This window comes from Ostrea edulis, chromosome 1 (assembly GCF_947568905.1).
Source record: "Ostrea edulis chromosome 1, xbOstEdul1.1, whole genome shotgun sequence".
NCBI lineage: Eukaryota > Metazoa > Mollusca > Bivalvia > Ostreida > Ostreidae > Ostrea > Ostrea edulis.
In genome coordinates, this window is record NC_079164.1 from 12,402,986 (window position 1) to 12,465,996 (window position 63,011).

Consider the following 63,011-nt stretch of genomic DNA (forward strand, 5'->3'; position numbering starts at 1 on the left):
CATTCTGCCTTACCAATATATACTTACACACCTTGCTTATAGTGTTCTTTGTGAGTTACTAATTTATACCTGTACACCTAGCTAATTGTGTTGTTTCTGAGGTACAAATATATACTTGTATACCAAGGTAATTGAGTTGTTTCTGAGTTACTATTATATACTTGTTCACCTAGATAATTGTGTCCATTCTGAGTTACTGATGAAAGGTGAAGATAACGAACATTGATCAATCTTAACTCCTATAAGCAATACAAAATAGACTGTTAGACAAACACGTACCCCTGGACACACCAGAGGCGGTATGCCTAGGAGGAGTAAGCATTCCCTGTCGACCGGTCACACCCGCCGTGAGCCCTATATCATGATCAGGTAAACGGATTTATCTGTAGTCAAAATTAGTGTGCCAAGAACGGCCTAACCATGCATATACACATCCATTTTATAATGTCAGCATTTATATTGGGTCTTATTTCAATTTTGGCAGTGACATCATGGATACGGGGTCTTTTTAATTTCTTCTTTAAGGATGAATGCTACACCAGAGATATTTGACACCAAAGAGTCGTCCACTTCTGCTTCACACTTAGATATTTTATTGAAAGTAGACATTAACGGCAAACTGACAACTCAACTGTATCACAAACGGGATGATTTCAGCTGCTCCATCTTCAACTTCCCATATTCATGTAGCAATATTCCATTATCACCTGCATATGGTGTTTATATATCTCACCCGATTCGATACACAAGAGCTTGTTCTGCGTATAGTCAGTTTTTAAATAGAGGCAAGCTACTGACAAACAAGGTGATGGTACAGGGGTTTCAACAGTCCCGATTTAAGTCAGCATTTTGCAAGTTATATTGTCGTTATAACGATCTAGTTCGTCAATACACAACCTACCATTGGGTTAAATGCTGTCTGACGTGTTTCATACCGATTGTTAGGCCGTTCTTCGCACACTGATTTTGACTACGGATAACTCCGTTTACCTGATCAGGATATAGGGCTCACGGCGGGTGTGACCGGTCGACAAGGGATGCTTACTCCTCCTAGGCACCTGATCCCACCTCTGGTGTGTCCACTGCAGAGATCCGTGTTTGCCCAACTATCTACAAATGTATTTTGTGTTGCTTATGACTTATGAGATTGATCACTGTTCGTTATCCTCACCTTTCATGTAGATGAAAAGTGGAGAATATGTACAATATTTTGAAGTCGAGAAATTTCAAATTTACTTTTCTTTTGTTTTAAAAAAGAAATGCAGTTTAAGTAGGAGGTAATCTGGAAAAATCTAACTCCCCTGCTAGACTCGAACATGCGACCTACAGTTTAGCAGTCGGTATGTTTTTCCTCTTTCTAGCAGTGGGTATGTTAACACACTGAGCTACTCGTCTAGGTATTTAAATGGAAAAAGAAAAAGTGAAATATTGCTGAGATGGATTTTTTCATCCATGTTTTAAAAGGAAGTTAGCCGTTATGACGATATAGAGTACCTCCTTAATATATTCATCTTGCATGTATTTCCTGAAACGATACTAATCTCAGTAGGTTTTCCTAAAAAAGAGTATATATTATTATCTTTCAAAGGAAAGATGTTATCATGCACTTCTTTTTCCTTTTTATTCTTTCTTTTTAAAACCTGAAACATGTCACTGCCATCGCACAACATACAGTGTATTTCAAACTTAATCACAGTTTCCATCATAAGTAGAAATGATTTCCTCGTCGTACATGTAGTTTCTTAACCCTATGTTTGAATGTAAACAGATTAAAGAATTTAAGCGGGTCAGTTTCACAGAACTTACAAACTATTAAAACTAATCTACAAAATCTTCTCAATTCAACTAATTCAGCACATCTTCTTTTAAACATTCTTAAGAAAAATCATTAGTTTAAACACCAAAGTTGCCATTGGGTTATAAGGTGGTTGTATATATACAGTATATATACATGTATATATATATATATATATATATATATATATATATATATAAAATATGAAAAGAAAACACAGAAATCCCCCGTAAAGCTTTAGCGCTTTCATTAATGAAAGCGCTAAAGCTTTACGGAGGATTTCTGTGTTTTCTTTTCATATTTTTTTTAAATATTAGTATCCGATTACTGAGACTCTATTTCAATTTTGGATATATATATATATATATATATATATATATATATATATATATATATATTTGTTGTATTTTCGCTCAATGCCTGTGTGGAATGCAATCTAATTAAAATTAGATCTTTGATCCCCTCATGCAATCGCTGAATTAGATCTTTGATCCGCTCATGCAATCGCTACAGAAAGCGATTGCATGAGCGGATCAAAGATCTAATTTTAATTAGATTGGTGTGGAATGCTAAATAAGAATGTAAGAAATATTATTTCAATCTTATCACGTGGAAAATTTGCAAATGTCTTTTTATCTCAAAAATTTCTATTCAATAAACGTTTCTCTATGACTTCGAGGCAGCGTCTATGATTTTCCAATTCCTAAAATGTACATGTGTGTTTAAATAATAAAGACATTACACAAATGTATGTGTATTCTTTGAATATACGGGAAAAAATTATAATGTGGGCATTTATTTTGGTTTTGGTATAAACCCACCCTGGATACGAGTCCTTTAAAAAAATCTTTAATATACATTAAATTTTTGACATACTCCTTCCTCTTGCATGTATTTCCTGAAATGATCGAGTTTAATATGTGGTAATAGAAACGTTAGATCTGATCAAGCGTCAAGACTGAACTGAACTAATCAGTCTTACCTGGATAAAGTCAAGAATGGAAAAGCTTTTTGTGAATTATCCTTGATCAGAAATATTTCTCTGAAGTTTTAAAGAAAAAATATTAACAAAAACAAATGCTAGCTTTAATTCTTTTAACATGTTTTCGAGAGAACAACCACATTAACCCTCCAACAAACAACATTCGAATTTTCCGCCGATGAAAAAGATCACGTGATCACCTGTCGTTGCTGTTCCATTAGAAATAATCACGTGATCACCTGTCGATGCTGTTCCATTAGAAATGAACACGTGATCACCTGTCGATGCTGTTCCATTAGAAATGATCACGTGATCACCTGTCGATGCTGTTCCATTAGAAATGTTTTCTCAGTTAAATACCACAACACGTTCTACATTCAGTTCATCAGGTGTTAGTGAAAATAAAGACAATGAAATGTTATTGGATGAGAAGACAGACTTCAGTATTGTACATCAGGTGTTAGTGAAAATAAAAACAATGAAATGTTATTGAGAAGACGGACTTCAGCATTGTACATCAGGTGTTAGTGAAAATAAAAACAATGAAATGTTATTGAGGAGACGGACTTCAGCATTGTACATCAGGTGTTAGTGAAAATAAAAACAATGAAATGTTACTGAGAAGACGGACTTCAGCATTGTACATCAGGTGTTAGTGAAAATAAAAACAATGAAATGTTATTGAGAAAACGGACTTCAGCATTGTACGAAAATCTGCATAAGTATTCCGCTCTCCTAATGAAAACAAAACCACACATTATTGTTTAAGTATCAATGTTGTATGTATTTGTGTCATCTATGACATTTTAACGCCTGGAAAAAGTGGTGTCGTAGGTTTTTTCACAGGTCTGGTACACGTTGAAATTGTCTTGATTGTTGTGTGGTCTACTGGCGAATGTACTGTCATAGACATTGTCAGGACGGTCTACGTACACGCCCTCCTCAGCCACTTTGAATTCGCTTGTAGAGAAATTTTCTAATGGAATAGAATGGTAGTGATTGGAAACGTTTTGGTCAATGTCGGGAGGAGGCGACGTTTTGTCCGAAGAACTGTACAAAATTAACAGATATACACTCAATATGTATCATTATTATTTTTGTAGCAGAAAATGATTTTTTGTCCAAAGAATTGAATAAAATAAACAAATATACATTCAAACTGTATTCTTATCATCTTTGTAGCCGATACCGACTTCTCCTCGATGAAAGGAAGATCTTACTTGTCACAAACGTATTTTTACACTGTTTATAGACTTTTTTAAAGTTTAATGACAGTGTAGAAAGGTATAGATACTAAATGTTTAATGACGGTGTAGAGAGGTATAAGTACTAATTGTTTAATGACAGTGTAGAGAGGTATAAATACTAAATGTTTAATGACAGTGTAGAGAGACATAAATACTAAATGTTTAATGACAGTGTAGAGAGATATAAATACTAAATGTTTATGACAGTGTAGAGAGGTATAAATACTAAATGTTTAATAACAGTGTAGAGAGGTATAAATACTAAATGTGTAATGACGGTGTAGAGAGACATAAATACGAAATGTGTAATGACGGTGTAGAGAGGTATAAATACTAAATGTTTAATGACAGTGTAGAGAGGTATAAATACTAAATGTTTAATGACAGTGTAGAGAGACATAAATACTAAATGTGTAATGACGGTGTAGAGAGGTATAAATACTAAATGTTTAATGACAGTGTAGAGAGGTATAATACTAAATGTTTAATGACAGTGTAGAGAGGTATAGATACTAAATGTTTAATAACAGTGTAAACAGATATAAATATTAAATGTTTAATGACAGTGTAGAGAGGTAGAGATACTAAATGTTTAATGACAGTGTAGAGAGGTATAATACTAAATGTTTAATGACAGTGTAGAGAGACATAAATACTAAATGTGTAATGACAGTGTAGAGAGGTATAAATACTAAGTGTTTAATAACAGTGTAGAGAGGTATAAATACTAAATGTTTAATAACAGTGTAGAGAGGTATAAATACTAAATGTTTAATGACAGTGTAGAGAGACATAAATACTAAATGTTTAATGACAGTGTCTAGAGGTTTAAATACTAAATGTTTAATGGTAATGTAGAGAGGTATAGATACTAAATGTTTAATGACAATGTAGAGAGGTATAAATACTAAATGTTTAATAACAGTGTAGAGAGACATAAATACTAAATGTTTAATGACAGTGTAGACAGATATAGATACTAAATGTTTAATGACAGTGTAGAGAGGTATAGATACTGAATGTTTAATGACAATGTAGAGAGGTATAAATACAAAATGTTTAATGACAGTGTCGAGAGGTATAAATACCAAATGTTCAATGACAGTGCAGACAGATATAAATACTAAATTTTTAATGACAGTGTCGAGAGGTATAAATACCAAATGTTTAATGTAAATGTAGAAAGGTATAAATAATAAATGTTTAATAACAGTGTAGACAGATATAAATACTAAATGTTTAATGACAGTGTAGAGAGGTATAAATACTAAATGTTTAATGACAGTGTAGAGAGACATAAATACTAAATGTTTAATGACAGTGTAGAGAGGTATAAACACTAAATGCTTAATGACAGTGTAGAGAGACATAAATACTAAATGTTTAATGACAGAGTAGAGAGGTATAAATACTAAATGTTTAATAACAGTGTAGAGAGGTATAAATACTAAATGTCTATGACAGTGTAGAGAGGTATAAATACTAAATGTTTATTGACAGTGTAGAGAGGTATAGATGCTAATTGTTTAATAACAGTGTAGAGAGGTATAAATACTAAATGTTTATGACAGTGTAGAGAGGTATAAATACTAAATGTTTAATGACAGTGTAGAGAGGTATAAATACTAAATGTTTAATGACAGTGTAGAGAGGTATAAGTACTAAATGTTTAATGACAGTGTAGACAGATATAAATACTAAATGTTTAATGACAGTGTAGAGAGACAAAAATACTAAATGTTTAATGACAGTGTAGAGAGGTATAAATACTAAATGTTTAATGACAGTGTAGAGAGACAAAAATACTAAATGTTTAATGACAGTGTCGAGAGATATAAATACTAAATGTTTAATGACAATGTAAAGAGGTATAAATACTAAATCTTTAATGACAGTGTAGAGAGGTATAAGTACTAAATGTTTAATGACAGTGTAGACAGATATAAATACTAAATGTTTAATAACAGTGTAGACAGATATAAATACTAAATGTTTAATAACAGTGTAGAGAGGTATAAATACTAAATGTTTAATAACAGTGTAGAGAGATATAAATACTAAATGTTTAATGACAGTGTAGAGAGGTATAAATACTAAATGTTTAATGACAGTTTAGAGAGGTATAGATACTAAATGTTTAATGGTTATGCAGAGAGGTATAAGTACTAAATGTTTAATGACAGTGTAGAGAGGTATAAGTACTAAATGTTTAATGACAGTGTAGAGAGGTATAAATACTAAATGTTTAATGACAGTGTAGAGAGACATAAATACTAAATGTTTAATGACAGTGTAGACAGATATAAATACTAAATATTTAATAACAGTGTAGAGAGGTATAGATACTAAATGTTTAATGACAGTGTAGAGAGGTATAACTACTAAATGTTTAATGACAGTGTAGAGAGGTATAATACTAAATGTTTAATAACAGTGTAGAGAGACATAAATACTAAATGTTTAATGACGGTGAAGAGAGGTATAAATACTAAATGTTTAATGACGGTGTAGAGAGGTATAGATACTAAATGTTTAATGACAGTGTAGAGAGGTATAAATACTAAATGTTTAATGACAGTGTAGAGAGGTGTAAATACTAAATGTTTAATAACAGTGTAGAGAGGTATAAGTACTAAATGTTTAATGACAGTGTAGACAGATATAAATACTAAATGTTTAATAACAGTGTAGACAGATATAAATACTAAATGTTTAATAACAGTGTAGAGAGGTATAAATACTAAATGTTTAATAACAGTGTAGAGAGGTATAAGTACTAAATGTTTAATAACAGTGTAGAGAGGTATAAATACTAAATGTTTAATGACAGTGTAAACAGATATAAATACTAAATGTTTAATGACAGTGTAGAGAGGTATAAATACTAAATGTTTAATGACAGTGTAGAGAGATATAAATACTAAATGTTTAATAACAGTGTAGAGAGGTATAGATACTAAATGTTTAATGACAGTGTAGACAGATATAAATACTAAATGTTTAATGACAGTGTAGACAGATATAAATACTAAATGTTTAATGATAGTGTAGAGAGATATAAATACTAAATGTTTAATAACAGTGTAGACAGATATAAATACTAAATGTTTAATGACAGTGTAGACAGATATAAATACTAAATGTTTAATGATAGTGTAGAGAGACAAAAATACTAAATGTTTAATGATAGTGTAGAGAGATATAAATACTAAATGTGTAATAACAGTGTAGAGAGGTATAAATACTAAATGTTTAATGACAGTGTAGACAGATATAAATACTAAATGTTTAATGACAGTGTAGAGAGATATAGGTACTAAATGTTTATGACAGTGTAGAGAGGTATAAATACTAAATGTTTAATGACAGTGTAGAGAGGTATAATACTAAATGTTTAATAACAGTGTAGAGAGGTATAGATACTAAATGTTTAATGACAGTGTAGACAGATATAAATACTAAATGTTTAATGACAGTGTAGAGAGGTATAGATGCTAATTGTTTAATGACAGTGTAGAGAGGTATAAATACTAAATGTTTAATGACAGTGTAGAGAGGTTTAAATACTAAATGTTTAATGATAGTGTAGAGAGGTATAGATACTAAATGTTTAATGACAGTGTAGAGAGGTATAAATACCAAATGTTTAATGACAGTGTAGACAGGTATAAATACTAAATGTTTAATGACAGTGTAGAGAGGTATAGATACTAAATGTTTAATGACAGTGTAGAGAGGTTTAAATACTGAATGTTTAATGACAGTGTAGAGAGATATAAATACTAAATGTTTAATGACAGTGTAGAGAGGTATAGATGCTAATTGTTTAATGACAGTGTAGAGAGGTATAAATACTAAATGTTTAATGACAGTGTAGAGAGATATAAATACTAAATGTTTAATGACAGTGTAGACAGATATAAATACTAAATGTTTAATGACAGTGTAGAGAGGTATAGGTACTAAATGTTTATGACAGTGTAGAGAGGTATAGGTACTAAATGTTTAATGACAGTGTAGAGAGGTATAAATAATAAATGTTTAATGACAGTGTAGAGAGATATAAATACTAAATGTTTAATGACAGTGTAGAGAGGTATAGGTACTAAATGTTTAATAACAGTGTAGAGAGGTATAAATACTAAATGTTTAATGACAGTGTAGAGAGGTATAAATACTAAATGTTTAATAATAGTGTAGAGAGGTATAAATACTAAATGTTTAATAACAGTGTAGAGAGGTATAAATACTAAATGTGTGATGACGGTGTAGAGAGACATAAATACTACATGTGTAATGACGGTGTAGAGAGGTATAAATACTAAATGTTTAATGACAGTGTAGAGAGGTATAAATACTAAATGTTTAATGACAGTGTAGAGAGACATAAATACTAAATGTGTAATGACGGTGTAGAGAGGTATAAATACTAAATGTTTAATGACAGTGTAGAGAGGTATAATACTAAATGTTTAATGACAGTGTCGAGAGGTTTAAATACTAAATGTTTAATAACAGTGTAGAGAGACATAAATACTAAATGTTTAATGACAGTGTAGACAGATATAGATACTAAATGTTTAATGACAGTGTAGAGAGGTATAGATACTGAATGTTTAATGACAATGTAGAGAGGTATAAATACCAAATGTTCAATGACAGTGCAGACAGATATAAATACTAAATTTTTAATGACAGTGTCGAGAGGTATAAATACCAAATGTTTAATGTAAATGTAGAAAGGTATAAATAATAAATGTTTAATAACAGTGTAGACAGATATAAATACTAAATGTTTAATGACGGTGTAGAGAGACATAAATACTAAATGTTTAATGACAGTGGAGAGAGGTATAAATACTAAATGTTTAATAACAGTGTAGAGAGGTATAAATACTAAATGTTTAATGACAGTGTAGAGAGGTATAAATACTAAATGTTTAATGACAGTGTAGAGAGACATAAATACTAAATGTTTAATGACAGTGTAGAGAGGTATAAACACTAAATGCTTAATGACAGTGTAGAGAGACATAAATACTAAATGTTTAATGACAGAGTAGAGAGGTATAAATACTAAATGTTTAATAACAGTGTAGAGAGGTATAAATACTAAATGTTTATGACAGTGTAGAGAGGTATAAATACTAAATGTTTAATGACAGTGTAGAGAGGTATAGATGCTAATTGTTTAATAACAGTGTAGAGAGGTATAAATACTAAATGTTTATGACAGTGTAGAGAGGTATAAATACTAAATGTTTAATGACAGTGTAGAGAGGTATACATACTAAATGTTTAATGACAGTGTAGACAGATATAAATACTAAATGTTTAATGACAGTGTAGAGAGACAAAAATACTAAATGTTTAATGATAGTGTAGAGAGGTATAAATACTAAATGTTTAATGACAGTGTAGAGAGACAAAAATACTAAATGTTTAATGACAGTGTAGAGAGATATAAATACTAAATGTTTAATGACAGTGTAGAGAGGTATAAATACTAAATGTTTAATGACAGTGTAGAGAGACAAAAATACTAAATGTTTAATGACAGTGTAGAGAGGTATAAGTACTAAATGTTTAATGACAGTGTAGACAGATATAAATACTAAATGTTTAATAACAGTGTAGACAGATATAAATACTAAATGTTTAATAACAGTGTAGAGAGGTATAAATACTAAATGTTTAATAACAGTGTAGAGAGATATAAATACTAAATGTTTAATGACAGTGTAGAGAGGTATAAATACTAAATGTTTAATATCAGTGTACAGAGGTATAGATACTAAATGTTTAATGACAGTGTAGAGAGGTATAATACTAAATGTTTAATGACAGTGTAGAGAGGTATAGATACTAAATGTTTAATGACAGTGTAGAGAGGTATAAATACTAAATGTTTAATGACAGTGTAGAGAGGTATAGATACTAAATGTTTAATGGTAATGTAGAGAGGTATAAGTACTAAATGTTTAATGACAGTGTAGAGAGGTATAAGTACTAAATGTTTAATGACAGTGTAGAGAGGTATAAATACTAAATGTTTAATGACAGTGTAGAGAGACATAAATACTAAATGTTTAATGACAGTGTAGACAGATATAAATACTAAATGTTTAATAACAGTGTAGAGAGGTATAGATACTAAATGTTTAATGACAGTGTAGAGAGGTATAAATACTAAATGTTTAATGACAGTGTAGAGAGGTATAAATACTAAATGTTTAATAATAGTGTAGAGAGGTATAAATACTAAATGTTTAATAACAGTGTAGAGAGGTATAAATACTAAATGTGTGATGACGGTGTAGAGAGACATAAATACTACATGTGTAATGACGGTGTAGAGAGGTATAAATACTAAATGTTTAATGACAGTGTAGAGAGGTATAAATACTAAATGTTTAATGACAGTGTAGAGAGACATAAATACTAAATGTGTAATGACGGTGTAGAGAGGTATAAATACTAAATGTTTAATGACAGTGTAGAGAGGTATAATACTAAATGTTTAATGACAGTGTCGAGAGGTTTAAATACTAAATGTTTAATAACAGTGTAGAGAGACATAAATACTAAATGTTTAATGACAGTGTAGACAGATATAGATACTAAATGTTTAATGACAGTGTAGAGAGGTATAGATACTGAATGTTTAATGACAATGTAGAGAGGTATAAATACCAAATGTTCAATGACAGTGCAGACAGATATAAATACTAAATTTTTAATGACAGTGTCGAGAGGTATAAATACCAAATGTTTAATGTAAATGTAGAAAGGTATAAATAATAAATGTTTAATAACAGTGTAGACAGATATAAATACTAAATGTTTAATGACGGTGTAGAGAGACATAAATACTAAATGTTTAATGACAGTGGAGAGAGGTATAAATACTAAATGTTTAATAACAGTGTAGAGAGGTATAAATACTAAATGTTTAATGACAGTGTAGAGAGGTATAAATACTAAATGTTTAATGACAGTGTAGAGAGACATAAATACTAAATGTTTAATGACAGTGTAGAGAAGTATAAACACTAAATGCTTAATGACAGTGTAGAGAGACATAAATACTAAATGTTTAATGACAGAGTAGAGAGGTATAAATACTAAATGTTTAATAACAGTGTAGAGAGGTATAAATACTAAATGTTTATGACAGTGTAGAGAGGTATAAATACTAAATGTTTAATGACAGTGTAGAGAGGTATAGATGCTAATTGTTTAATAACAGTGTAGAGAGGTATAAATACTAAATGTTTATGACAGTGTAGAGAGGTATAAATACTAAATGTTTAATGACAGTGTAGAGAGGTATACATACTAAATGTTTAATGACAGTGTAGACAGATATAAATACTAAATGTTTAATGACAGTGTAGAGAGACAAAAATACTAAATGTTTAATGATAGTGTAGAGAGGTATAAATACTAAATGTTTAATGACAGTGTAGAGAGACAAAAATACTAAATGTTTAATGACAGTGTAGAGAGATATAAATACTAAATGTTTAATGACAGTGTAGAGAGGTATAAATACTAAATGTTTAATGACAGTGTAGAGAGACAAAAATACTAAATGTTTAATGACAGTGTAGAGAGGTATAAGTACTAAATGTTTAATGACAGTGTAGACAGATATAAATACTAAATGTTTAATAACAGTGTAGACAGATATAAATACTAAATGTTTAATAACAGTGTAGAGAGGTATAAATACTAAATGTTTAATAACAGTGTAGAGAGATATAAATACTAAATGTTTAATGACAGTGTAGAGAGGTATAAATACTAAATGTTTAATATCAGTGTACAGAGGTATAGATACTAAATGTTTAATGACAGTGTAGAGAGGTATAATACTAAATGTTTAATGACAGTGTAGAGAGGTATAGATACTAAATGTTTAATGACAGTGTAGAGAGGTATAAATACTAAATGTTTAATGACAGTGTAGAGAGGTATAGATACTAAATGTTTAATGGTAATGTAGAGAGGTATAAGTACTAAATGTTTAATGACAGTGTAGAGAGGTATAAGTACTAAATGTTTAATGACAGTGTAGAGAGGTATAAATACTAAATGTTTAATGACAGTGTAGAGAGACATAAATACTAAATGTTTAATGACAGTGTAGACAGATATAAATACTAAATGTTTAATAACAGTGTAGAGAGGTATAGATACTAAATGTTTAATGACAGTGTAGAGAGGTATAAATACTAAATGCTTAATGACAGTGTAGAGAGGTATAATACTAAATGTTTAATAACAGTGTAGAGAGACATAAATACTAAATGTTTAATGACGGTGAAGAGAGGTATAAATACTAAATGTTTAATGACGGTGTAGAGAGGTATAGATACTAAATGTTTAATGACAGTGTAGAGAGGTATAAATACTAAATGTTTAATGACAGTGTAGAGAGGTGTAAATACTAAATGTTTAATAACAGTGTAGAGAGGTATAAGTACTAAATGTTTAATAACAGTGTAGAAAGGTATAGATACTAAATGTTTAATGAAAGTGTAGAGAGGTATAAATACTAAATGTTTAATAACAGTGTAGAGAGGTATAAATACCAAATGTTTAATAACAGTGTAGAGAGGTATAGATACTAAATGTTTAATGACAGTGTAGAGAGGTATAAAACTAAATGTTTAATGACAGTGTAGAGAGGTATAGATACTACATGTTTAATGACAGTGTAGAGAGGTATAAATACCAAATGTTTAATGACAGTGTAAACAGATATAAATACTAAATGTTTAATGACAGTGTAGAGAGGTAGAGATACTAAATGTTTAATGACAGTAGAGAAGTATAAATACTATATGTTTAATGACAGTGTAGAGAGGTATAAATACTAAATGTTTAATGACAGTGTAGAGAGATATAAATACTAAATGTTTAATGAAAATGTAGAGAGGTATAAATACTAAATGTTTAATAACAGTGTAGACAGATATAAATACTAAATGTTTCATGACGGTGTAGAGAGGTATAAATACTAAATGTTTAATAACAGTGTAGAGAGGTATAAATACTAAATGTTTAATGACAGTGTAAACAGATATAAATACTAAATGTTTAATGACAGTGTAGAGAGGTATAGATACTAAATGTTTAATGACAGTGTAGAGAAGTATAAGTACTAAATGTTTATGACAGTGTAGAGAGGTATAAATACTAAATGCTTAATGACAGTAAGGAAGTATAAATACTAAATGTTTAATGACAGTGTAGAGAGGTATAAATACTAAATGTTTAATGACAGTGTAGACAGATATAAATACTAAATGTGTAATGACAGTGTAGAGAGGTATAGATACTATATGTTTAATGACAGTGAAGAAAGATATAAATACTAAATGTTTAATGACAGTGTAGAGAGGTATAAATACTAAATGTTTAATGACAGTGTAGACAGATATAAATACTAAATGTGTAATGACAGTGTAGAGAGATATAAATAATAAATGTTTAATGACAGTGTAGAGAGGTATAGATACTAAATGTTTAATGACGGTGTAGAGAGGTATAGATATTAAATGTTTAATGACAGTGTAGAGAGGTATAAATACTAAATGTTTAATGACAGTGTAGAGAGGTATAAATACTAAATGTTTAATGACAGTGTAGAGAGACATAAATACTAAATGTTTAATGACAGTGTAGAGAGGTATAAACACTAAATGCTTAATGACAGTGTAGAGAGACATAAATACTAAATGTTTAATGACAGAGTAGAGAGGTATAAATACTAAATGTTTAATAACAGTGTAGAGAGGTATAAATACTAAATGTTTATGACAGTGTAGAGAGGTATAAGTACTAAATGTTTAATGACGGTGTAGAGAGGTATAAGTACTAAATGTTTAATGACAGTGTAGACAGATATAAATACTAAATGTTTAATGACAGTGTAGACAGATATAAATACTAAATGTTTAATAACAGTGTAGAGAGATATAGATACTAAATGTTTAATGACAGTGTAGAGAGATATAAATACTAAATGTTTAATGACGGTGTAGAGAGGTATAAATACTAAATGTTTAATGACGGTGTAGAGAGGTTTAAATACTAAATGTTTAATGGTAATGTAGAGAGGTATAAGTACTAAATGTTTAATAACAGTGTAGAGAGGTATAAATACTAAATGTTTAATGACAGTGTAGAGAGACATAAATACTAAATGTTTAATGACAGTGTAGACAGATATAAATACTAAATGTTTAATGACAGTGTAGACAGATATAAATACTAAATGTTTAATGACAGTGTAGAGAGGTATAAGTACTAAATGTTTAATAACAGTGTAGAGAGGTATAAATACTAAATGTCTAATGACAGTGTAAACAGATATAAATACTAAATGTTTAATGACGGTGTAGAGAGGTATAAGTACTAAATGTTTAATGACGGTGTAGAGAGGTATAAGTACTAAATGTTTAATGACAGTGTAGACAGATATAAATACTAAATGTTTAATGACAGTGTAGACAGATATAGATACTAAATGTTTAATGACAGTGTAGAGAGATATAAATGCTAAATGTTTAATGACAGTGTAAACAGATATAAATACTAAATGTTTAATGACGGTGTAGAGAGGTATAAGTACTAAATGTTTAATGACGGTGTAGAGAGGTATAAGTACTAAATGTTTAATGACAGTGTAGACAGATATAAATACTAAATGTTTAATGACAGTGTAGACAGATATAGATACTAAATGTTTAATGACAGTGTAGAGAGATATAAATGCTAAATGTTTAATAACAGTGTAGAGAGGTATAAGTACTAAATGTTTAATAACAGTGTAGAGAGGTATAAATACTAAATGTTTAATGACAGTGTAAACAGATATAAATACTAAATGTTTAATGACAGTGTAGAGAGGTATAAGTACTAAATGTTTAATGACAGTGTAGAGAGGTATAAGTACTAAATGTTTAATGACAGTGTAGAGAGGTATAAATACTAAATGTTTAATGACAGTGTAGAGAGGTATAAATAATAAATGTTTAATGACAGTGTAGACAGATATAAATACTAAATGTTTAATGACAGTGTAGAGAGGTATAAATACTAAATCTTTAATAACAGTGTAGAGAGGTATAAGTACTAAATGTTTAATAACAGTGTAAACAGATATAAATACTAAATGTTTAATGACAGTGTAGAGAGGTATAAATACTAAATGTTTAATGACAGTGTAGAGAGGTATAAATACTAAATGTTTAATAACAGTGTAGAGAGGTATAAATACTAAATGTTTAATGACAGTGTAAACAGATATAAATACTAAATGTTTAATGACAGTGTAGAGAGGTATAAATACTAAATGTTTAATGACAGTGTAGAGAGATATAAATACTAAATGTTTAATAACAGTGTAGAGAGGTATAAATACTAAATGTTTAATGACGGTGTATTTCTACACTGTCCAGAAATGCTAAATGTTTAATAGCAGTGCATATTTAAAATGTCTATAAACGGCTAAATGTTTAATGACTTCATATTTCTATAATATTTAGAAACACTAAATGTTAGATGTTCAATTTGATTTTGTATGGATAAGAATGAAAAACAACTCATAGAAGTATTAACGACCGAGGGGAATATGATTTTTCATGAGTAAATAAATCCTCATATCCCCCGAACATTCAAACAATAAAATGTTTATTATACCGAAACAAAGCAAGACTACAAAATCGTAATTGTAATTAAAAAGATTTAGATAGCGCCCTATCAACATTAGTTCTCTAAAGCGATTTACATATATGTGAAATAAAAGATAATATAGAGAGTCTCGGATCTAATAGTAGTTACGAGGTCAAATAAATAAGAATATAAAAAGCAATAAAAATGACCAATTACACGAACAACAATGAATTGTGTAATTTTCGGGACGACCTGTCCTTTCTTCAGGACGATAAAATATTTACATTGAAAAGAAAACTAGATAGAAAAGGAAAATAACACTAAATACTACAAAGGCTAATAACAAACAAAATGTCAGATATGTATCTATATATTAAACCAACTAAAACTAAGAACTTGTTATATGAATATCCTTCATGAAGAATTCTACCTTGCTTGCAATCGCTTCATCACACAAATTCCCGCCGTTACAAGTATGACCTCAGCAACACATATGCCGATTATGAAGGAAACTGTCAAATAGATTAATGGAAAATTAATCAAGCGCAATATTTCTTTTCTAGTTGTTATCTAATCTAAAAGAAATATATAGATCTCTGAATAATACAGCGTTGAAGAAAATAATAACGAAATTTACCTAATTGACCAACTGTGAATCTTGACGAAATAACTGTAATAAAACAAATATTGCTGAAACCATGCCTTTCAAAGTAAAATTATTGAAATATTCTAAAAATGGCATTTCCAAGTATGCTGATTCAATGTTTTAGAACATTCCAACAGATCAGTTAGAAATAGAATAATCCCGATATGGAGTTTGTTTCATTAAGCGAGTTGATAATTTTGTTTCTTATTACGAGTTCTATTGCAAGTAAATGCTGTGTTTCTACCTGATTGTTCCTCGACAGAGACCGCTGTTGATGAATTAATGATGGTGTCGTTGAACACTTGTGTGACCAGTAACACATTTCCTGATGCATTAATTGCAGTTGTTACTTGTGATATCGTTCGCGATACCGGTATTTTTGTTGTTCTGGTTATCTTGGTTTTTTCTGCCTTACTCGTTATTGCTGGAGTCGTTGTCATTGTTGTATTCGAAGTTGTTGTTTTTGTTGTAGCCGGAGTTGTTGTCGTTGATGTAGTCGGAGTTGTTGTCGTTGTTGTAGTCGGAGTTGTTGTTGTTGCTGTTGTCGAAGTTGTAGAAGGTATTGTTAAAGTCGGTGTTGTTGTAGTTGTTGTCTTTGATGTTGTTGTAGTCGGAGTTGTTGTCGTTGTTGTAGTCGGAGTTGTTGTTGTTGCTGTAGTGGTTGTCTTTGATGTTGTTGTAGTCGGAGTTGCTAACTTGCTAGTGGAAATTGTTGTTCTTCCTGTAGACAGAGTTGTCGTCTTTTGCATCCGTGACGAAGTCAGTATTTTTAATGTTGAAGACATTATTCTTTTTGTTGGAGGTGGTGGTGAAATAACTTAAAAGAATAATGGAATTAATATCAAGGGATATCGCTGTGCATGTATGATAACTCTAAATGTAAAGACAATAAACATACCTGTCCAAGAAAGACGAAATCCTTTCGCAGTCAACGTGTGGTCAGATACAAATGATATTTCAATTTTGCTACCTCTTGCCATCCTCTTTTCGCTTTGCATTGCACCACACCTTTTAAACACAGTAAAACAGCAAGGATCAACTTCTTGAATCTGAAAAATATACCAAAAGATCATCGCTGTGTAAAAGATGTACAATAATGTTTGGAGATGTGGGTCCCGTGGGGGATCCGGGTTAGAATAGATCCTCAGTAACCCTTGTTTGCCGTAAAAGGCGACTAAATGAGACTGTCTTTCAGATTAGACCACCAAAAACACGGAACGCTAAAAACTGAGGTCTCGTGTCACAGCAGGTGTGGCACAATATGGATCCTACCTGCTCAAATGCCATAGGCGCTTCGCGGCTGATTTAAGGCTTTCCCCATAAATACCACTGCTGTACATAAATGTACTTTACCGCACTGGCACATTACATGACGCCACAATTAAAAATACATCATGACGAAGGTCATGACGTACATATGCAAGGTGAAGATAACGAACAATGATCAATCTCATAACTCCTACAAGCAATACAAAATAGATAGTTGGGCAAACACGGACCCCTGGACACACCAGAGGTGGGATCAGGTGCCTAGGAGGAGTAAGCATCCCCTGTTGACCGGTCACACCCGCCGTGAGCCCCATATCCTGATCAGGTAAACGGAGTTATCCGCAGTCAAAATCAGTGTGCCAAGAACGGCTTAACAATCGGTATGAAACACGTCAGACAGCATATCTACAGTCCTTTTGCAGTTGAAAATGTAAAAATATTTTTTCGTTATTTACCACCGCTGTCAAACGATCAACTGCAAACGTGTCACAATGAAAAATACATCATGACGAAGGTCATGACGTACATATCTACAGTCCTTTTGCAGTTGGAAATGTCAAAATATTTTTTTCGTTATTTAGTGCCGCTGTTAAAGAATAAACTGCAAACGTGTAGAAGTTTCTGTCAAATGGGTTATATTGATTATCTTTGATGTTGAAATAGTTTAAATTTCGTCTTTATGTAACATACATGCTAAAGTAATATCCATATTATATTGTGATCTTGATATCTCCCCTAATCTGCACGTATAGTGACTTTCACAATTGACTCATTTGCATAAACAGGGTTTCTGTACATAAAAAAAATTCATCATCGGCACGACACCCCGATGTTTTTGAGTGAAAGATGTTTGATTTATGTGACATGTGAACTTCAGTGCTAAAGGAAAGTTAGAGGAGCAAGTTGTGGTTTCAACAGAACACATGTTTTTCAGGCTAGATTCAACTTCTGATATGCAAAAATCGCTGCATCTTCCATATTCAATGCAAAAATTAGACATGTTACAAGTCACGATAAACTTGCTCCCAACACTTTTCAAATTAAGAAATTTTTAAAATATGCTTTGAAGTTATATTAATTTTGACTTGCATTGATATCTGGATATCATGACAATTGAACGATTTATACATACACGGTACGGTTTTTATCTCGACATTTGATCACGTGATACACAGCTAATGTAGAGACTGTCGGTCTGGGGAAAAATGTATGGGAGGTCAATGTGCATTTAATGATACACACACACACACACACACACACATATATATATATATATATATATATATATATATATACAAAGCACTAAAATGACCAACGACACGAACAACGAGATTGTCAAATTTTCGGGACGCCCCGTCCCTTCTTCAGGACAAACGAAAAGAATTACATAATGTGGTCAATATCAACAGAGCATAATAACAAAAACTACATATAAATACATCTAGCACTACAACTACACTAATCTACAAACGTATTTACAACGCAGACTACATGTTTTTGGTCTTTAGGCTTGCCAATCAATGTTAAAAGTGGAGCGAATTAGGACATGCCTTATTCGTCCAAAGAGCTGATCCAAAATGTCCGAAAAGAAAAACAATAAACTTAATTAATCTCAAGTGGAACGAGTTAACCCAATTACGTTAACAAATAGTAAAGCTAACTCGTACCCAGAGAGATTCTATTTTAACCATGCATAATTTATAAAAGATAATAATAAGTAACAAATACAAAAATATAAATAAATAAAAAATAAATAAATAAATGAAAATAAGCTATGTAAACGAAGTAAGAAATGAACAAAGTTTGAGAGAAAGATAATGTAAACAACAACTTTGAATACTGTAAATGTATTACTTCTATTTAGCGCCTTTGGCGGAACGCAGCTTCCGCTAAATCAAGTACATCGCTAAATGCCATCCGTAAATCTAGATGTTTAAAGTAATTCAGGAATGCGCTAAATCAAATCTGCGCTAACTTCTTGAAAAAACGATTTCCGCCAAATATCGTACACGCCAAATATAATACGTTTACAGTAAGTTAACAAAATGGACCAACTCCAAACAAAAACAAAGAATAAGCAACCCAGGAAATTGAATCAACATCAGACATTCCCGTGCTGATCATGTCTAGGGTAGATGTGCAAAAAACATAGAATCACGGAAACTGATAAATGGGTTTTACATGTAAGCAATCGGTTATGAAGTTCAAAGTGATTAAAAGGGATGGGCTGATTGTAAACAGAATTGAAAAGACAAAAATGTGTTCAAAAATGGTCATAGTACCACTGTTAGGGACATGATCAGACGAGTAGGTCTAGATGAAGCTTAAAATCTAGTAAGGGTTTAGCCCGTATTCATCCTGGGTACGAGTTAGCTTTACTATTTGTCAACGTAATTGGGTTAACTCGTTCCACTTGAGATTAATTAAGTTTATTGTTTTTCTTTTCGAACATTTTGGATCAGCTCTTTGGACGAATAAGGCATGTCCTAATTCGCTCCACTTTTAACATTGATTGGCAAGCCTAAAGACCAAAAACATGTAGTCTGCGTTGTAAATACGTTTGTAGATTAGTGTAGTTGTAGTGCTAGATGTATTTATATGTAGTTTTTGTTATTATGCTCTGTTGATATTGACCACATTATGTAATTCTTTTCGTTTGTCCCGAAAATTTGACAATCTCGTTGTTCGTGTCGTTGGTCATTTTAGTGCTTTGTATATTTTTTTGTATTTGACCTTGTATCCATGTTGTGGATCCGACACTCTGAGGTATCGGGTGTTGTTGGAACTTTAGTGCTTATATATATATATATATATATATATATATATATATATATATATATTGTATAAAAGGGTTGTGTTTCCAGAATTTGTCATAAATTGATCTGTTCATTAATGCTTTTTCTATGGCCCTACTTAACACAACTGCGAATTAGCATAGGCCTAAATTTTGCAGTCCTTCACAGGCAATGGTGACGTTTCCATATCAGTGAAATATTCTCGAGAGGGACGTTAAACAATATACAATCAATCAATAGATCATCATTTAGATTCAATTCACCTTTAAATAGTCGTCACAGGGATTCCATTCTTTGATATCCATGTCGATGACAGTAATTGTCACATTCGATTGAGGATGTCCCGTTCTAATTAACCACGTGCAATTTACATTGTTTGGATAGGTCGCAGGGAAATCAGGTGATGTAATCTGTCCGCTCTTTTCGTCCAGATATCCCATGAAAACATCTCGTGTTGATCCATAACCTAAAAAGTCAATAATGCTTAGGATTGTATCTATGATTTCTTTTTCCATTGGTATATGTGTAATATTCTCGAGAGGGACGTTAAACAATATTGAATCAATCATTGATATATGATCAGTATTAATATTGCAATTCTTACCCAAGCTCCCCACCAGCGTTAGAATGGTTTTCATAAGGTACATCTTGCCTGAGGACTGAATGCGATTAACAATGCTTACAGGGAAGTTTCCTGCGGAAGTGTTTGTTTTGAAGTGTTTCAAAAATGATGGTACGTAGTCTGATATAAATATACTAACATAACTGTTAAAGCTTTACATTGTGTTGATTAATGAATAGATATAAATAAGATAAGCCTTAACTCTATCTCTCTCTCTCTCTCTCTCTCTCTCTCTCTTTGAAAGATGAAGATAACGAACAGTGATCAATCGCATAACTCAAAATACAAAATAGAAAGATGGGCAAACAGTTTTTAAAAGAAAAAGTGAAATATTGCTGAGATTGATTTTTTCATCCATGTTTTAAAAGGAAGTTAGCCGTTATGACGATATAGAGTACCTCCTTAATATATTCATCTTGCATGTATTTCCTGAAACGATAATAATCTCAGTATGCTTTCTTAAAAAAGAGTATATATTATTATCTTTCAAAGGAAAGATGTTATCATGCACTTCTTTTCCCTTTTTATTCTTTTTTTTTTTTTAAACCTGAAACATGTCACTTCTATCGCACAACATACAGTGTATTTCAAACTTAATCACAGTTTCCATCATAAGTAGAAATGCTTTCCTCGTTGTACATGTAGTTTCTTAATCCTATGTTTGAATGTAAACAGATTAAAGAATTTAAGCGGATCAATTTCACGGAACTTACAAACTATTAAAACTAATCTACAAAATCTTCTCAATTCAACTAATTCAGTACATCTTCTTTTAAACATTCTTAAGAAAAATCATTAGTTTAAACACCAAAGTTGCCATTGGGTTATAAGGTGGTTGTATATATACAGTATATATATATATATATATTTAAAAAATATGAAAAGAAAACACAGAAATCCTCCGTAAAGCTTTAGCGCTTTCATTAAATTAAATTAATTTAGCTATCCAAAAAGCTAACATAGACATTGTTGCCTTGTTCTATATTATGAAAAATTGTCTCTTGTAAATTAAACGACGCGGTTAAACAACCTAGATATTTTTGAAAACCTTGTTGTTGAGCATTTGGGAAATGTTTTGATACAAGAGTTGAATTTGAGATACGAGATAGAATTATTTTCTCAAGTATTTTAAAAAAGCAGGGCAAAAGAGATATAGGCCTATAACTGTTGCATGCGGCTTTCGATTTGTCTCCACCTTTATATAATGGAACTATTAAGCCGCGCTTCCATTCATGGGGAATATTACCGCAGGCTATGACTGCATTGAACATTTTTAGAAGACAGAGGGTAAGAATTTTACCTCCGTGAATAATATGTTCATTTGTTAGTGAATCATGGCCAGGTGCTTTCCGTAACTTTAGATTATTTATAATTGGTGTAAGTTCTTCCAATTCTATATTATCACCCGGTAAGTCACTAACATCAACCTCACATTATTTTATAATGTTGTTAATATTATTCTCAACTTCGTATTTAAAGTTAGAATCAAAATGTTCCTCTTCTAAAGGACTATAAATTTTTTCAAAATGAGAAGCAAAGACTTCCGCTACACTATTTGGGTCATTTTGAATCTGACCATTGTTGTCTTTTATTTCGGGATAAATTCTAGAGGCTCGGGGTTTTCTGCGTTTGGCTAATTTCCAAAATAGACGTATGTCACATTCTGACGCATTGTCGAGGTCACGGTAGACCTTACACATGTGTTTTTCATGTTCTTCATTTAGAGCGTTTCAAAACAGTCGCTTTGCTCTTTTATAATTTCGATATGATGTAAAGTTCATACCGCGAGGACGTCCTTCAGATATCCATACACGACGCTTAGAACGTTCAATAGTGTGAAGTTCTTTAACGACTTTTGTCCATTCCGGACGAGTAAAAGGATTGAATGACGTAAATGGGATTGATTCCCTGGCACATCTGTGGAGAGTATTCGAAATAGTACGGATATACTCGCCCAGGTCTGTATTGTTATTTATGTTAGATTCTAACAGGTGCTCTAGGGCGTTATCAACTTTCTGTCTGTATTCTACGACAGCCTCGGGTGCAGCTTTGTGCCACGCCGGTAATTGTGATTGGGTGTACCTAAGATTATGTGTAGCTATATTGAAATCCATAGCTGCTATGATAGGTAAATGGTCAGAAGTTGTAGAAAACGTACCTTCCGGAATAATTCTATAACTTTGCAAATTTTCTAAGACATACTTGTCAAAAAGAATATATTAATCTAAGGTTGTAAATTTTTGAACAAAAGAAAACTTCTCACCTTCTACGACAAAGTCAGTATTCTGAATGCATAAATTATGCTTTGAAACTAAATTTAGCAATAAATTTGATTTGCGTGCGTTTGTATTGCAGAAATCAACAATTGTAGTTCCATATATTTAAAGAAATAATTTTTTTCATTGCGCGATTTTTCTCATTTCCTCTTCTTCTTTTCTCTTAATTTTTGTACCCCTGATTAGGAAATTTTGTGTAATTTGTAGAAATAACCAAGTGTATACAAAGGAACTATTTGCTGTTGGTAGCTGAGGCTACTTCCTGAGGTGCACTCCGGCTGTTTACATACATGTGAAAAACACGTGGATTTGAGGGTAGTCTTGTTTGCGGGTAATTTATTTTCGAAAATGCCGCGTAGGGTGTTGTTTTTCTGGTGTCGACAGACGAGATAGGTAACATAGAACGTTTCTGACTGCGTTATTCGGCATCAATTCTGTAAACTGATTTTTAATGATTTTTTTCCTCTATAGTAATATATAGTGAAAAAAATTACCGGTGTGATACCTTAATACCCCACCACGATCTACATTCAGTTCATCAGGTGTTAGTGAAAATAAAAACAATGAAATGTTATTGGATGAGAAGACAGACTTCAGCATTGTACGAAAATCTGCATAATTACTCCGCTCTCCTAATGAAAATAAAACCACACAGTATTGTTTAAGTATCAATGTTGTATGTATTTGTGTCATCTATGACATTTTAACGCCTGGAAAAAGTGGTGTCGTAGGTTTTTTCACAGGTCTGGTACACGTGCGTTCTGGTCAATGTCGGGAGGAGGCGACGTTTTGTCCGAAGAACTGTACAAAATGAACAAATATACACTCGAATTGTATTATCATCATTTCTGTAACAGATAACTCCCACTCCTTGATGAATGGAAAACCTTTCTTGTCGACAGTGTATTTCTACAATGTCTATAAATACTAAATGTTTAATGACAGATGTATTTCTACATGTACAATGTCTATAAACACTAAATGTCTAATGGCAGTGTAGATAGTCTATCAACATTAATGTTTTAATGACGGTGTATTTTTATATTTTCTATAAACACTAAATGCTCAACACAGCGCTAACGATAGTTTTAAACCGCTCAAGCGCCGGTATCATTGGTATCAATCTGATGGTGTGTGGATAAGAATGAAATATATATCATAAATACATTCGAACACACACACACACACACACACACACACACACACACACACACACACACACGTTTTCAAGAACCCCATGAACCTGATTTAGTATTTCAGGGACATGATATTCACCACATCGTCCTCCTCCCACTTTCTCTCATGTTCCCTCTACTTCGGATCTCCCTCAATTCCCCCGCCTTTTTATCTTTGCTCTTCTCTTCCCTTTCCCCGTCTATTGTCTCTCTCCTCCTCCTTTTACCCATGGTTATAGATGTTTGTCCTGATTCTTACAATGTTTTGAATGTATACATGTATGCTAGCTTTCTATGTATTCAAAGAATATGCGAGTGCAATCCAAACTAAAGTAAGAACTTGTTATATAAATACATCTTATGATGAAGTCTATGAAGTCTACCTTGCTTGCAACCGCTTCCTCACACAAATTGCGGCGGTTACCAGTATGAGCTCAACAACACATATGCCGATTATCAGGGAAACTGTAACGACATTGTTGGAAAATTCATCAAGATCAATATTTCCTTTAAAATTTGCTAACTGTCATAGTCCTTGTTGTTATCTAATATAAAAGAAATAGGTAGTAGTAGATGAATACAATGAAGTAAACTTACCTATTTGACCAACTGTGAATTCTGACGAAATAACTGTAACGAATATTATTAAAACCATGAAAGGAAAATTATTGAAAAATTCTAAAACTTTCATTCTTATAATGTTATGTGATATAATATTCCAGCAGATCAGTTAGAAATAGAATAATCCCGGTATGGAGTTCGTTTCAATAAGCGAGTTGATAATTTTATTTCTTATTACAAGTATTGTGTTTCGACCTGATTTACCATTGATAGAGACCGTTGTTGATGAATTAATAATGGTGTGGGTTAACATCTTTGTGACTAGTAGCGGATTTATTGTTGCATTGATTACAGTTGTTACTTGTGATGACGTCCGTGATACTGATATTTTTGGCTTGATTGGTACTGCCTGGTTTGTTGTTGTAGTCGGAGTTGTTTTCCTTGTTGTTGTTGTTGTTGTTGGAGGTGTTCGTCTTGTTCTGGTCGGAGTTGTCGTCTTTCGTGTCCATGACGGAGTCAGTGGTTTTGATGTTGATAAAATTATTGTTTTGGAAATTGTTGGAGGTAGTGGTGAGCTAACTTAAAAGAATACTGGAATTAATATTGAGGAATATCGCTGTACATGTATATCATTCATGATAACTCTAAATGTAAAGGCAATCAACATACCTGTCCAAGATAGACGGAATCCTTTTCCTGTCCCTCTGCGGTCAGATACAAAGGATATTTTGATTCTCTTTGTGTTCTAGCACATTTTAGAAACAAAGTATAACAGCAAGGATCCACTTCCTGAATCTGAAAAACATAAAAGACAAACACTCAAAATCATTTCTGTGTAAAAGCCACTAAAAGGTGTACAATATTGTTTGTAGACAATCATTTCCATTGAGTTCACGTCTAAGTAATCGTCACATTTTTCGATATCCATATCGATGACAGTAATCGTTACGTTCGATTTATTGTGTCCCGTTCTAATCATCCACGTGTAGTTTACATTGTTTGGATAGTCCCCAGGGTAACCAGGTGATGTAATTTCTCCGCTCTTGTCGTCCAGATACCGCATGAATGTTTTTATTATTACTCCATAACCTAACGAAAGTGAATAAAACTTATAAGTTTATCGATAAATTCTTTTTTCAATTGATATATGATGTATTTTTCATGATCAGTATTAATAGTGCAATTCTTACCCAAGCCCACCATCAGTGTTAGAATTGTTATCATAAAGTACATCTTGCCCGAGGACCGAATGTCTAAAAATGACAAGCAATCAAATGCTTACACGGAAGTTTACAGAGGATGAAGTGTGTCTTTTTCTATAAGTGTTACAAGGATGACAGTACGTAGTCTGATAGAAACATTATAACGTGACTGAAACAGGTTTACATTATGTTGGAAGATTGAATGAATTAAATTATATAAACAATGAATATGAATAAATATAAATAACTTTTAACTCTCTCTCTATCTTAAATTTTCGATATGACCTGTTGGCCCTTCCTCAGGACGATAGAATATTTACATAGAAAATAAAACTAAATAGAAAAGGAATAGCACTACAACTAAACTACAAAAGCTGTCAATTTATTTTTTATTCATTCATTATTATTTATAATTTGCAAAAGCGCTTAAATATACATTGAATGAGGATGATTGGAATGTTGTAATTAGGGCTATACGGACCATGGATATCGGCCTGGATAGCTCAGTGGTTAGAGCACCTAATAAAAGATTTTTAAAAAAAAAACAAACCAGCACCTGACCAGTAATGCAAGGGTCCCGGGTTTGATTCCCGGTCCAGCCAAAGATTTTCTCCTCTCTCCTATACTACATTTGGTGCCATTGACTACCCCTGGTGGTAGATTACCATGGGCGAAATGAACCCGGGTTGATATTGGAAGACAATTATAAAAATTATAATTGATCTTAAGGAGGGAGGAATGTGGTAATTAGGGCTATACGAACCGTGGATATCGGCCTGGATAGCTCAGTGGTTAGAGCACCTGACTAGTAATGCAGGGGTCCCGGGTTCGATTCCCGGTCCAGCCAAAGATTTTCTCCTCTCTCCTATACTACAGGCCATAGTTTGATATTTTACCCGATCTGATTGCACGCTGAATTAGGAACCTCTCATATCATATCTACATATCGCTATATATAAATTAAAAGCTTCTCTATTACATCGTAATCTTGTTCAGGAGGGTTTTCAAAGTATTGTGCTACGTGTTCCAACGTAAAACTTCTAACAATATATGATCAGCAACATTGCGTTCCTCACCAGCGGTGTACGATCAGTAACATTGCGTTCCTCACCAGTGTTACATCATCAGTTTCCGTCATTGTTTAAATTGTTTTTAATCAGTACATCTTCCATGAAAGCTGAATGTCTCAAGAACGAGTAAATATCAAATGCTCACATGGAATTTAGAATAGTCAGTTACATCATTTGACGTCATCAAATATTGACGCTTAATCAAATGTCCTTAATGATAGATTTTTCTTCTTCTCCTTTTCATAGTTTTTAGATGAATTGCACGAGTATCTTCCTTATCATTTTCTCAAATAATTTCAAACCGTCATTGCTGGCCGTCATGAAAGGGAAAATTGATCCGTATGCAATTTTATGAATTTACTTATTTGTTTGATTCCCCCCCCCCCCCCTTTAATGTTTTGCTTGGGGATACTTACGATGCCATATATACTTTTATGAGGATCTCGAGCTCTAAGAGTAACACATGGATAAACGTTTACACCAGGAAACAGCGATTTCAAGAGTCCTTGGGAGGCAGAGGAAACAACTTCCGGTGAAAAAGGGGATGGAAACACTTAAAAGTACCAGAAATTAAACAACTTAAATAATTCAATTTCCCAAAGGAAACCACAATTTACTTGTGAGGATTTAGAGGTTGCATCTTCGTTTTGCTAGTCTCATCCTTTAGTGGTCACAAAGGGGTGTGTCCACATCCATCATTTAACATATGACAATGTGACAGAGAACACGAACAACTCGATGCTGTCATGTCATAAAGACAGCAACATCTGCATTCACATTTGTTAGACTACACCATATAAAATTAGTCTGATTCCACACACAATAATTACGTTAAAATCTTATTAATTTAACATTCTACTTAATTTTTGTCTGAATTCCCAGTCGTTAATTAAACAGACGAACTATATTTATCAAGATCTATACACGCATTTGTTCACAGCCTCAACATGTTCCAGATGGACGATGAATGGCTGCCATTACAATCTGTCAAGACATCAAAGGCAAAAAAACATAGAAAATGTAAGTGTTCACTTCCACAATGATGAAAATGACAAGAACGGTAGAAGTAAAAATTGTGTGCATAACGAATTCACTTTATGTGTGATACGAGAAATTTTAAATATAGAAGCAAATAACAGGGTGTGGGTGTCACTGTCATCATGACAGTAGCTAGTTGTTTGTTATCTACATTTCTTTTAATTTTGAAATTTTTAGGAGTTTATGCGAGAGAAAAACAATGCAAGAAGATTTCACACACACACATACACAAGCAATACATTTTATTTCTAAAAATTGGCATTAATTCCACTTTTGGTAATCATACATATACTCCAACTGCTCTTTCAAATGATGAAATTCTTCAAAACCATGCTTCAGTTTTAGACAAATTTAATATTCCAGTCAATTGGTCGAATGAATGAGTTACCGTACCTATACTGGATTCCTAAACTACATAAAAACCCTTACATGTACAAACAAAGATACATTGCTGGATCCAGTAAGTGCTCTACCAAGCCCCTATCTTTGCTCCTCAAGAAAATGTTAACAGCTGTGAAGGAGAAACTTCAAACTTACTGTGCGACTACATATGCCAGAAGTGGTGTTAATCAAATGTGGATTCTAAAAAATTCTAAAGAACTTTTAGTAAACTTGAAATCACAGAATTTTTCCCAAATCAATAGCATTAAAACCTATGACTTTTCAACACTATACACGACCATTCCTCACGATAAATTAAAGACTAGACTTTTTGACATCATAGACAGTTGCTTCTTCAACAAAAACAGAAATACTCATATCTAGTGATCAGTCATTCAAAAACTTACTTTGTTAAACACCACTCTGATTCCACGCACAAGTACTTTGAAGTTGAAATAAAAAATATGCTAGAGTTCCTCATTGACAATATCTTCGTGGTCTTTGGTGATCAGGTCTTCCAACAGTCTGTTGGAATTCCCATGGGCACGAATTGTGCTCCTTTGTTAGCTGACCTGTTTTTATATTCATATGAAGCAGAATTTATTCAAAAACTTCTACGCGAGAAGGAAAAATATCTCGCTGTGACCTTCAATTCGACTTTTAGATATATCGATGACGTTTTGTCTATTAACAATGAAAGCTTTCATTCATATGTCAATTTGATATATCCCTGTGAGCTTGAAATAAAGGACACCACAGAGTCGTCCACTTCTGCTTCATACTTAGATATTTTATTGAATGTAGACATTAACGGCAAACTGACAACTCAACTGTATGACAAACAGGATGATTTCAGCTTCTCCATCAACTTCCCATATTTATGTAGCAATATTCCATTATCACCTGCATATAGTGTTTATATATCTCAACTGATTCGATATGCAAGAGCTTGTTCAGCGTATAGTCAGTTTTTAAATCGAGGTAAGCTACTGACAAACAAGTTGATGGTACAGGGATTTCAACAGGGTTTGACATTTACTTTTTTTTTTAGCACTAGACCAGTCGGGCTACTTCAAATGAATTTTACTAGACCTGACCTTACATCCACTAGCCCTGACCAACTGTACAGAAAAAAGTGATAGTTTCTCCATATTTAATTACTTACTTCTAATGACAAACGTTAAGTTTGAACTAATCCTTATTTGATTGCCTCAAAAATATCAGTCTCGTCAATCAATTTGATATGCTTTAATTTTCAAACACATTTTCTGTTTCGTTAAATTCTACTCGGCACGGGAATTCTTTAATCCATTTAGAATAAAATGATCTCAACCGGGTTTTTTTTTTTAAATTTCTATTTCATAAGCCCTGCTTTGTTTCTTCCCAACCTTTTCCTTTTCTTTCTTGGGACATCTTTCCTTGAGGACGAGACGTCGTATTTGAATATAGAGACATTCCCGCACATATGTCAACACCAAAAAATGGCTCTTTACGACGTAATTTATTAATTTGATAAACATTTTCTTATATTTAATTCAAATAAACGTGTTTTTAAAAAATGAATTCAATTTATATCTATTTATCCGAAACATAACTTTACACCCATCGAGCAGATGTCGTAAAACATCACTTCCGATCGCGACTTATGTATTAGAATTAGAAATAAAGATTATGTCATCACGCAGTTCAAAATTGCTCACAAACTCTTTACAATCTTATTGTTTTAAAGTTTCTTGTTTATTTTTTCAACACAACCAGTCGGACTAGTAAATCAACATTTTACCCGACCGGACCCATCATTTAGTAGACTCGGTCGGTCGGACGTGCCTTAGTGTCAAACCCTGTTCAACAGTCTCGATTCAAGTAAGCATTTCGCAAATTCTATGGTCGTTATATATAACGATCTACTTCGTCAGTACCTCACATTGGGTCAAATGCTGTCTGACGTGTTTCATACCGATTGTTAAGCCGTTCTTGGCACACTGATTTTGACTGCGGATAACTCCGTTTACCTGATCAGAATATAGGGCTCACGGCGGATGTGACCGGTCAACAGGGGATGCTTACTCCTCCTAGGCACCTGATCCCACCTCTGGTGTGTCCAGGGGTCCGTGTTTGCTTGCCCAACTATCTATTTTGTATTGTTTATAGGAGTTATGAGATTGATCACTGTTCGTTATCTTCTCCTTACATAAGGGTATGAAATGCGACGCTTAACGCCAGCATACCTTCATGGAGTGCTTCTTGAAGTAAGCTGGCATAAACAGTCGTGGTTCATACCCTTATGCAGTTTCAAAACTGAAATGTATTTCTTATATTTACATTCTACTTTCATTTCTGTTAGTAGTCCCAGTTGTTAAATTAGGCGTACTATATCCATCAAGATTCATACGCGTATTGTTCATATCATTATATTCATCATATCATCATTACAATTTGTAATGATATTAAAGGCAAAAGCGTTTGAAAAGTAAATATATATGTGTATACGTAAATACAGATATGTTTACCCATAGGTGTATTTTATTCATAATATTCAATCGATGAATTTATAACATTGAAGACGATATTCCATAACAACAATTATAAAAATGACTGTACAAGTTACTACATGTTCCCGACACTACAGTGAATGTCGGGATAACGTTTTCACTCCTTGCTTTCATACTTGTACATTTCACACTGAGAACCGTTCCCGTGTCTACAGTTGCAACTTTCAAACAGTTGGACCACGAAGGTGAAGACAGGGCTGAGCTAAAGTGAAAATGGGGCCCCACTAAGGTGAAAATGAGCCACAGTAAAAATGAAAATGGGGCCACACTAAGGTGAAAATGGGCCACAGTAAAATGAAAATGGGGCCACACTTAGTTGAAGCAAAGCGCACAGAAATGTTTGGGGTTCAGATTCTGCTTTTAAAATGAAATTACATCTGTGACTGGCGATCTCAAATCAACCGGAAAACAATGTGCTTTCCTATCAAAATAAAATCTTCCATGGAGTGTCCATTCTAAATCCGTTTTTTTGAAGATCTATAAAAGTCATGTGAACCGCAAGTCATTATCATGTTTGTCGCCACGCATGTATCGAACCGTCCGTAGCAGCAGACAGAATTACACATTCCATTGGATGGTGTAAATGGGTCACAACTTTAACCTCTGAAGGGTCACCACTGCTGTTTCTAGCGTGTCCTTCATGAACAAATAATGGAGTCTGTGACTGTCTACTGTAGAGGTATACATTTCCATCAAATCCTGAAAAACAAAAACAGCAAAGAATGTTATCATTAAACACGAGTACCGGAAACGGTACATAATACGCCGGTCACAAGCTTATGTAGGGTGTTTTTTATGTCATGAGTTGTAGAATTTGACTGAAGGGAGTATCAGCCATCATCAGGCTGTGACATATTTTCTTTTGCATTATATGAATAAAAGGCACAGGTTTTTAAAAAAAACCATGACAGGGGTAAAAATCCTTGCCACATGCACATCTTCAATACTCATACAAACACAAGTAAAATAAAAAGGTCCTCACCTGAAACAGTGGAAAGGATTCCATTTTTAAAATAAAGGGACAAAAACTACTGCAACACAGGTCAAAATGAATTAAAAATTGCAACATTATCTAAGAGAATCCACAAAGAAACTTTACAGAAAGTTTCAGCATTATCTGTAACAGAGACATGAAAATAACAAGAGTACCACCAATGGTACATGATATGCCCTTGAAAACTAAAATAGGACGTTTTTTTACACCATGATTTGTAGAACTTGCCTTAAAGTAGTATCAGCAATCATCAGGGTGTGACATACTTTCTTTGCATGAAAAAACAAGACAAATCATGCACTCTCTATGTAATATTTTCACTTGGCATAAGATGTATGTGTACCAAGTTTAATGGTTCTTGCCCCAACGAATCGGTCTGCATCCTGCTATTATGACCTTGACCTTTGACCTTAAGAAACAATAGACATCCTCCACTTGGCATAAAGTGTATGTCTACAAAGATTGATGGTCCTAACCCCAACAGTTTGGTTTGCATCCTGCCTACAAGGTTTTCCTACTAAGTGATACTGTGACCTTGACCTTGAAAAATAGTAGGCATCTTCCTCTTATCATGGTGATCAAATATACCAAGTTTCAATATACTGGAGCTTACGGTTTGGTTTGTATCCTGCCTACAAGGTTTTCCAACTAAGTGATACTGCGACCTTGACCTTTGACCTATAACCTTGAAAAACATATAGCGTCTTCCTTTTATCATGGTGATCAAATGTACCAAGTTGCAATATCCTGATACTTACGGTTGGGTTTGTATCCTGTCTACAAGGTTTTCCTACTAAGTAGTACTACAACCATGACCTTTGACTTCTGACCTTGAGAAACAATAGACATCTTCCTCTCATCATGGTGATCAAATGTACCAAGTTGCAATATTCTGGACCTTACAGTTGGGTTTATATCCTGCCTACAATGTTTTCCTACTAAGTAATACTATGACCTTGACCTTTAACTTCTGACATGAAAAACAATACACATCTTCCTCTCATCATGATGATCAAATATACCAAATCGTAATATCCTGGAGCTTATGGTTGGGTTTGTATCCTGCCCACAAAGGTTTCCTATTTGGTTTTCCTACTAAGTGTTATTACGACCTTGACCTTTGACCTTCAAAAACAATAGGCATCTTCCTCTCATCATGGTGATCAAATTTACCAAGTTGTAAAATCCTGTTGCTTATGGTTTGGTCTGTATCCTGCCAACAAGGTCAGGACAGACAGATGGACGTAGCCATACCATAATACGTCCCGTCTTCGATGGGCGTATAAAAACAGAAAACCCTGAATGGACAGTTCAATGGAAAGACATAGACATATCACTGAAACATAACATATCAATCTAAAGACGGGCATATAAAAATCAAAGTGCACCATTGTTTATTGTTACAGGGCTTAGGAGGAATGTTTTGCATTGAAACCATTTTTTCTTAAAATGAATTTCTTTTAAGGTTCTGGGAATCAATAAAAAAAAAAAAAACCTAAAAACTCTGGGACTGCACCAATACTTCCTGGTTCCTGCTGTGTATCAGAACTGTTTACAACAAATTCTTCATTCCACGTGACAGATGCATGTAGGTTGTTGACTAACAGAACAAATACATATTCAAAAATTTGTAGTGTATGTTGTTTTGTTTTTGTTTGTTTTTTAAGTCCTGTTGAGAATATCTCACTCATACTGAAATGTCACCAGCTGTAGGTGAAGTACGTGCACCACTTTAGACCTACATGTATGCTTAGCACTGAAGAGGTTCTTTAACGTGCCAACACCTGCCACGACATGAGACTTCCGTTTTTAAGGTCATTACCGAAAGACTCATGATTTTCACTTCTAAATGCTGAATGTTTGGCGAAGGAGCAATCACTATGTTAACGTCTTAGGTCTGACAAAGCCATGGCACAGGTGAGGCCCAAACTTGCAATCTCCCAGTTACAAAGCAAACTCTCATCTACAACCATTGCGACCTGTGTGCGTTTGTTTAAATATTTAAGGAAACGAATGAAAAAAAAATCGTAAATGTAAATATTATACAATTACTGACATTTTTTAAGTTCATATAATGCTTTATCTACGTGAGAAGTACAATATTATTTCCCGTAAGATAAGCATGCAAACGAAGCAGCATCGTTACAACATTGTGTAATTACATGTATAACAAATTGTACTGTTCTATGAATAATAAAATTATATACCGTGACAAACAGAGATAATATGCTAAATCGGATGTGCAGTGCATTGAAGGAGCTTACTAAAACGGTAGAGTGTCTGCAAAATAAGCGAAAGTTGAGGTGAAAATGTGTGAAACAGAAATCCTCTAAATAATGATAGAAGTGCTCAGAAAAAATATTCAGGGAGATATGATAATTCAAGGAGACAAGGCAAGGTTAGTTTCACCAGAACCAAAATGAGCACAAATTCTATAAGGCAAGCCAAGGTCAATATCATCAGAGCTAAAATAGAACAGACCCAAATAACCACACCAATGGTCAAGATCAGATTCGCCTCTATTTATAGGTCATGACATGGTCTAGAGGCACAGGAAGATAAAACTAGACAAGTACACAAATTCTCAGTGTCTGTACTGTAACGCATGGTGCAGTGACTATTTTGAACTTTGAGGGTAGTAAAGCATGATATTGACTTCACAAATGTATAATATTGACTTCACGAATGTATAATATTGACTTCACAAATGTATGATATTGACTTCACAAATGTATAATATTGACTTCACAAATGTATGATATTGATTTCATAAACGTATAATATTTACTTCGCAAATGTATATTGACTTCACAAATGTACATGTACATGTATGATATTGACTTCGCGAATGTATAATTATTCAAATCTAGGGTACCGTATGAAGTGATATCTGGTTAGCCATCTTTCAAGTTTGTTAAAACATCTAGAGAACAAAACCTAGTCAAATGTGATTAGAGTTTCATTGGACAAGCAAAAAAATAAATAAATAAAAATTAAAAAAAATGTAAATCGTTTCAATCAGAAATTCTCAATTTATTTTTGGTCCAATGTTGAAAAGTCTAATGTTATAATCATTTGTTCATAGACAAGGTGAATAAAACGTTCTATTTGTTTCAGCCATTCTAAAAGCTCGGAACTATTCAATCATATAGTAATCATTATTACATTTTGATGTTATACAGGCGTATGAAAAATTCACAAAAATACCTGAAATTGAGTACTGATCAGGAGATCCATTCTGCCTCTGAAATATGATCGACATGGAGAGTAATATTACTTCACAACAGTCATGCATAAGACCAATTCAACTTAATTAGTAGATTATCATCCGGGGTCACAAAAATATGGGGCGGGTAGGAGGATTTTATTTTTAATTTTTATTTCCCCGAGAAAATAAATTAATGACAAGAGGTATCACATCAAGTTAACATTCAAAGAATCCTTGGTAGAAGATATAAAACCAATATTCAGTGACTTTAATCATTTACTCATGTCACTGGGAAGCAAGTTTGTTGAAATTGTAATTTTTGCGAAAATGAAAAAATCGGGGTGGACCTTTTTTGAGGGGCGGGTGGGGATGATAATCTATCAATTAATAATAATATTGACTTGTTTCAGTGGGTTTGGAAACTGGGCTACAATATTGTAGATTGTAATTGTTAAATGTCCCTCTAGAGAATTTTCACTCAGATTGTAAAATATTGTAGAAGAAATTTGATCAGTTTGATTTAAGGCGGAACCTTAAGGTATCATGTTTTTCTAAAAAGAAATAAAATTCTTATACAAATATAAACCATGTTTCCCTTATAATGATGATTGATTGAATATTGTTTAATGTCGCTCTCGAGAATATTTTGCTCATATGGAGACGTTACCATTGCTGGTGAAGGCCTGCAAAATTTAGGCCCATGCTCGACGCTTATGGCCTTTGAGCAGGAAGGGATCTTTACCGTGCCACAGCTGCTGTGACACGGAACCTCAGTTTTTGCAGTCTCATCCGAAGGACTGCCCTATTTAGTCGCCTCTTATGACATGCAAGGGAAACTAAGGACCTATTATAACCCGGATTCCCACGAGATATTAGATTGATGTTTATGAATGAATGCTCTGAAACTAAGATTGTCAGAGAATACAATATTTGCTTGCAGTTTTAAAACGCTAATCAATGTGAACTTTGTTTGGAAATACGCTATTGATAGAGGAAAAGTTAACGCTGCATACACTATGCAGAGGACCAAAGCACTTCTACAATGTACCTTTAAATGGATCCTCAGGAACTGAGCATCATTTGTAGATAAACCAGTATTATTCAAGTATATTGCTTGATTTGGTTTCCTCATATCAATCCACTGAACATGACCCCTTGATGACAGTTGAATCATATCATTACCAAGAAGGTCCATGGTCCACTGCACAGAATGGTCACACCCTGTGTCAAAGACATTAGGAGTATTTTCCCGTTTGTCCCAGTTGAGTATTTTTCCATCGGTCAAGCAACAACATACTGTATGTGGGTGTACATTTCTCATGCTTGAAATCTTATCAGTCATGGAACATTCTGAAAAATATTAAAGGCATTGTGAGATGTTTTGAATATGGAAGGCTGTTAACTTTCAGGAACTGACAAATTGAGATTTTTTTTTTTATATCTAATTTCGATAATCTATTAAGTGTGTTTTTCCCTTTGCAATCTTTAAATCTCATATTTTTATATAAAAAGAGAAATAATCAAAAGAAAGATGTTCTAAACTCCAAAAATAAAAACACAGAGATAATAAAATATTGCAGTGCATTAATCATTCCCGGAAGAGTAGGATTTAAAAATAATTCCAACACTTGACATATTTCCTTTAACAACAGATAGCATCGTTGAATTTTTTAAATCATAAGTGTGTTCTATCATTATACTGTTTCTTAATCACTTAAAACTTCATAAACTGTACAGCCTAGGCTAGCCATAGGTATTTAAAACATTGTTGTGACGTCAGTTCATTGTTTTGACAGTACTTTATTTTTCATACTGTACTGAACATAGTCCAGTATTATTAAGAGCAGTCCAATATTATTAAGAGCAGGCCAATATTATGAGAAATACTGGACTGACAGTAAAAACCAGGAACAAAGACCACTCTTTGTTGTTCGAGAAAACATATTTATTATTTATCAAAATACAATATTCGAGGCATGAAATATTCCAGTAAATTATACGAAATGAGTGTTTCATGAATAATCCGATATAATCCGGATATGAAATCGTTAAGGCACCACATGTCACAATCATTCATTTAAACACATGCACATTAAAGTCGCAAATTCACTGTTACATCCCCGGCAGTGATGTTTATTTCTTTTCTCGATCCAAAGGAAACACTTTCATTGAGCTTCACTTTTTTCGGCTCCGGCGGGGACACTGTGGACGGTTTCTGAATTAAATCACTAACACTCTGTAATTGTTCATCGGAGGTGCGTTTGTAGTTGCAAATCGCAGATGACCTGACGAATCTTTTATTTGCTCTCAAATGATGCTGCAGTGATATGATTATTTCATACACTGTATTCGGATAGTACTCTTTTCCTGCCTTATTTCGTACTTCAAGAATAAAGAACTTCAATGCCGAATTCAAATGTTCATTTGACATAGTCAGAAGTTCGCCATGCCATTTCCGCGTGTTTTTCCAAGAATTAAAGACGCTCACTGCCCAACGTGTCTTGTTAATGGTATTGACAGGTTTGGAGTTCAAAACAAAGTCTTGTACATCGTGTTCCTGTAAAGGCAATGCAAATCGCTCGAAATTGTCTACTTTCTCTATTTCCTGTGAGGCCTGAACTAAGAGGTCATTGTCTGCATCTGATATATCAGAAAAACAGTCACTTTTAAGGTCAAAGTTCAATTTAAAATTTGGTTTCTTCCTTCTTTCTTCCTCTAAATCCAGAATATCATTCAAAATAGCATCAGAATTCTCGTCTGCTAAATCCGTAGTAGTATCGCGAAATTTATTTTGAGTAAGAGGGTAGTCATCATCTGAGTCCATTTCTTCAAGGCACCCGGACTAAATGCTAAAAGAGGGATGCGGCTTCTGTTTTTATACCAGTTATAAGCCTACGTGTCAGTATCATATTATTAGGGTTCCCAGAAAGGAACGTAGGAAATCAATGTTTTGTTTTATCTAAAACATTCTTTCCGAACACCCTTTACGTCCCCTCATTCACCCAAAAAAGAAAACCTGTTTTGTTGAGTACAGTCTTCAGACAATAGAAGCGTTCGAATCGCTTTCCATGAAGAACAAAACCCTGTTTTGAGGAGTACCGTATTATGACAATTAAAATGATGAGCTAACAGTTTTTTGTGAATTAAAGACAAGATTTGACCTTGTGTGCCATTAAAGTTTATGAATTCCTAATATATCAAAATTATTAAAAACAAATCAGAAACGAAAGGTGTAAATATATTTGTCTATACCAATGATTATTTGTACGTGGGTTTTTTGTGTGCGTTTAAATGCATTTGTTTTTAGATAGAACAATGTTTTAAGTAAGATACAAGACTCGATGGTCTATTGTGTCAGATACGGGACTGATCACTCGCCGCTACGCGGCTCGTGCCAGTCCCGTATCTGACATAATAGACCATCTTCGTCTTGTATCCCTTACTTAAATCAACTCATACAATGCATACCACAAGTGTCTTGTAAAACATCTGTGGTCATTACATCTCCACAACAAAGATTGTCTCCATGGGAACCAAATATCACATGATTCTGGTCCTGCACTGCTATCAATGACCATGACCTGTGAAATCATTAGTAATGGTATAAGACACAAAAAAATCAGGAAGAAATATTCCAAATGATGAAGACATATTTTAAAATTCATTTTAAAGATAGACTTCCACATGTTAAGTCTGATTTTAAAAAGAAAACATATTTTGTATGTACATATTGTATGCACACAGTAAAATTCTCCCTGCAAAGCACAATATAGGAGAGCAACAACCAGTAAACAAAATATACAATATAATACATATCATCATACATGTAGCTATAAATATACACACCCAATAGGTTTCTGAGTATACAATATATATATAATCGCATACATGAAGCTATAAATATACACACCCAATAGGCTTCTGAGAATACAATATACGTATCATATCATACATATAGCTACAAATATACACACCCTTTAGGCTTCTTGTTTTTTAGCTTTCTATCTACTTCAATGAGATCTGAAATAATTAAAAATTCCATAAAATTTATTTTAATTAATCACATATTATAGTCATTTGTGATAATTATAGAGGGTATATCCAATTTTGTATAAACTGGTTTAATCTGGGTTTTAGCTTCTTTTTTGTACTTGTTTTGTCAAGAAATGCATCTTTGTTTATAAGTAATTTTGTGGACAGTTTCTTCCTTTACAAGTGTGTTTTGATGGTGTCTTGCTTGTGTGGTCTACCATAACCACAAACAAGTGGTCCATGGGCCACATAGCTCTCCTGGGTCATCTTAGTCCCTGATATTCTTCATCAGATTATTACTCTCTCATTAGTCCCATGACAAATTTTGACCCCATGTTATGCCCAAATAGCCCCAAGGGTTTATGGTTTCACTAGACTTGAATCCCCATAGCATGAGATGCTTCACTATCAATATGACTAACATGGCCTTGCTGTTCAGGAGAAGATTTTAAAAAAAAAGGAGTGAATCCACACAATTTTGGAAATTTACATAATTATTGACATGATTAAGTGTGGTCCTGTTACTACAGAAAAGATTTTTTTCTTAATAAATTTCTATATATTCTCATGAAAAACGTTAAATTCCTATTGAAGCCCAACCTTAGTCAAATACAAATCTGCTCTACATTGGAACGATAACATATTAATATGACTAATCATGGCAATGGTTTTTTTGATAAGAAATATTCAAAGATTAAGTATATTCCAATGTCAAACTTTGATTCGCAATTAAGGCCCCATCCTAACACCCAACCTCCCTCCCTAATGGGCCATGATTTAAAGAAACTTCAATCTGCAGTACATATGAACCCATGCATATCAATACAAGAGGCCCATGGGCCACATCGCTCACCCGAGTCACCTTGGTCCATATCAGAAGACTTTCTATATATATTTGCATGTAAAACCTTAGTCCTTATTATGGCCCCAACCTACCCCTGGAGGCCATAGTTTTTGCAAACTTGAATCTACACTATGTCAGAAAGCTTTCATGTAAATGTGAACTTCTTTGGCCCAATGGTTCTTGAGAAGAAGATATTTAAAGATTTTTCATATATATTTGTATGTAAAACTTTGATCCCCCCTTGTGGCCCTATCCTACCCCCAGGGGCCAGGATTTTAACAATTTAGAATCTGCACTATATCAGGAAGCTTTCATGTAAATCTCAGCTTTTCTGGCTCAGTGGTTCTTGAGAAGAAGATTTTTAAAGAATGTCCCTCTATATTTGTGTGTAAAACTTTGATCCCCTATTGTGGCCCCATCCGACCCCCGGGGGCCAGGATTTTAACAACTTAGAATCTACATTATGTCGATTTTAACAAACTTGAATTTGCACTATATCGGAAAGCTTTCATGTAAATCTCAGCTTTTCTGGCTCAGTGGTTCTTGAGAAGAAGATTTTTAAAGATTTTTCCTATATATTTGTATGTAAAACTTTGATCCCCTATTGTGTGGCCCCATCCGACCCCCGGGGGCTAGGATTTTAACAATTTAGAATCTGCACTATATCAGGAAGCTTTCATATAAATCTCAGCTTTTCTGGCTCAGTGGTTTTTGAAACGAAGATTTTTAAAGATTTTCTTTATATATTTGTATGTAAAACTTTGAACCCCAATTGTGGCCCCATCCTACCCCCGGCGGCCATCATTTTTACAAAATTGAATTTGCACTATATCAGAAAGCTTTCATATAAATCTCAGCTTTTATGGCTCAGTTGTTCTTGAGAAGAAGATTTTTAAAGATTTTTCCTATACAGTGGAGCCTCGTTAATCCAATAACAAACTGTGAATCCCTCTAACTGACTGAATAACAAACTGTGAATCTCTCTAACTGACTGAATAACAAACTGTGAATCTCTCTACGTGACTGAATAACAAACTGTGAATCTCTCTAACTGACTGAATAACAAACTGTAAATCCCTCTAACTGACTGAATAACAAACTAAGAATCATTCTAACTGACTAAATAACAAACTAAGAATCACTCTAACTGACTAAATAACAAACTAAGAATCATTCTAACTGACTGAATAACAAACTGTTAATCTCTCTATGTGACTAAATAACAAACTAAGAATCATTCTAACTGACTGAATAACAAACTGTGAATCCCTCTAACTGACTAAATAACAAACTAAGAATCACTCTAACTGACTGAATAACAAACTAAGAATCACTCTAACTGACTGAATAACAAACTAAGAATCATTCTAACTGACTAAATAACAAATTAAGAATCATTCTAACTGACTAAATAACAAACTAAGAATCATTCTAACTGACTGAATAACAAACTGTGAATCTCTCTATCTGACTAATTTTTCCTATACAGTGCAGCCTCGTTAATCCAATAACAAACTGTGAATCCCTCTAACTGACTGAATAACAAACTGTGAATCTCTCTAACTGACTGAATAACAAACTGTGAATCTCTCTACGTGACTGAATAACAAACTGTGAATCTCTCTAACTGACTGAATAACAAACTGTAAATCCCTCTAACTGACTGAATAACAAACTAAGAATCATTCTAACTGACGAAATAACAAACTAAGAATCACTCTAACTGACTAAATAACAAACTAAGAATCACTCTAACTGACTAAATAACAAACTAAGAATCATTCTAACTGACTGAATAACAAACTGTGAATCCCTCTAACTGACTAAATAACAAACTAAGAATCACTCTAACTGACTGAATAACAAACTAAGAATCACTCTAACTGACTGAATAACAAACTAAGAATCATTCTAACTGACTAAATAACAAATTAAGAATCATTCTAACTGACTGAATAACAAACTGTGAATCCCTCTAACTGACTGAATAACAAACTAAGAATCACTCTAACTGACTAAATAACAAACTAAGAATCACTCTAACTGACTAAATAACAAACTAAGAATCATTCTAACTGACTGAATAACAAACTGTGAATCTCTCTATCTGACTAAATAACAAACTAAGAATCATTCTAACTGACTAAATAACAAACTAAGAATCACTCTAACTGACTGAATAACAAACTAAGAATCTCTCTAACTGACTGAATAACAAACTGTGAATCTCTCTAACTGACTGCATAACAAACTGTGAATCTCTCTAACTGACTGAATAACAAACTGTGAATCTCTCTACGTGACTGAATAACAAACTGTGAATCTCTCTAACTGACTGAATAACAAACTGTAAATCCCTCTAACTGACTGAATAACAAACTAAGAATCATTCTAACTGACTAAATAACAAACTAAGAATCACTCTAACTGACTAAATAACAAACTAAGAATCACTCTAACTGACTAAATAACAAACTAAGAATCATTCTAACTGACTGAATAACAAACTGTTAATCTCTCTATGTGACTAAATAACAAACTAAGAATCATTCTAACTGACTGAATAACAAACTGTGAATCCCTCTAACTGACTAAATAACAAACTAAGAATCACTCTAACTGACTGAATAACAAACTAAGAATCACTCTAACTGACTGAATAACAAACTAAGAATCATTCTAACTGACTAAATAACAAATTAAGAATCATTCTAACTGACTGAATAACAAACTGTGAATCCCTCTAACTGACTGAATAACAAACTAAGAATCACTCTAACTGACTAAATAACAAACTAAGAATCATTCTAACTGACTGAATAACAAACTGTGAATCTCTCTATCTGACTAAATAACAAACTAAGAATCATTCTAACTGACTAAATAACAAACTAAGAATCACTCTAACTGACTGAATAACAAACTAAGAATCACTCTAACTGACTGAATAACAAACTGTGAATCTCTCTAACTGACTGAATAACAAACTAAGAATCACTCTAACTGACTACATAACAAACTAAGAATCACTCTAACTGACTAAATAACAAACTGTGAATCCCTCTAACTGACTGAATAACAAACTAAGAATCACTCTTACTGACTACATAACAAACTAAGAATCACTCTAACTGACTAAATAACAAACTGTGAATCCCTCTAACTGACTGAATAACAAACTAAGAATCACTCTTACTGACTACATAACAAACTAAGAATCACTCTAACTGACTGAATAACAAACTAGGAATCACTCTAACTGACTAAATAACAAACTAGGAATCACTCTAACTGACTAAATAACAAACTAAGAATCACTCTAACTGACTAAATAACAAACTAAGAATCACTCTAACTGACTGAATAACAAACTAAGAATCACTCTAACTGACTAAATAACAAACTGTGAATCTCTCTAACTGACTGAATAACAAACTGTGAATCTCTCTAACTGACTGCATAACAAACTGTGAATCCCTCTAACTGACTGAATAACAAACTAAGAATCACTCTAACTGACTAAATAACAAACTAAGAATCACTCTAACTGACTAAATAACAAACTGTGAATCCCTCTAACTGACTACATAACAAACTAAGAATCACTCTAACTGACTAAATAACAAACTGTGAATCCCTCTAACTGACTAAATAACAAACTAAGAATCTCTCTAACTGACTGAATAACAAACTAAGAATGTCCTAGCTGGCTGCATAACAAACCGTGAAATTCCTAACTGACTATATGTACAGTGGAGCCTCGTTAATCTGGACACTTTGGTTCCCAGCAAAATCGTCCGGATAAATGAAATGTCCGGATAATTGAATCGCATATTTTCTATCTTTACATAAGTAACCAATATGTGCCTACTTTATTGATGCATAGTGAATTAAACACATTCTATCATTGGATTTAACCATTTGCATTAGTAAATAAATTATGATAATGTTAACATTTACATGTATTTCAAAGCACTAAAATTTAATGTATGTGTTCAGTGTATTTGCCTGTGCTTACATTGTACATACATGATCCCTAAAAAATTTTATACAAAACTGTGTACCGTATGCACTAAAACAAATAATGAAGCACTTTATGTAACTATAAGTAATTAAATCATTAGTAACTAACATAATCATTTACATTTCAAACATTTCATCACACTTTTACTTCTTAAAGAGGCCGGTAATTTCCATCTGTCACGATTCACGGGTTCGGCGGTCTGTTAAAACAATCTTCATCATCCAAAGTTGATATAAGAATTTCATGATTATCATGTCAGTTGACAACATTCTTTAAAGACCAAAAAAAACACACCGTATGGTTGCTCCACGGATCACTGAATGTGGGCGGAGCTTATCCATGGTCAATGTTATTTACCTGGAATTTACCTGGCCAAGAGATTGGTTGTTGTGTATATTTTTATGATATACACAGGAAATTTCTCAGGTTATTACAAATTATGCTTAGTGCCTTGATTTGTGCAACAACAACAAAAAAAATTAAAATTTCTACCTACATGCATACCGCATTTCTATTTCCCTTAAACCTTCAAACTTGGTCATATTAATTTTATGTATTGCAAATGACAGGTTTAGCCCATTTCTAAACCTTTACTTTTTAAAACTTCTAATTAAATTGTTATATATCGTATATAAATATTTTCCTAAATATGATATTACCCGGCGTTTCCGGGCACTTCCTGGTGTCCTGGGAGTTCGCGGTGTCGTGGGTGTAGTAGGTAAAATATCCATGTTTCGAGAGAATGAATAAATCCAAGTAGATCTGTGTACATGTACAACCAAATGAAGAATGATCAAGATACCCCTCAATATGGGCCGTCTGTAGGGTTTCTGTAGCTGTAGTGTTTGCGTAATGGTGGTATCCCAAACAGAAGCTGACACGAAGTCTACCCCCTCCCCCCTCCTCTCTCTCTCTCTCTCTCTTTAGGGTTTCTGTGGACGTAGTGCTAGTGTAACGATGGTATCCCAAACAGAAGCTGACACATAGCTAGTCTACCCCCCCCCCCTTTCTCTCTCTCCCTTACTCTCAATCATTGACTAAATGAGTAATTATTGTCATACGTATGCAACACTATTGCCATGCCATATTATTTCATCTATATTATTGCTACAGTTTTACACATTTCTCTCTCTCTCTCTCTCTTTCTTTATAAATATAAACTGTGATAAATTATAAATAGCTCAATAACTCTCTCTCTCTCTCTTTTATCTTTATAAATAGAAAACTGGGATAAATTATAAATAGAAATATCTCAATAACTCTCTCTCTCTCTATAAATATAAAGCTGTGATAAATTATGAATAGAAATATCTCAGTAACTCTCTCTCTCTCTCTCTCTCTCTCTCTCTCTCTCTCTAAATATAAAGCCCTAATAAATTATAAATATAAATATCTCAATGACTTATTTATGCTTTTTTACTATTGTTTGATTTCTGATTGTGTAAATTATAATAATCCATGTGGTATCTCAAACAGAAGCATTTTTTTAACAACTGTAACAGTTTTACGCATGGGCAATATAACCATTCATTATACATGTTGATGTGCTGCGCCAATAAAGAATTGTTCATGTTTTTATAAATATAAAGCCACAATAAATCATTAATGGAAAATATTCCAATAACTTATATTTGTTTTTTTTTTTTTTTATTATTATTGTTTGATTTCTGATTGTTTAATCTATAATACATGTATAAAGATGGAGAGAGAAAATACGATGATAAATTGCATTGTATAGGGGACGTTAGAAATTAAATATTCTAGGTGCGAGTCAATGCTATCAAATCTCAGGTATACTGGGGCTTTCCTCGAGATCTGAAGACTGCCGGTCATCATTAGCCATGACTGTTATCAAAACATCTTTCTGAGGTAGCTGTAGACCATGGTCTCTGCAAACGTCAATCAACCTAAGCTCTATTGTTAAAAGTTTGATTGACCAGCGGCTTATCATTGATCGCAACACAGGTAAAATTTGGGGGTGTTAACTTAAAGTTGGGTCTTTAACCAAAATTCAATCTGCCAGACTTTATATTTCTTATTCTATAATTATCCAAGACAATATCAGGAGAACAAAATCATTTAAGCTCGTAATATCAAGACCTACTACTGCTTTGATCTAGTCACGTGCACCTATTATTTTCATGATGCGATAATAACGGAACAAAACTTGGGTGAAATTAACATTACAGGTACATACAGAATTTAATTGTCATTTTCCTTAAAATGGTAATTTTCTCACTTCTACGCAGAGTTTAAAATTTCGAAAGCAATAAAGCTCTACAACATCGTAAGAAGAATCAATCGTACACAGGTACATTCTACATGCACGACATTCTAAACGTTAAAAAATCATACTATATATACATGTGCATGAACATACATGCATATTTCACGCCAATCAACAGAATAAAATCCAGAATCTAGAAGTATAATCTACACTCTTTAGATTTGAATAAGTCGATATCAATTTACGAATCAGTACAACTGATACGTGTAGCAGTTAAAAAAATTATCATTACGGCATGATGTTTAATTTATTAATACTATTAGGGTACTGATCAAGACTATAAAATAATATGCTACAGATTTATTTACAAAATTCAACACTACACGCAATAAAGATCTTATGTGTAAAAATTGGCAATACAATGTCTCGATCGGCACTTGCTATCTAACGGACTTATCATCACACACCACCTAATTGGAGGGAGGTGTTGACAGGGTGCAGGTAATCACTTCAATTAGACAGTTTGTTTTCTTTATAATTTACACCTTGCTAAAATTGTCCAACACTGACCTTCCCTAAACAAAATTACCGTCTGGATTAACGGTACAATTTCCAATGCATTATAACGTTTTGTAGTAAAAAGTGACCGTCCGGATCCGGAATGCGAATTTCCGGATTAATGATGCAAAATAATGTATAAAAATTCCGTTCCTTAGAAAAATCGTCCGGAAGGTGAAGCGTCCGGATTAATGGCGTCCGGATTACCGAGGCTCCACTGTATATTTGTATGTAAAACTTTGATCCCCCCTTGTGGCCCCATCGGACCCCCGGGGGCCATGATTTTAACAAACTTGAATTTGCACTATATCAGAAAGCTTTCATGTAAATCTCAGCTTTTCTGGCTCAGTGGTTCTTCAGAAGAAATTTTTTAAAGATTTTTCCTATATATTTGTATGTAAAATTTTGATCCCATACTGTGGCCCCATCCGACCCCGGGGGGCCAGGATTTTATTAATTTAGAATCTGCACTACCTAATAAAGCTTATCTATAAATTTCATCTTTTCTGGCCCAGTGGTTCTTGAGAAGAAGATTTTTTAATGACCCTAACCTATTTTTACCTTTTCTTGATTATCTCCCCTTCGAAGGTGGCCTGGCCCTTTATTTTGACAATTTAGAATTCCCTTTACCTAAGGATACTTTGTGCCAACTTTGGTTGAAATTGACCCAGTGGTTTTTGAGAAGAAGTCAAAAATGTTAAAAGTTTACAGACAGACAGACGGACGGACGCCGGAATACGAGTGATCAGAAAAGCTCACTTGAGCTTTTAGCTCTCGTGAGCTAATAACTAATCACAGACCCTCTGGCCATGAGAAATAAATAAAAAATCCTCATATATTGCCATGTAACAATTTTGATGCCCTATTGTAACCCTACTCTCAAAAGTCATTACTTGAATAAATTGGAATCTGCACTACCTGAAGGTCCTTGCATACCAATATGACTAGTCATAACCCTGCTGGTTTTGAGCAGATTTCCCCCTATATATTCTCATATAAACTTTGTTCCCCTATTGAGCATGGATGATTGGGAACATGATACGTTTTGCAAGTCATTCTGTTTGTCCTTCTGCATCAACATCACACAAACGTTTTGAGCCATACAGAAACATCATGTTACAAAGGCAAGTGAAAATACATACTAGTACATACAAGGTCAAAGCATTTCAATAATGAAAGTCACAATAGTGCATCAAAGTCAGACATCAAATCTTATTTCTGGCCACAAGTTTGAAAGCATACAAAGTACAGACCCGTGTGAAGACTTCCTAACTTCAAGACGTCCACATGACCTTCACCCTTCTTTGAACTTGAACATATTAACCTGCAGACACAAATGAAAACTTACAACAGACATCATTTCATGTACTTATATAATAAAAACTTTTTTTTTTTTTTAAAAGTATGAATGTAGTGATGGTGTACTTGATTACCGTGTACCTGGGATGTGCTTAATGTCACAGATCTCAGAGGAACTGAACCCACCCGAGAGAACCTGGAAATCTCGGTTCTTTGACAATGCCTAAATTCATTTTAAAGATATTCATACATATCATCATGAGCAGTCTTCAATACAGTAAAATACACTTATAACAAACACACCTATAATGAATTCAGGTTTATTGAGAAGTGATATCTATTTCCATAGGAGAGGAAAATAAGGAACATTTTTATTGGATATCATAATGAAATTTGGTTGTAATGAACTGTATTTCAATGGCCCTGGAGGTTTGCTATAACTGTGTTTGACTGTATATATATGTCCATTTCAAAAAAGATCTTTGAATTTATTAATAAGTTTTGTTTAATTTCACCTTAAATGTGACATTTTGTTGTCATTAGGCAATAGCCTTCTATTTGGTTTTGTCCGTTAATAAAAACATTGTTCAGTTATCTAAAGCTAAATCTACATCTTATCTGCAGTTTGTTACCAGATCTTCAGATGTACAGAGTTTTTCTGGAAGGCTTAGTTCTGATAATTCATGGTGTGTTGGTCTCCCGCGTGTGGCAACACAGACACCTGCAAAACACATTTTTATTCAACAAGTCTTACAGATTTACTGCTGAATAACAAAAGTCATAAACTTTCAAACAAAATCATCATCTTTCAAAATTCTCATAGGGCCATCATTAAAAATATTATTGTTTGATGTACTCCGACCCACATTTTTCAAGGTGGGTTGGTAGGTAGGTGTTTTTGTTTGTTTTTTTATGTCATGAAATTTTTTAATATTTAGTTTTAAAGTAAGGAGAATTTTCTATTTTTCAAGGGAACCCCCCAAAAAAATGAAATTTATAATTCCTGGAAAAAAAAATGATCAGGTAGGAGCAAATTTGACGGGTCGGTCGGAGTACATCAAACAAATCAATTTTTATTTTTGGCCTAGAGAATTCTTTAATATTCATGAATAAACCGACAACATGTGAGCCATGATATATACATGTAACAATTTTGTAAAACCATTCCATCAAAGACAACAAATCTAAAAACAAGAAGTCCATGGGCTACACTGCTCACCTGAGTCGCCTAGGCCTATATTTAAAGACCCAACTTAAACTTAACACCCCCAAATTGTTAGCCGTCTGTCAATCAAACATTTAACAATAGATCTCAGGTAGAGTGACATCTGCAGCTAGAGCTACCCCAGAGAGGTGTTTTGATAACAATAACAGCCTGTACCTACTGACATTAGAGCTACCCCAGAGAGGTGTTTTGATAACAATAACAGCCTGTACCTACAGACATTAGAGCTACCCCAGAGAGGTGTTTTGATAACAATAACAGCCTGTACCTACAGACATTAGAGCTACCCCAGAGAGGTGTTTTGATAACAATAACAGCCTGTACCTACAGACATTAGAGCTACCCCAGAGAGGTGTTTTGATAACAATAACAGCCTGTACCTACAGACATTCTTTAGATCTTGAGGAAGCCCTGTATTCTAGAGTTTTGATAGCATTGACCTATCCACAACTACTATTTTCTCGTAATTCAATTCTTTTTAAAAAGACCCCTGAATTTTAATATAATTGTAATCCCCCCCTTTATATACATGTATTATGAATTAAACAATCAGAAATCAAACAATAATTTGCCCATTAATTTCTAAAACTTGTAACTTAGTGAAATAATTTATATTATTATATGATTGAATAATTCCTAGCTCTCTAATTGGCTGAGATCCAACAATGTAGAAATCATACTACGTTATGTTTACCTGCACGTGACCTTCCAGGTGAACATAAGGAATTATTTTTTCCACATAGGACCAAAAATAGGTCGGGAACTTCCAATTTGACATGATCAATTATACTTATTTTTGCCGTCCAATGAAATTCCGCGTTTCTCACTGGGTTCGGCTAAGATTTCAGCAGGTTTGTTTTCCGGTCGTCACATTAACAATCTTGAAGGGTTTTTTAATCATTTAATCATATAATAAAACAATTATTGCTGTTTTTGAGGTCAATACGATGATTTAGCCACCTTCGAAGTACAATATTAACCTCGCCCTTCAGGCTCGGTGAATATTGTACTCCCCAGGTGTCTAAATCATCGTATTGACCTCAAAAACAGCAATAACTGTATATTATCAATTTATGATAGTTCTATATCTATAAAAGAAATTATTCATTGAGCCAATGACTGAGAGTAAAAGAGAGAAAGAGGGGGTGGTGTAGACTGTGTCGTCTAGCCATACATTGTAGGTATACAACCATTATACAAACACTATGACCACAGAAACACTGCAGATGGCCCTGAGACCCTTCCTGTGTACATCAAAAGTATACACAGCACCCTGATCTCTTGGCCAGATAAATTCCAGGTAAATGACTATGACCATAGATGAGCTCCACCCACATCAAGTGATCTGTGAAGAAAACGTACGGTATTATTTTTGGGTCTTTAAAGATTTTCCCTATATAATCATTTGCATGTAAAACGTTGATCCCCTAGTGTGGCCCCATTCTATCCCCGGGGTCCATGATTTGTACAAACTTGAACCTGCACTATGTCAGGAAGCTTTCATGTAAATTTCAGATTTTCTCGCCCAGTGGTTCTCGAGAAGTAGATTTTTAAGATTTTACCTATATAATTGTATGTAAAGCTTTGATCCCCTATTGTGGCCCCATTTTGCCCCTTGGGGTCATGATTTGATTTGAACAAACTTAAATCTGCACTATGTCAGGAAGCTTTCATGTAAATGTCAGCTCTTCTGACTTAGTGGTTCTCGAGAAGAAGATTTTTAAAGGACCCCCACCCTATTTTGGCATATTTGTGATTATCTCCCCTTTAAAGGGGGACTTGGCCCTTCATTTGAAAAAACTTGAAAGCCTTTCATCCAAAAATGCTTTTGGCCAAGTTTGGTTATAATTGGCCCAGTGGTTCTGGTGAAGAAGTTGAAAATGTGAAAAGTTTACAGACAGGCATACAAATGACGGACAACAGGCGATCAGAAAAGCTCACTAGAGCTTTCAGCTCAGGTGAGCTAACAATTCAGTTCCAGTCTGATTAAAATAAAACCTCTCACTTCACTTGATATATGGTCAGTTGTGCTATAAAGGGGTTTGATTTTAATCAGTCTGATTCAGTTCCAAAAAGAAACCTGTCCATGCATAAACAAGGTTATCTATCGGGGACAACCACAATACTAAATTTGATATTATGCAGATCTTGTGACCTCAAAACCAATAGGGTCATCTTTTTCACAAGATGTACCAGTGTATCATGTTTGATGTATGTCAAGTGAAGGGTTCTCAAGATATTGAGCAAATAACTTCTTCCTACATGCATGTCCATAGTAAATTGACACTTGACCTTTGACCTCAAAATCAATAGAATTCACCTTACTTTTTAGGAGAAACCACTAATACAAGCATGATGTCTTTCAAGCAAAGGTTCTTACGATATTGAGCAGACACTGACTAACAGAGACCTATGCAAATCAACATGTCCCCCTTTTTTGGGAGGTGTTGGTTTAACATGTCATAAAAATAATCTCAAGATATTGAGCAGATAACATCTTCCTACACGCCAAGGCTCGGGGATACAAAACACACAACTTGTTGAATATAAATCATAGCAAACCAGAAACCATGGGAGATCCCATATATCATATCAGATAGTACACATGTACAAGTATATGCAATGAATTTTATCATTATATGATGCTGTAAAGATAGGAACCTAGCTTGCATGCTATAGAATTAATTGATTTTATATAAAATCAACTTATATAAAAATACTCACAATTCGTGTTAATCCAGTCTAAAGCTGTTACTGGATACTGGAGGTTGTACATGTATAGTTGTTTGTACCTGAAAAGATGCAGCCTATCTATAAGTATAAACAAGACAACAGATACAGCCCGTCTATACGTATAAACAAGACAACAGATACAGCCTGTCTATAAGTATAAACAAAACAAAAGATACAGCCCGTCTATAAGTATAAACAAAACAAAAGATACAGCCCGTCTATACGTATAAACAAAACAAAAGATACAGCCCGTCTATACGTATAAACAAAACAAAAGATACAGCCCGTCTATACGTATAAACAAAACAAAAGATACAGCCCGTCTATAAGTATAAACAAAACAACAGATACAGCCCGTCTATAAGTATAAACAAAACAACAGATACAGCCCGTCTATAAGTATAAACAAAACAACAGATACAGCCCGTCTATACGTATAAACAAAACAACAGATACAGCCCGTCTATACGTATAAACAAGACAAAAGATACAGCCCGTCTATAAGTATAAACAAAACAAAAGATACAGCACGTCTATAAGTATAAACAAAACAAAAGATACAGCACGTCTATACGTATTAACAAGACAAAAGAGCTCCATACAGGATATTATGGCAGTCAGTCATGTTCAATCACTGAATGTCCAGAAAGCCAAGTTGGTAAAGCACTTGACTAAAGATTCAGGAGGCTTGAGTTCAAATCCCAGTTTGGCTGACTACATTTCCCCTTTTCCATTAAATATGATACCTAAGAAAAGCCCCTGGAGTGGACAAATAAAAATGGCTACGAGTGGTTGATATCATTAATGTGTAAAGACATTTAAAGAAGGAGACATATTCGATTATCAGTGGGCAGAAGCCTTGGAGATCATCTGACTCGAGATTCAGTCTTTTAGGGCCCTATTAGATCTCAAAACCATAATGAGAATAGTATGCATTTTGAATCTAACTAATCTCTGAAATGATTTTCATTAACAAATAAAATATAAGTATATGTTTACATCTAATTTTTTTAATTTATAAATCAGCAGTTTTTAAAACTTTAAACATCTCTGCTACATAAACATGATAAACCTTACTAAAGCTATAAGTAATCCAAATTTTGACTGAGGGCCTTTTGGTAAAAGTTTTACACTTCTTGTTAAAATTGAATTGGACATGTTGGATGGCAGCACACTGAGTACAACCACCTTATCCCAGTAAGAACAGAAACTTAACCATTCTCTGTCAATCATTGATCAATTTCAACAATAATAGCTTATTTATCAGGTCTATTCTCTTAAAGAAGTCGAGAGGCATAGCCTTCATCGACTTCTCTTCGCAAGAATTCATGTTTTGATTCTGGAAAACGTGTAAATGCCGGAGTCGGTGACGGTTTATGTTTCGACCGACGTTTCGACTCAGATGTACCTGGATTTACGCAATAGACAAGTTGTGTTCAAACATTTAACAGCAATACACAAAACCGTCACAAGGAAATCAACATTTACTTGCTTTTAATCCATTTTCAATATGCCCCTGTCCCAGGTTTAAATCACAACTGATTACGTCAACCTGCTTTTCTGTTAACTGGTCCCCTATTGTGACAGCTCCCAAGACCAGTTAACGTAAACCTGGGACAGGGGACATGTTGAAAATTGTTTAATTCATAATGTTTGAAAACAAGTTATCTATTGCGTAAATCCAGGCATATCCGAGTCAAAACGTCGGTCGAAGCATAAACCATCACAGACTCCGGCATTTACACGTTTTCCAGAATCAAAACATGAATGCTTGCAAAGAGAAGTCGATGAAGGCTATGCCTTTCGACTTCTCTAAAGAGAATATTATCAGGTCCAGTCCAAAGACTATTTCTACCTACGTAGCTATTGTAGTATCTGGGGAGTCTTCCCCAGTACGACTTGTTTATCCCCGGATTGCGGAGGATCAACATCCGGCAGCACGAGGAGATTTCCCGCGGTTATGGTACATGCCAGACATAAAACAAGACCTACTCGAAGCTTAGAGACTGACAACAGGCAGAGCAGTTAAGTCCGCGGGACCCATGTTTTATGTAGATACACAGTAATAAAGACTATACTTTATTGGCGCCCAACTCGAGGCCGCGGACTTACCTGGGTGGGTTATTGCATTTTTTTTGGTGCTTTCCCCAGTCACGTTGTTAGGTCGCCATATTGGCGGGTAGTGTCAGATTTGGGATTTTTCTTTTTTCTACTCGGGAATAGATTTCGATTTTAGTGATTAACAGGGATTTTTATTAATTACTGAATCAATTTAGACATTACTTGACTGCATTTTTTATACATTTTTTGTGGATTATTTACTTGTGAGATTGATATGTCTATAGATGAGGCGTTATGCGGGCTGGGCTTGCGCCCTCACCCGGACACACCTGTGGTCACGCGGAATGTACCCGCGTACTCCCAGGTATCTTCAGGCGATGGCGAACGTTATTTCACGCCGTCCTTGCCATCCTGTTTGAGGGAGGGGGGAGGTAGGTTAAGGGATGCCACAGGTGGGGAAGTGAGGTTTCCTGGCGCGCAGTTTGGCTCTGATAAAGGTTATAGCTTAGATGGGGATATGCAACGTAGGTGTGACTTCCCAGGGAATTTAATGGGATTAGATTCGCCCAAGAAAGGGTCTGTACATGACACCCCAGGGTTTAGCGATTGGGATAGGTGGGAGGAGGATTTCTTGTCCCCTGGTGGGGGCTCAGTTATTTCTAATGTCCCGGTGAGGCCTACTCCAGTCAAGGGGAGTGGTCATGTACCCAGCTCTAGGAGTCTCCCGGAATATCATACCCCATCTCTGCATTCCTACACCCCAGTGTCAAGGAGGCCAGCCCCACCCCCTCATTCATGGGTTGATGATCAGGCCCTAGGCCAGCTTAGTCAGGGTTTGCCCCAGATGGGCTTGGGTTCACGTTTGCAGCACCCCACTCCTGGACCGTATTCCCCAGTTGCCCCATTTTCGGAGCCAGGGATTACCTCCGGGAATTACCCGCCCCCACAGCCCAGTCAGGGCTATAATCTGCTTACAGGGTCCCCTGTCTCGCATGCCTACCCTTCCCATGTGAAAGACCCTTAGGTTGGGGGGAATGCCCCCCACACCCAGCCTTTGATACCTCCCATGCCTGGCGGTTACGCTAGCACACCTATGCCCTACCCTACCATGATGACTCCTTATCAACAGCAGGGGCCGTTCACCTACCCTGGCACCACAGTTTGTGGGTTGGGGGATGAGAGGGGTAGCGTAGTGCACATTCAACCCCAGTTAAGTGAACCAGAACGACACACACCATTCTCTGGGCATTCTGCCCAGGGACTAGCTCCAGCGTCTCGCACCACGTACCAGGTCCCCCAGTACTCTTGTAGAGGGGAGCAGTCGATGGGATTCAGTAGAAATGCACCCCAGTACAAGGATTTGCGGTACGATGGAAATTCTAGCTGGAAGTCCTTCCTGCACAAGTTCATTCGCCTGGCCCGCAGCCAACAGTGGACTGAGATGGAACAACATGATCAGTTCTGCTTCTCCTTGGAGGGGACAGCCAGTGACTACTACACCCTGTTGATGGAAACAGACCGCGGTCTCTCTTTGGCTGACATCATTGGGCGGTTTGAGAAACGTTCTGGGTCATCTGCACCAGGTTTCACGCATCAATTGAACTTTCAGTCAGCATCACAGGATGTGGGCGAGTCATTGCGACATTGGGCTGACAGGGTGCTTACCCTGGCTACCCAGGCCTTCCCGTCTGTGCCGGATTTTCATGTATATGCCATCCCCCGGCTGTGCTTCGGTGCTGAGGATAGAGACGCAGGACTTTATGCCCTGGACGGCCAGCCCAAGACAGTTGAGGGAGCAGTCGACCGAATGCAGTACTATCAGCATTCACGGCAGATGAAGTCATCCAAGCCCATGAGGGATGTGAGGCAGGTAGCTCAGGTTGAAGTTCCCAATCCTGACAAGGAGATCAAGGAAATGCGCCAGCGCCTTGTGGAGATAGAGAAGGAACTCCGAGGGCGGACCCCCTCTCCTCAGAGACCTTCATCGCCACCTTTGAGCGGCAATCGGAAGTCAGTAGGTTGCTACAAATGCGGGGCCATGGGGCACTTCAAGAGGGAATGCCCGGAGCTGAAGGGGAAAACTGAGGCGAACCAGGGCCAGGGGACCAAGGTCAAGCTTAGGGGCGGTCAAGACGCACAACCGTGTTCATCAGAACCAAGGGGGCGGGGAGCCAAGACCCGCCAGTCGCATTCTAGTGGAGGGCCTACGCAGCGGGAAGTCAGGGTGCTGACTCCAGAGCGCTCCCCAGCTAGGCCAAGGCCGTGCAACGCTCGCACGGGGACAAGTCGGTTTGCAGGAGGACACGGGCAGGCGCCCTCCTGCATGCGCCGCTCCAGGAAGGGTACACTCCAAGTGCGGTTCAACGAGGCATCCGAGGAGGAGGAGGAATCCGATGACTGGGTCATAGGGTGGGAGGAGGACAAATACGAGCCCTCTCCCAAGGATATGTTGTCGGGATTCAGGCTCCCTGAGGATATCGTGGTGCCGGAACTGCCCAGGTTTGGGGCAGAGAACCAGGGGGATGGGGAGGAATTTCCGGAGGATTCGGAGGACTTGCCGGATCAGGAGCCCTCGCTCATTCAGGAGGAGCAGGTAGGCGCGGACCCCGCGTCCGAGCCTAGCGAGTGCCCGGAGCCAGTTAGGGCGCAGGTTCAGCCCAAGGAGGAATGTGAGCTGGGGGTGGTCAGAGGCCAAGCGGAGAATGGGACTGCGGATATGCCATTCCGGCATGCGGGAGAATCCCACGAAGACTTGCCTGTGCCAATAGGGCAGATACGCCCAACCACCGGATTCATGGTCCAAATGGTAGTCCAGGGAGTAAGACTACAGGCAGTGGTAGACACTGGGGCGGAGGTGAGTGTGTTGTCCACCCGGGTCTACAAGGAGCTCGACCCCAAGCCTCCCATCAAGCAGCATGTGACCTTGGTCCAGGCAGGGGAAAATGTCAGGATGAGGGGCTTCATCATTGGCCCTGTGGCAGTTCGCCTTGGAGACACGGAACATAATGTCGACCTGTATGTGGCCCCCCTGCAGGACTAAATGCTGCTAGGTATGGAGTTTCTTCATAAGCAGAAGGCTCATTTAGACCTGGAGCATGGCACCATGACCTTGGGAAAGGAGAAGGTCCCTATGACGTTCCGACGCCCAGGAGGGGGACAGCAGGCCCAGGTTTCAGTAAAGAAGTCTATCCGGGTCCCAGCTGCTTCAGTCGTCCTATGTTCTTGTCGTTTGGATAAGGAGTTGGAAGACTTTGTAGTTAGCCCTCAGATCAGGCAGACCTCGGATGTATTATCGGTGCCGAACACTTATGCTAGGGAGAGAACGTTGGTGACCAGCATTGTCAATGCCTCAGATGAGGAAGTGTCTATCTCCGGAGGCAGTGCGATCGGATCAGCCTTGGAGGCCGAACCATGGGTGCTGGAACCTGACTTGGTCGTTGAGAATGTGAACAGTGTGGATCTCCACACTGAGGCAGGGACTAAGCTCAGCACATTTACAGCAAGAGTTAATGTTGCCCCCTTAGCTTGCCCTGAAACTTGGTCAACTTCCAAGGAGGCCATATTGGATGGTGGGGGAGATTTCCCCCTTGAGACGACCAACATTGCTGAGGAAATTAGTGTGGTTGAAGCTTCAGATGTTAACCTTACTCATTGTGCGCCCAGTGAAGGTGTTCAGGATGGTTACAACGGCCCTGTTAGCGATGTGTCATGGAACTATGTCTCCCGAGAACTTCTCGGGTTCCCAGGTTGGACTCAAGGGGCTGAGTTTTACTTCGAGACGGATCTTGTGGGACAAGACTCATTCAGGACCCAAGTCCGGCAGTTCAGAGGCATCAGGTTGCCTTGGCCCCCACCTGTATTTAGAGCTGGTGGGAGAATCTACAGATCCTTTTCAGTAATTGATGTGCGACCCAGGGCTCGCCCTGGCCCACACCGGTTGGGATTAGATTAGTCCCAGTCAGTTTTCTCCGGGGCATTTACCCGGACCTTTCCTGCCGGAACTCTTTCCGGCGTCCTCGGATAGTTAATCCGAGGGGGCGTGTCGCGCCCACCTTGACCATTGGTTGGACCCGTTTCTCCGTCCTTCAGAGAAAACGGGGGGGAGTGTAGTATCTGGGGAGTCTTCCCCAGTACGACTTGTTTATCCCCGGATTGCAGAGGATCAACATCCGGCAGCACGAGGAGATTTCCCGCGGTTATGGTACATGCCAGACATAAAACAAGACCTACTCGAAGCTTAGAGACTGACAACAGGCAGAGCAGTTAAGTCCGCGGGACCCATGTTTTATGTAGATACACAGTAATAAAGACTATAGATACTTTACTATCAATAGCTAACTAGGTATTTAAAGTAGCTACTTTTACATGTTTTTAAAGATATAAATCAATGATAATTATGGCGCATCTTTTAAACAGGTCAGTCGTTTTATGTATCATAGTTTTTGGACTGGACCTGTTTATCAATTTTACAGTGTTATACTTTTAGCAGAGACATATCGAACACTTATAGTGAAAATGAGAGATATGCAATTGAAGTTAATGTTTTAAAATCGCTGTTGATGTTTTGCTGACTAAAATACCTCGTTACTGAATCAAAGAACCAGTCATCGTCCTCTGCATTGTCTGCCATCCTTCCCTCGCTGAGAAAACGTGTTTCTACTTTCACTTTCAGGTCGAAATGATCGATCCCGATGGAAATTGAAAGTCCAGACTACTTCGTCGTTGCGATTACGATATCATAATATGTCATGATTTTTCTCTCTGTTTACGTCCCGCCACGTTTACACTCTTTAGACAGACGGAAAATAAACACATTTTATCTATTTTTCATCATTATTCTTATAATTTCTGTCTTTTTATTTTTAGAATTATTCTACATTAAATATGTGAAATTATGTAGGCCTACCTAAATTTTTTCTCTCTCCCCATATACAGTATTTAAAATATGACGAATATGTTGCATATAAGTTAAACTGACAGCATAATACTACATTAAAATAATCTTTAAAAAGTTTTGAACAAAGAATTAAAGATTAAAGGGGGACCTGTGTAAATTTATGATAAGGGAACATACATGTATATATATGTAAGTGAGGCCAGGGACCTATTAGTATATAGGTCCCTGGTGAGGCGATTATATTAGAATATATATATATATAGAAACCGATCATTGCGAAAAGTAATTATTATCTATGCATGTATATATATATATATATATACATATATACATATGTATATATATACATTATATATATAGATAATAATTACTTTTCGCAATGATCGGTAAAAGTATAGGTAAAAAATAAAAAAAAGATACACGAAGACGTTTAGTAAAGCTTTAATAGCGCTTTCATTTCAAATCTTCAGAAGCTTTTCTAGCCAAATTGTTCTAAAAGCTTCTGAAGATTTGAAATGAAAGCGCTAAACCTTTACTAAGTGTCTTCGTGTATCTTTATATATATATATATATATATATATATATATATATATATATATAGATTTGAAATAAAAAAAAAATCAAACACCAATGTATTTCCAAAACAATAAAACTTGAAATGAATAAAATAATTTGTATAAATGTGTGACATGAATGGTATAGGGGTTGGTGTTCATTCATTGATTGACTGTCGTCCGTTTAAAAGTGACAGGGGATGCTTACTCCTCCTAGGCACTTGATCCCACCTCTGGTGTGTCCAGGGGTCCGTGTTTGTCCAGCTATCTATTTTGTATTGCTAGTAGGAGTTATGAGATTGATCACTGTTCGTTATCTTCACCTTTCACGTGATTCCTCCCTGCCCCAGTACTTGGCTAGAAATATTCTATTTTTTTACTTTATCAAATACAGGGAAAAAAATATGGCAAATGAAGAATGAAAACGAGCGAATCTTTAATCAATATGGTTGACGGTTCAACGTACAGTGTATATCTTTTACATGATAAATAATAGTCTAGCTGTATGTGCAAGTTGAGACACCCCGTTCCCCCATGTAAAACATTAATAATATTATTAATTGCTTCATTAGAAATAATTAAAGATGGCACCTATAAAAGAACAATTGCTATAAAACCTAACAAACTATCAATAATGTTTTGGCTTTATATGTACTCAAGGGCCCATAATAATAAATCTTATGTTATACATAATCTTACCTTATGTTGAGTGGTCGGCTCAAGGAATTTCATTTACAAATGAAAATCACCGGAATTGAAAACTGTATGTAGAGTTGGAGGTAGGGGTGGGATGTCTGTCCTACAGAAAAGTGTATTTCCCCCCAAAAGATTTACCAAAAAAACAAAAAACAAAAACTGGAGTTGAAAACTGTATGTAGAGTTGGAGGTAGGGGTGGGATGTCTGTCCTACAGAAAAGTGTATCCCCCCCCCACTCCCCCAAAGATTTACCAAAAAAACAAAAACAAAAACTGGAGTTGAAAACTGTATGTAGAGTTGGGGTGGGGTGGGGTGGGGTGGGGGTATCTGTCCTACAGAAACGTGAATTTTCCCCGAAAAAGAGTGTATTTTCAATAAAGTGACCTTGGCAGATCCAGAGAATTTTCAAGGGGGATGTAGCCCAAGGTTGTAACATTTCCGCCCCAAAGGGAGGGGTTGGTGTTGTTGAGGAACCAGAAATGGCAAAACTGACCATTTTTGTTACAAAGGTATGCAACCCCCACAACTTCCCTTTACCAATCTGCCACTGGGCAACCTACTAAGCGAGGCCAACTAAATTCAACCATATATGATAAATGAATATCACTTCGTTAACTACACGTGCAAACAAACAGGGGCTTGTCTTTTTGATCGTGGAAAATGAAATATATGAATGAAAATATGAATCTTCCAAAAAATCGCTTTTAAAGTTCTTTTCATAAAGGTCAATACTACTTGCAGGGTTGCAATGTTTTTGCCTTTGATGTCTTTCCATATTGTAGTGATAGCCATCTCTTCATGAATGTGATGCAGTTATGAATAATAGAGGTATGGATCTCAGTAAATGTCTATTTCAACGGCTGTGAATTCCGACAGAATTAATGGAAGTATTAATTTCAAAGTACACGAGCATAAAAAGTGAAGATGGAACAGTGATAAATTTCATAAACCCATTAAGGAAACAAGGCATACACCGGCCCCTAGACACGCCAGACGTGGGATCAGGCGCCTAGGAGGAGTAAGTGTCCCCTGTTGACCAGCTACACTTGTCGTGAGTCCTCTATCTTCATCAGGAATCCGTAATTGAAATCGGTATACATAAAGAACGGCCTAACAATTGGTATGAAACACGCCAGACAGCACATCCTAACGACATTTGCAATTTGCAAATAAGAGCACCATGGTAACAACCTTAGAATTTGCGAAATGCCGACTTCAAACATTACAAGACTGTTGAAACGCCTGCAACATCAACTTATTTGTCAGTAGCTTGCCTCGATTTTAAAATTAATCATGCACAGAACATGCTCTCGTGTATTGAATCAAGAGAGAGACATATTTAAACACCTTATGCAGGTGATAATGTAATATTGCTATAGAGATATGAAGAGTTTACTATGGAGAAGCTGTCATAGAGCTGAGTTGTCAGTTTGCCTTTTACATCTATGTTCAATGAAATATCCAAATATGAAACAGATATGGAAGACTTTGTGGCTTGTTGTCTTTTATTTGGAGTTCACATAGATATATCGAATCAACATCCGAATAAACGTCGTCGATATATCTAAATGTAGAGTTGAAGGCCACAGCAAGAGAAGTTTTTTTCTCGTATATAGAAGCTTTTGAATAAATTTTGCTTCATCAGAATATAAAAACAGGTCGGCTAACAAAGGAGCACAGATCTTGCCCATTGAAATTCTAACAGACTGTTGGAAGGCTTGATCACCAATCAACCAACCAGTTGATGAACTCGATGAATCTTTTTAATATTAACTTCAGATCTAGATGATGTATATCTACAATGTACACATCACCCAAACAACGTTTCCATTTTTACAGCTGAAGCTTATTACAGCATATTCATATCATATCGCCATTTACATATCATTAAACATTAATATACATATGGTCTTTGAATACACAAGAACAACTCGAAATGCTTATTCTAATTTTTTCTAACTTGCATATTAACACGTATATAATGTAAATGTTTTCATGCATACAATTTAGGGAGATTTGATGAGTTTTAAAACTAATTCAGCTGTATTAAAATAATACTTTTTGCTTTATAAGAAAAACAAATTCAGGTCATACAGCTTCAATTTTGTGGGTACAAACAGATTATATTTTATACAAAATAAATATTTTTAATCTGGATTGAAACAAGGTTACGTCATCAAAACTTCATTACGTTTTGTTAACGTGCATGGTAAATTTTGGTTTGACCCGACAGAAGCACATATTGTCAAGCAGACAATGGTGTCCGAAGTATCAAAGAAAATAAATTCTATCGCCTTGTGTCTTCCTTTGTAACTAAGAGAATCGGAGGGTCACAGTAACATCTTTCCACGCTTTCCCCAAA

The 63,011-nt window shown here is 35.0% G+C and overlaps 3 protein-coding genes and 1 non-coding gene across 8 annotated transcripts; 1 reads left to right on the forward strand and 3 right to left on the reverse strand.

Moving 5' to 3' along the window:
* Positions 1-2,859: 2,859 nt before the first annotated feature.
* LOC125664067 (uncharacterized) lies at positions 2,860-25,337 on the reverse strand. 5 transcript variants are annotated; one of them, XR_008799616.1, is made up of 9 exons: positions 25,090-25,125; positions 24,876-24,957; positions 20,683-24,118; positions 17,254-17,404; positions 16,600-17,172; positions 16,347-16,379; positions 16,140-16,221; positions 3,056-3,827; positions 2,860-2,977 (listed from the first exon to the last, which is right to left on the reverse strand). XR_008799616.1 is itself a non-coding variant. In XM_056152696.1 (9 exons), exons 4-9 carry the CDS (start codon positions 21,064-21,066, stop codon positions 3,584-3,586), a joined length of 1,467 nt encoding a protein of 488 aa, XP_056008671.1. In that variant the 5' UTR covers positions 21,067-24,118; positions 24,876-24,957; positions 25,090-25,122; positions 25,318-25,337; the 3' UTR covers positions 2,860-3,583. The 5 variants fall into 5 exon arrangements, 4 of the variants coding, with proteins under 4 accessions (XP_056008671.1, XP_056008670.1, XP_056008673.1 ...); XM_056152696.1 differs by adding an exon at positions 25,318-25,337 and having other exon boundaries at positions 2,860-3,827; positions 25,090-25,122; XM_056152695.1 differs by adding an exon at positions 25,309-25,332 and having other exon boundaries at positions 2,860-3,827; positions 25,090-25,122.
* A 213-nt stretch (positions 25,338-25,550) lies between these two features.
* Positions 25,551-26,778, reverse strand: LOC130046549 (cubilin-like). The gene is made up of 4 exons (XM_056152700.1): positions 26,244-26,778; positions 25,949-26,142; positions 25,723-25,848; positions 25,551-25,644 (listed from the first exon to the last, which is right to left on the reverse strand). Exons 1-4 carry the CDS (start codon positions 26,284-26,286, stop codon positions 25,594-25,596), a joined length of 414 nt encoding a protein of 137 aa, XP_056008675.1. The 5' UTR covers positions 26,287-26,778; the 3' UTR covers positions 25,551-25,593.
* A 250-nt stretch (positions 26,779-27,028) lies between these two features.
* Positions 27,029-27,102, forward strand: Trnat-agu (transfer RNA threonine (anticodon AGU)). Its single transcript has one exon. It is a non-coding gene; the product is annotated as a tRNA-Thr (tRNA).
* A 4,143-nt stretch (positions 27,103-31,245) lies between these two features.
* Positions 31,246-59,198, reverse strand: LOC125664064 (WD repeat-containing protein 73-like). The gene is made up of 10 exons (XM_048896573.2): positions 59,082-59,198; positions 52,432-52,499; positions 49,115-49,203; positions 48,617-48,705; positions 48,437-48,507; positions 39,473-39,518; positions 38,967-39,079; positions 36,547-36,848; positions 35,498-35,534; positions 31,246-31,995 (listed from the first exon to the last, which is right to left on the reverse strand). The coding sequence occupies exons 1-10, from the start codon at positions 59,129-59,131 to the stop codon at positions 31,805-31,807; spliced, it is 1,056 nt and encodes a 351-aa protein (XP_048752530.1). The 5' UTR covers positions 59,132-59,198; the 3' UTR covers positions 31,246-31,804.
* Between the last annotated feature and the right edge of the window lie 3,813 nt (positions 59,199-63,011).

Coding starts and splice junctions, on each gene's coding strand:
- LOC125664064 (XM_048896573.2), bottom strand. CDS start 59,131: ATGGCAGACAATGCAGAGGACGATGACTGGTTCTTTGATTCAGTAACG. Junction 49,204..52,431: donor AGACTGGATTAACACGAATT/GTGAGTATTTTT, acceptor TGTGTTTTGCAG/GTGTCTGTGTTGCCACACGC. Junction 48,508..48,616: donor AAGCACATCCCAGGTACACG/GTAATCAAGTAC, acceptor TTGTGTCTGCAG/GTTAATATGTTCAAGTTCAA.
- LOC125664067 (XM_056152696.1), bottom strand. CDS start 21,066: ATGTACCTTATGAAAACCATTCTAACGCTGGTGGGGAGCTTGGGTAAG. Junction 17,405..20,682: donor CCTGTGACGACTATTTAAAG/GTGAATTGAATC, acceptor TATATTTTTCAG/ATTCAAGAAGTTGATCCTTG. Junction 16,222..16,346: donor ATTCACAGTTGGTCAATTAG/GTAAATTTCGTT, acceptor TCTATTTGACAG/TTTCCTTCATAATCGGCATA.
- LOC130046549 (XM_056152700.1), bottom strand. CDS start 26,286: ATGTACTTTATGATAACAATTCTAACACTGATGGTGGGCTTGG. Junction 26,143..26,243: donor AACACTGATGGTGGGCTTGG/GTAAGAATTGCA, acceptor CACTTTCGTTAG/GTTATGGAGTAATAATAAAA. Junction 25,645..25,722: donor ATTCCGTCTATCTTGGACAG/GTATGTTGATTG, acceptor TATTAATTCCAG/TATTCTTTTAAGTTAGCTCA.